Raw genomic sequence first — 70,200 nt, 5'->3', positions numbered from 1 at the left:
CCAGCTAATGTCCTCACATTTTACTGCTAAAAGACATTGTTCTGTTGTTCTAGCGAAAAGCCCGCAGTGTTCCCAGGCAATATGAATATGTGTCAAAATCCACGCATTTCCCTTCTTTTAGGGCAAAGCACTTTTCCACCAATTGAGTGTGAAAGAGAACGGGCTCCAGTCCAGAGGCACACAAAGGGAGAACAAGGAAGGTAAGTCGTAAAACGTGGCGTCGTTCACATATTCCTCCCATCATATGCTACAAGCTGTTGAGAGGGGACATTTAGTCTGAACGGTAGAACAATGGGAAACTTTCCAGGGAAGTAATGAGAAGGTTTGGAAATGCAGATTTGAGTCATGACTTGTGACTTTTCCAAAGAGTCATGACTTGTGAATCTGCCATATCTGGATCATTTTTTGCTTATTTTAAAGTGCAGGTTCCACCAATTTAAAGCAAACAGTTACCTTTCATGCTATCTGGCCGTACACATAGTCCCGACTTTATCTGCTGAGGTTTTGAGATATCCACCGTCCTCAAAAAGAGTCCCCACTGACTCTTTACCTTAATCAAGACAAATCTATTGAGTATGCTTTGGCCATCACGGTAATGCCACACTACACAGTCTGCTATGGTTGATCACTGAGTTACACTGCAGCAGTTAAGAGTCAGGTGCTTTGCCCAAGGTCACCTTATCAATGAGGGGCAGCTTTGCTTTATCCTTTCACTCCTGCAGTTTGAGAGATGGCAGCAGGTGATTAATTGGTTTCTTTCAGGCCTAAGGTGGTTGCTAAATGGTTAAATGCCCTGCTTGAGTCTGTGTCTGGAACGAAAACCTGCATAAACGTTTAACACCAGCTCTCACAGCAAAACGGCAATTCCCAAGACTTCCAGGGACCTCAAAATCCTCAGGATTATTTGATTTTTTGAAAATGTACTAAGAAATTTGCACCAAAAAAATACAATATCTTTAAGGCGAATCCTGTATTATGAGCTAGTCTTGTGGCCTTGTGTCAAAATCTAGTACCAACTAAAAAACCTGGTGTCATTTATATTTTATTACTTCAGCAACTGACCACTAACATGTCTCTTATTATATAATGAGGCTATCATGCTTAGTCTGCTGTGTGCACTGGAAGCTTGGAGCTGAAGGACTACATACACTATGCACAGAGGGATTTGGGGTAGACATGTTTTTGCCCCAGGGCTCCCTAACTGATTAATACGGCCATGGGCAGGGCTGCACTTCATGTAAGCGCTGGGAATTCTACATTTCAGCTTTCTGAAACAATATTTCCTCTCTGTTACAGTGCTGTGTCACGTGTATATTACCATGGACTCGTTCCTCAGTATGAGGGCCCATGCGGGGACAGTGGCCCAGCAGCTGCTGCAGGCAGTGGCAGAAAGGATGGAAGTCCCACTGGGGAAACTGGTCCTAGTGGCTGTCACTTACAATGGAGGTAATTACCATTCTAACTTACCAGCTACAGTACACATTAACAGCCATTACAGCACTATATTACACTCACAATGGTGGCAATCTGAACAGAAAGGGAGAATATGCATTTGTAGTCTTTTGCACAACTTTCTGTCCAACACTGTAATTCGGTACATAATATATCAGAATATGTGATTCTGAAGTGTCATAAGTTATAATATATTATGTGCGAGTCAACACTAGTAGAAATTAAAAGTAAATATTTTACATGTGTACGACAGTGTAGTTAACCGACTTTGTCCACAGATTTGTTTATTTGCCTTGCAAAGACTCATACAACAGCACTGCTTATATGTATAATTACAAAGAAAACTTCAAAATATTGGTTCATCTTTCATTAAATGTGGAAAGAGTGAGTACTGACCCATGAGATCTCTCTGACACTGCCGGATGATTTATAATGAAAAACTCAACATACCGCACTTTCATTTCTCACAGTATTTCACACTTGAATTTTTTTGTCCTATATTGAGTTATGTATTGAGCGCAGACATGAATGCAAGATTGTAATCAACAGAGCTGACCTAAATATCTCTGCAGTGACAACAATTAAAGGAAGAAGTATTGACAGTCCAGCAACATAAAGCCAGTGTCTGTTATCAGTGACTGAAGTGACTGTCCACCTCAGTGGAGCCTGGCACAGCGAGTCTTATCTCTTGCCACTGATGGCTGCTTACACGCTGCCTGACAGATTTGTAATGGTATTCTGCTATTTGTGATGTGTTTTCTCTCCTGCAGGGAGGCTCCTCCTGCAGCCTCAGGACAGAGTCTTCTCTGATTCTTTACGACCGGTTGGGAGACTGCATGTGTGCAGGAAGGACCTGGGTGAAGTCCTGGTACGAACTTCCACTTAAACATACTGTACAAAATAGTGTTCATACATACTTATTTCATACATCATAAGCAATGAATAAAACAACATGCAGCATTGTAATGTCATGTTATATTACTTCCAAACTCTTCTTGTTTTCCCTGTTCAGAACCCGTTCACAGACAACTCAGAGCTGCAACAGAGAACGGCCCGCATGCTCAGTTTAAACACATGGGACGTGGCCGTTGCTCTCACCAACTTTGACTGGACCATCTTTGACTCAATACACGAGGTTTATACCCCAATACTTTAGAATACTTTATAATAGCCATACTTTTATAATACATTGCCTGCCTTTAGCATTGCATGCCCTGGTCTCCTCAACTCGTATGTCTTTCTTCTACAGCAAGAACTCGTCTATTTCACCTTCAGTCGCCACAGCAGCAGTAGCTACACTGTGGCGTTTGAGCTGCTGCTGCAGCGCTGCAATGAGGTCCAGCTGTGGGTGATGACTGAGGTGCTGCTCTGCCCAACGCTCTGCAAAAGAGTCCAACTCATCAAGAAATTCATCAAGATTGCTGCCCAGTTAGTAGCTTTACGCACACCATTCTTCATTTTGATTAGAGATTTATTGATTGTAGTCGATCAAACATTGGCTTCTGACACTGTGGGCCTTCACTACAGCATTTCAGCTCCAAAATATTTAGGAGATGTTCAGACTTGCATGGGGATGCTGCCCCCTCCTGTGGCAGATCGATAAACTGCAACTGCTTTTGTGCTTGTTGAGCTGCGCCCCTGCAAGAGACTGAACTGTGTGTTCCCTTGATCTTTTGTAGCTGTAAAGCACAGAGGAATCTCAACTGTTTCTTTGCCATTATAATGGGCCTGAACACTGCAGCTGTTAGCCGCCTCGGTCAGACATGGGAGGTAAGGATGTGCTTTTATTCTGCAGCTACTCCTTTCATCTGTGCTACCTTTCATGTAGAAGTACATAGTATCTGATAAAAAAAAAAATCCTGTTTGTTGTGTTTCTGCAGAAAATTCCTGGGAAATTCAAAAAGCTGTTTTCAGAGCTGGAGACAATAACAGTAAGTAGTTATTGACAGGCACAGGGAGCACACTATACTGTATACATCTGTTTTGAAGTAAAATAAAACAATGACATTCATACACTGCAACAGGGAATACAAACCTGTGTAAGTGTGTAAGAGGCGAAGCAAACAGATGTTATTTTTCATTTCAAAACAGGTGTTTTAGATGATCATTAGTCTCTTATGATGCCATAATTCCACAAAGCATGCATGCACAGGCACACACTTTCATCCCCAGAGGATTACACTCATTCGTTCTAAAAATGTCTTCACAGGATCCCTCGCTGAACCACAAGGCCTACAGGGACTCCTTCAAGAAGATGAAGGCGCCAAAGATCCCCTTCCCTCCTCTGCTACTGAAAGGTGCGTTCATTATTCATTTCAGTACCCAACAGCGAGTCTGACTATGGAAGGAGAGCACTGTGAAATATTTCCATTAGGCAGATTTGACATGTAGATAGCATATCTTAGCTCAATACTAACAAAATGTTCAATTTGTTTTAGATATCACGTTCATTCACGAAGGCAACAAGACGTTTCACGACAACCTGGTCAATTTCGAAAAGCTGGTGAGTCCAAGAAGCCTTTATGCTTCTTCCCGATAAAACAAACAGTAGTGCTGAATTTGTAATGTTTACTGAAGCATGTGTCCATCTATATCTTCAGCACATGATAGCAGACACAGTGCGTCTCATCCGGCAGTGTCAGAGAGATCTCATGGGTCAGTACTCACTCTTTCCACATTTCATGAGATATTTGAAGTTTACTTTGTAATTGTTGCTGTTGTATCTTCAAGGCAAATAAACAAATCTGTGGACAAAATCGGTTAACTACACTGTCTTCATATAGTTTAAATCTGGTTCAATCTCCTTACCATGATGTCCACAATCCTTTCACTTTTTGTTATAAAAGCAATTTTATCTGGTTGTACACTCCACAAAATCCCTGCATGTCATATGTAGAGAGAAAAGTTAGTTTTAATTGCCTTTCAATCAATAAGATGATATTAATATGTTGAAAATGTACACTGCACGTTCATTTAGTATGTGTACCTTTGTGTATAGTACAGATACAGTAGTTGTCCTGGATGCTGCTGCCTTAGCTTGGAGGTTAACCATTTTCTTTCCCTCCAGGTAATGGCATCACCCAGAAGAGCAGCCCAGAAGTGCGAGCCTACATTGATTACCTGCATATCATCGACAATCAGCAGACTCTGTTTGAGCTGTCACACAGGCTGGAGCCTCGTGCTTAGTGAGCAGCTCTTACTGTGATTCTCACTGTGTCAGCCGTACTGTTGGATTGCCAAGGAAACAATCTATTGCTGTCTCATCTATCTCTCAGGACTCACTCAGCAATCAAAGGACGAGGCATGATCCTGGTCGACCACAGGAGGGAACCGCACAATCAGGAAACCCCTCACCAGGGATGGGAATAAGCAGAAAAAGGGCAAATGCATAAATGTTTGCGTATATCCACAACTATGTCACTGATCCAATACACCTGAAAATAGACCCACCTGTTCCACAAACTTGTGCTGACTGGTGGTAAGAAAAAAATATGGATTTCTAAATCCAAAGATTCAAATCTGCTGCTGCTGTTACTATACTGTCATACAGATTGCTGAGGTTGGCAGGTGCAGAGCTGTTTTAACAATGATGCAACAGCTCCCCCTTGTGGAGAATAAGCAGCCTGCTATAAGAGTTTGTTTGCAGGTGAAGTGCTTCCCACCTAACATAAAGCTACAGAAAATGAATGTTCAAACAAACAAAGGGTTGGACATGGAAGTTCATTCCCCACCTTGACATCAGTATGTTTGACGAGAACGTCCACCGACTAGCCTTTCCAGAGCTTTTAACCACATCAATTCACGTCACATAGAGTGATTGAGATGCAGATTAACTCATGATACTGTACAACTTTTTGTATTTGTGGCGTTTAAGATCTGGCAGCAGTGGGTTGTTTCATCAGAGTTAACCAAAGACAATATCGGTCCTATATATTGTAAACAAACTTCTCTTCTCTTCAGAGTGCGACAAGATCCAGATGTAAAACATGCACACCCCATCAAATCAGTACAGTGTTTGCACAACAGCTGAATGACATGATAGAGAGAGTGAAAATGATGATTGTCATATATTATATTCATTATCTATTTTTACATTGCAGAATTGTCTTACCGTACAGTTTTCTATTGTTTAACCATAAAGTGTATTAGAAGAGGCAATTCATTAGAGCGGGACATTAAGTGAGAATAGGAGTATACTGTATTTCTGTAGTGTGTGTGTGGCAAAAGTTGTGTTTCCTGTGTGGATTATAATCACGTATGTAAGCGCCAAATAGTATAAAAAAGTAATGCCCATTCAAAGTAATGCTAATTGCTCATCATTCTAAAAGCATAAGGATCTCCATCTAGTTGAGCTGTGGACAATCAGTTAAACGGAAGCAGAATACCCATACTGATACATCTGTATTGGTCTTTAAAGTTCAGGTTAAAACACAGTGCATTTCTCCATCCAGAGAGTGTTTGATTAGATGAGGTTTGGAGATATTGGCTTTAGCTGTGTGGTACTCACCAGAATTAGCATTTGAAAAACTTGGCAACCGCATGTCTTTGCAAAAAACAAAGACATGGTGACTCACAACAACCCAAGATCGTACTGAGCTACAGCGAAACTCTTTTATCCTCAGTAATCGTATGGATAATAACTGAAGAGGAAAATGAAGTTTCATTGTGTTTTGGATGAACTGACCCAAAAAGTAAAGAGCAATAGCAAAAACAAGTATTACAGCACCTTCTGGACAGATACAAGTAAAGAAAGAAAAATAGAAGCCATTTGCTTATGTACAGTGTGTATTAACAATACTGTGTACAACTGTATAGTTTGTAGTTATGGAAGATACCGTACAGTATTTATGATCTAGATTTGTCAACTGAAAATTGTCACCTTTGACCTGAGGTTAGGCCATTTTAAGTAGGCTCTGTGAAGTGTTGTAGATGGAACTTTGCATTACGTTCTTGAAATTTAATTTATATATTTTGGATTTTAAAGCCCTGCATCTTATTTAGATTTTTGTTTTTATCAAAATAAAATTGTATGTATATATGCACACACTCACACACAGTATAAATAGAATCAACCGTACATTGTTGTACATTGTCGTTGATACAAATAAAATTCAAAATAAGAAACATACTGCTAAAGCATTGAATATGTATTCAGGATACTGACATTTATTTATTTCAGAATTATTTATTTGTTCTACAGATGTTACTTTTATTAGTTCAGTGTGATGTTTTTGTACGCACTGGCTGGTCTGCATGATATGGCAAACCGTGGATTGACCAGCAGTGTCAACTGTGCATGCAATAAAATATTTTTCATCATCATAAATTGCTTATGGTAAAAGATATATATTTACATGTAAATTGTGGAGAAATTCAAAATTCATTGAAACAGGCAAATTCAATTAAAACAGATATTAAATGAAAGCAGTACTGACTATCGTAAATTAGGACTCATTATACCTTCCATGTGGGGTTTGTGGTTTTCAACATAGTTATAGGAACACAAAGACATGACATTTAGTAGATCCAGATAAAAAGAGCATCTAGGAAACTACAAACAACTGATTTAGTAAATGAAAAAGCAGGGCCATTTATATGCTCAATCCGTGCACAAACACAGGCAGAGAAGACCATAAAGGCATGAAGCTAGTCTGCATCGCTACGTGTTTCAAGCTTGCCATCAAGCATAATAAATTCTCTCACTTTTCTGCATTCATGGCTCCAATCTTTTTCTCTTTTGTAAGAAAAGTATATTCAAAATCACATTTCAACATTATATAGGTTCATCCGCCCTATAGTTAAATATCAGACCATCTCAGTCTCCAGTGAAGCTTCACTGCCTCTCTGTGGCAGCATGAGTAAGGTACAGTTTTGGTAAATGTATTTCTTAACCACTGAAATGCCTTTCATTATTTTGGTATATATTGTACTTACATGGCATACTAAATACTAAATAATATTATGCTTAATTAGGTTACCATAAACAACTTATACATACACAAAGCATAAAGAGTGGGAAAATGGGGTGGTTTGTCTACAGGGGCCCACCACTCATTTTTGCGAGGGGGCCCCCTAGTGGGATAATCAGGCCCTGACAAACTAAAATTGTCTTTAAGTAGAAACACACTGTTCTAAAATTTCACATTGATTTTGGTTTTTTTTTTCATAAATTCATAGTATTGTAGGCAGCTAGGCTAGGTCTTACATTTTTCCTGTACATCAAAATATAACAGCTACAGACCTGTACTGCCACTGCACAGTACTTCACTTGATGAGAACCTGCTCACACATAATCAGTGATTTACAAATTTACAAATACAAAAAGTATGTGGGGTCTCTGTAAAATATTTTGGATAACAAAACCATCAGTACACCATATCTTACTCGGATACTGTAGGCGGAGGTGTGACCCAGATGCCCTTACTGACTTTAACCAGGTGTCCTGCTTGGCCTTTAACATGACTATCTGTGGCACGACTCCCGCTGCGCCGGGGCCCCGTACCCTGCCATTTCCTCCCAAACACTGCCAGCACTGTATCATTTCCCTGTCACCAAATGACTGGCTAGCTGCTGTGGCGCGCTAATGAGAGGAAGAGAGGGCAGATGAGGAGAAACTACAGGAAGACTGGATCTTCATTTCCCCCCGTGCGATACAATACACAGAATCAATCCTCCATCCTCTGCATGACTGTCTGCAGCCACTTTGGCTGCAGGGAGAAATTAAGAGCAACACAGCCGTTATTAGCGTTGGAGAAAATCTCATTTGGGAAGATAAGAGTGCTGATTTCCATCCAAAAAGAAACAAAAAAAAGCAGAATGGCTGTAATTTGTACATCATTTGTCACTTGTTTATCTTTGCAGATATATATTGCACCTGTTCTGTCTCTTCCTGGGCAAATTTCCGCTAATATCCAAAGGTCCCTGCTCAGACACACTGTGTTTACTAATGTTAAGAATGATTAACGCTCTAAAACGATGTCAAAAAGGCTAGTTTTGAATTAATAAAGGTTAAATAAAGGCTATATATATATTATTTGTTCAGTAGGTTCAGTTGCTACTTGTCATGATTGCACAAAATTCTCTATGAAAAACTTTTCCTTGATTACATTTTTTTCCCTGTGTTGTTCTGGGCTGTATGATCCCAGCCTTTACTCCCCCAATATTTTACCATAGCTGTGACACACAAGGGATTTAACAGCATATGCATTATGCACAACTCATTCAGTATGCATGCATAATACAGTCAAACTTTAATCTGAACATCTTCTCAGTTTTCATTAACCTCAATTAAATCAGTTTAAAAGAGATAACATTTTAGATAAAAACAACTGTGTTTCTTTGGACTCATTTAAAGATAAAGGTTTTATTTGGTTGGTATTAAGTTAATCAGATGCTAACAGAGAGTGCGGACAGATAAAGGATGGGTCATCTGATGTGTTGCTTTCTCACAGAAAGCTATCAGTGTCTTTGAATAGGTTTCTCCAACAGGCCCGGCTGAATGAATTACACTCGTCTGTTAGTATTCTGCCTCCGCCGTACAAAAGGTCAATGTCAAATGCACCTCATTTAAAAGTCAATAGCAACCATGCACATCATCTCCTGGGAATTCTGTCCGGGAACCCTCCAGACGGCATTGTGTATCATTCAGATAGTAGAGGGCAGCCAGAGAGCTTTTTTAATCTTGACCTTCCAATAAAATATGCTCCCTATCCAGAATTACATGGTCTAATATAGAGACATAAGCCCCCAACAAATCATGAGCAGACTGAACCATCTCAAGGGAGCGGTTCAACAGTGTCACACAGACACAACAGGTTAGACACTGGCTGAACATTGCAGCCCCACTTCCTTATTTCCATTATCTTGATATCTAAAACACAAATGCATTCATACACTACAATGTCAGTATTGTCACGTATGAACCAAATTGGATTCAGCAATATTAATGCAACATTTAAACAATAATTCCGTCTGTTGTATTAGTAATAAAAATTAAAAAAAACATGATAAAAAGCAAAATGAACGCAATAAATTATACTATCTCAATGGGAAAATAAACCTCCTTTAAAAATAGTTTTAACACTGTTTGCAGAATATTGTCAGTAGATTTTAAGGTTGTCGCCATATATAATGATGATAACAGTGATATTAACAAAATTAGTTAATGATATCATGTTAATAACACAGTGTGTTAATGCCCAGCACACAAATGAGTAATTCATTTTCCAAAACACAGAATAAACAAAGTCACTGATAGCATTTTTACAACTATTATTTCAAAGTTTCCCCTAGATATAGCGGTACTATCGTTATTGTGAATTATTTTGGCCCTGATAATAGTTTAGTGAAAATCTGACATTATGAAAGCCCTAATAGATTTATCAAATACCTAAACCCTGCTCCTTTAGTGTCTCACACAGACAGCAGTAGTGCAACTCCAGCTAGAATCCACTTGGCAGGAGGCTGTTTGGTTCGGAGGTGGAGGGTCCATACATATGTGGACCCACGCTGCTTAGTGCAGTATACGGGACACTCGTAAGTATTCTTTAGCTCCTGCTCATCAGCAGGCACGGCTCTAACATACAGCACCGGCATGGCTGGAGTCAGATCCCTCATAACCGCCTCGGAGATGACTCCTGACTGGGTGTCCCAACGGGCTCCTAAGAGACACAGGGTGGGTTTCATTGTCGATACTTCAAGAGAAGCATATTTTACCAACACAGTTTTCAAAGTACTGTCAAAAGTAACTTTATTGAGTACAGCAGGATGCAGTGGAGGTTAGATAAAATTATTCTGACCTTCCATGAAGAGCCCATGAATATAGGCCCCCTCCCGTGGTGGATGTCCAAAGTCGTCTTTTGTCTTCTTTGTTACATCCACAGTCAGAGACACCTTGTCCAGGGCCCACTGATTCTTGCGAGCAATGCTCTGCAGAACAGCTGGGGGGGAAAAAGGAAGCATGTTAATATATATGCTGGCTTTGGTGCACATGTAACCTTAATTATCTGCCTTTTTGGTTTAAGGGTTGTGATCTCACCGGTGAGGAAAGACTGTGGGTTGAAGAGTCCTGAGAGCCAAACAACTGCAGGAAGCACTAAGTCTTGAGTCCAGCTGTCCAACTCTCGACAGCTACACATCAGATCATTAAACCTTTATAAAACAAATATTAAACAACAATTAACAACATGGTATGGCATTGCTTGAAGCCTTTACAATGAGAATGCCACGCTCATCTTAATATTGGCTTCATGTTTGAAGACATTTATACATAATGTATTGACATCCTTTTTGCTACAATAAAATCCAGTGTGGGACTAGATAAGCATAACAAAAATGAGTGATATGAATGCCAAGTTGAGTAAAAATACAGTAATATTAGAAATGAGTATTTACCATTGTGCCAGCGTTTTAGTGGAGGGATAAGCCAGTCTGGCCCAGGAATCTGGAACGGAGTCATTGAACAGGGCTGACTGCAGAGTCTCCATACTGGAGGAGATGGTGAGTTCTCCCTGTGGACAAATAAATCCTCATTAATTCATAGGATCTTACAGTTGATAAAAAAAATAAAAAAAATGTGCGTTCTATTTGTTAAGTATATGTCATAGTACACTGCACCTTCAGGCCAAGATCCAGCACATTCAGGGACTTCCTTATTTCTGCTAGCAGAAGATTCATGCATTCACACTCCTGGAAACAGACTAAAATGTAGGGGGTTCGCTCTGTTGTCTTTGTGGTGATCTCTGCCATGTTATACTCCTCGGGAAGCTTTTCAAGGATATCTTGAATGACAGACTTGACCTGACAAATATAATACACATAGTTAGGTTATATCTGTAGGTAGGTTAATGTATTCTCAGCTGCTTCTCCACCCAGTAATGATTCTTTCTGCGTCCACACCTTCTCCTCTGAGCTCTGAGCTGCCCCCTCCTCTCTGGAGGAGTCCTGTGGCTGCAGTTCCAGCAGAGTCTGTAGGAGGTTGTCTGAAGTGACAGTGAGGCACTCAAGCTCAGCATTTGGATGTAGACCGTACAGAGTGGGGTTCTCAGATGGGACATGTTCGTCAATATAACTGTGGTAACCACTGTAGTCCATGAATGGAGGTGACAGGAACCCAGGAGACAGAAAGAGCTCCCCTTCAAACTAGGAATTTAAATATTGAGAACACAAAGATGAAAATACATTCACAATTTAATGTAAAGCAAAACTGGTGACGACGATGAATATTTAACCTTAACCACCCTCACAAATCTTGCAATCCAAACTTAGCCTGTGTTTGAGAATTCAATATGATGGACAGTAATGCAAGCCTTTTGCTGCACCAACACATTGACTGAAGTCTGATTGCCCAAATTTAATTTTGGAGAAACAGTAGCTATCAGTTTGGTAGTAAAGGTGAACTGGCAGAGGGCTGATCAATCCTCTTTGGGAGAGAAACAGAAACAATTCCAATTGAAACATACATCAACAACACATGCTAAAGAATATATACCTAATAATACTCATAGTGGAGTGTCATGCAGCAGCTGGCAGATAAATATGGCACACAGAGAGTTTACATCACCAAACTGAGGGTGGAAAATTAAATAATGCCAATGACTTTGAGTGAAATGCTGCAGTTTATGTTTATATCCCAAGAGGGCACCCTTTACCTTAACAACACCAAGAAATTCAAAACAAATTTGTAGATTTTCTCCACTATTTGACACAGTAAAATTGAATGCGACCAGTTGTTGAGCATAAAGTATATGCAACTTGATAAGTGGGGATTTTTCTTATCTTGAAAATTAAACATTAGAACCAGTTTAAATTTAATTCTATTGTAATAGTTGTGTTGAGACCGAACACTAAAAACAAAAATGAATAGATACCTCTTACATGGCACCATGAACGCTGACTTACCATTTTTGGATGCATGAACTCTTGTAGATAAGTCTTACACAGTCTTCTATCCCAGCCATCCGTAATGTGTCCTCCATACATGATCTCCCCAAAAAGATAACACAGGTCTTCCCAGGGAACCTGCATGGACTATAATAAACGTAGTATGTAGACTGATATGACAATGCAAATATAAGAACAATTAAGTTTTTAAAGAACTAGGAGCATATTAACTTATTGTGTTAAATCTGTCTTCTGTGTTATTCCATTCCTCTTTTGGAACTTCAAGCAACAACTATATGATCTCTTCCCGAATGAGCTCTATTATAATGATAACGGTGGGGAAATGTAACAAAATTATGTTTCTTTATACACACTGATCTAATGTATGACAGAAGAGTCTTTTCCTCAGCGGGAGATTATGATCCGCAAGGGTGAAGGAGGAAGAAAAGAACCTGTGATTCATAACAAATTACAAAAGCTGGAGGTTCACAATCATTTGTACCTGTATTGTTTTGCAAATTGCTTCCTTCATCAGCTCTAATTGCAGTGATCACTTATGTAGCGTTGTGAACTGTCACATTGGCTGCATGTAATTACATTTAGGATAACGCTTCATTGCCCTCCTAATGAATTCTCTGTATACGCACATACAGGTTACTGTTTGGTTAACATAATGAAGGACATTCGTTTTTGGAGGACAGAATACCTAGGAGACATAATTGGTTGTGACCAGAGTAATAGGAGTTCTAAGAGAAATACATTAGGAGTTGTGAGGGGTTCAGCACCCCAAGAATGGATTTTTTGTCTTTGTGAAATAAAGCTAAATTATAGGTTGCGTGTTCATAGTTATAAGACAAGAAATGTGAAAAAAGACAAGACTGAGCATTTTTCACAAATAACATTGAAACAAAAGATAAGTAGAGATAAGAATAAGTAATTGGATACACTGAACTGTAATTTAACATCCCAGTCTAACAATAATGGCATTACAAATACAGTAGTCATTATAAATTTACAAAGTTTAAGAAAGTAGTAATAAAGTAAAACGTTTTACTTATAACATTATCAATATGAATAAAATAAAACATGTTGAAGTATTTTTGAAAATAGTGGTAGAATTACTTTAGTGTTTGCCTCTAAGTAGTTGTACAAGATGCTGGCTGAGATGGTGAGGTCTCCAGTGCTGAAGGGGTAGTTATGGTTCCACCCTTGGGGACCGAATTTACGGCGCTCCGTAACAGAAGCATGAAAGAAGCAGACGGAGAAGAACATTGAGTTGAACTCCTGTTCTCTGGAGCACATATCCAGAGTGTCCTGAAAAAGAGAGAAAGAGAAATGAAGAAATAGAGATTAGAGTGAATGCTAAATTGATTTTTTCTTTTAATCAAATATAACCAATTTGGAGAAATTATTTTAAATGTTCAACACACTTGACTGAAGTTGTTGAGGGCTGCATGCAGACTGGCATTCATGCCAGTGGGGGGCTCATTGGTGATTTTGATGGCATTATCCAGTATGCCTCTGGGGATAACATGCTGCTCAGGGCTCGGTGCTGGTTCCCCAGTGATGAACACCCTGTAGTTTGGGTGACTGTCCACTGCTGCTGTCTCGAGAAGAGCATCAAGAGAGGGCAGCCATCGAGCCACCAGGTGTACATTCTAAACAATGAAAAATTCAAAAAGATGAGGCAGATTATGGTGTAGGTTGATACTTTTTTAATGTATATATATATTTGTGTCCATTAGTGAAAGCTTCATGGTCAAAATGTTTTGCTATGTTCTCAATCAGTAAGAAAACCTTCTGTGACTCACTTGGCTGCAGGCTTCTCTGTTTAGAATGGGGCATTTATGGAACTGATTTAGCCAATTATGTTTTTTATTGAACCAAATTGAGTTTATTTCCTTGCTCAGGGGGTGAGATAATATAATTAGGTGCATTACAGGCTCGCTGGAAAAGCTGCCTGCAGTGACTACATGAACCTAGTCACTGAATAGAACTGCTTCCTACCTGCAGAATGACCCAATGTCCAAGTTTAGAGGCATTACTCAGAACCCTTTCCGCTACCTCCTCCTGCCCCTGCCCCAAAGAGATGTTGTGTAAAGTGCCCTGCTCAATGGAGAATCCCAGCTTTAAACCTGCACAGAAAGAACATTTTGAATAATTATCCCTACTAAGTGATCAGAATGTATAAATAACCAAAGATATACACAGTACCTAGTTTTTCTACATCTTTAAGTGGATCCACTCCAGGTGAGAGGATAAAGAATACAGGGGTCGAGGGGCCACTATCCTCATACAACTGGTTAAATTCCAGCCTGGCAGCGTCCACATATTTTGTTCCCATGGCTTCCTCCACAAAGTTCCTGCCAGGAAACATAGTTGAAAATCTCAGTGGTATACAGCACTTAGAAATACAAATGCTCTTTGGTCATTTACTTACCTTAATGTATAGGTTATCCTATCAGGGCGAAGGGCTCTAAAGATAATGAGCTTCTGTAGGGAACTTTTGTTCTTCCAGTCCTGGGGAAGTCTTTCCTTTTCAGGACAACTGGACTCAACGATCTTTCTCCAGCGCTTTGGTGAGCTCTCGATGTCTTTGTCCAGTCCATTGAAGTCCTCCATTGTAGAAATGGTCTATGTCCAAATAACAGATCTTATAAGACATCTCTAAGTGGTGGAATATTGTGTGTAGTGATGACCTGATGGCTAACAATAATCAATATATATGACACTTTAACTTGTTATATCACATATGTTAATAGCTTTGACCATACCTTAATGGCTCCCCAGGCGTGCGGGGAGAGGAAGGACACAGGACTAACTTTGCAAGCTTCCACATGGAAACGCAGAAGGAAGTCAAATTCCTGAGCATCAATCAGTCCCTGCTTGAGCAGAATCTGAGGGGAAGGACAAGGAGCCGTTTGTAATGATCCATGTTGTATTGATCTCTTTTAAATGATTTCCACAACAACTGAAAACTGCAAAAGAAATTGCTCTGGAAAAGGGATTGTATAAACTCCTACAGGCTAAATAAGTGCTTCTGAATTTAAAATGGCCACATGAAGGACAGCCTTCAGAGCAGCACAATTTTCTAAGACGAAAACAGTTGGCGCAATGACAGATAATTGCATTATGCCATCAGAACCAACCCCCTTGTCAGAACCAACTGTCTGAACAGCAGCCATGGAGCAAGGTGTGAGAGGTAATCAATAGCAGCGTATGGTCCTGCTGACTGCTTTTAATTGAAGTTAATGTGGGGGCAGAAAAGTACTTTGATTGATGAGGATGACAGGAGGCTCCACCTTTGAGGCGGCCCTGAGTCCCTCACCTGGAAGGCAGTGTGTGACAAGAAGGTTAACTTGTCTCTCTCAAACAGGCCCTGGCTGCAGTACAGGAATACAGAATAGGTGATGGTCTCGGTGAGGGTTTGCACTCTGGTCCTCACATCCTCGTCCCATTCTGCACGCTCCATTGCTTTGTTAAACACGGAGTTAAAGGCCTGGAATACAACCAAAGGGAGGACAGCGATCTGATAAAGAATACATACATGTAGACAGGACCCAAAGCTCTGCATCTGATTGACAGCTAAACACAACAAAGGCTGAACTTTTGCTATAGAGGCACGGGTTTAAAATCCAACATATTATTGGTCAAAGAGGACTCTAAGCATTATTTATCCCCTGATGTGTGTCCCCTGAGAGTAATTCAGGGGTAAAGGGTTCACCTTGAGAGAAAACTGGTACATGGGGTTAATCTTGCTAAGGTCATTGATGATGAAGAAGAGGAGTGACGCTCTCTCAGCTGCTGGGCGGTAAAGTTCTCGAGCCTCGTTGATCTCTGTCTCGTTCTCTCTGGCCTCCACCACCTGTGTGTTCCAATTGCACAAAATGAGCTATTAGGCTCTCAGTCATGCTCCAAATCCATCTCATTACACATATTCCTAACTACACATCATTTGCAGCAAATGATTGCTTCCTGTTATGTGAAAAATACTACTTGGGTGACAAAAAGACACATGCACAACTGACAGGACCCTATAACCTCACCTTGTACTGAATGTGAGCAGCTGTGCTCTTGGCGTTCTCGAGTTGCTCCACCAGAGAAATGTCACCCAGAAAATTACCGTGGGCTGCAGAGAGGCGACTCAGCAAGTCGTCCTCCAACCTCTTAAGCTCAATCTTAAAGTGGTTCTGCTGTGTGGTCAGCTCCATCTTGGGAAACGTACACAAGACAATTCAGAATTTTCTTTTTGGTTATGGACTACAATACAAATGCTTCACTGTAGGTTTAACAGTCTACATTTCATAAAATTCCTAATTCACCTTTAGGGCCTCCAGGTCGGGCCTTTCCCGGGACACTACCTGTCCCAGCAGCTGTTCCTCCAGGCCCACAGGAGTCACTGTGAAATTGATGAGGGTGGTCTGGGCCTGGAGCTCAGGAGGGAAATGGGGATTGTCCAACTTGGTGTGGATGATGAGTTGAAAGTTACGGTTGTATTCACACTCTTTGTCGCCAATTCGAATGTACCTTGATAACAGAAGAGTACAATTATAATTTTTTTTGCAGAAAGCCAATAACGACTTGTTGACCACTGTGTTGTTTAAAGTTCATTAGTGATACATTTGATGAACAACAAACAGTACAATATCTGATTTCGTTTTAAAGCTGTTGCAGTATAGAAAGTGTACTTCAAAATCTATAAAACGTGTAAAATGCTTTGTTGCTGCTGTGGATAGGCATTGACTGAAACTTTTCTTCACAGTTTATTTATGTGTCAAAACAATTCATACTAAAGGTCCACTTATTAGCTTTCTTCTCAGCTTTAGACCATGTTATTTATCTTCAAAGAGATAAGTATGTGTATAATTGTGTCTATGCCTAACTGTTAAAGCTGCATGGACAAGAGGTCCTAAAAGTATTAAGGAAAACATCATAACAGTCATTAATAATGAGTCATTATTTACAAAGCAAACACCACTTTGCTGAAAACGTAGAATTTTTTTTTTCTCATTCTCTCAAGAACAAATAATCTAATTGCAAAAATGGCTGCAGAGTCAAATTTGCTCTGGTTGGTTTTGTCTTCCCATCAATAAACTTTTAAAGTGAGAAAGCGAAACATTAATGATGATTGGAAGTTGACTCTCTGATTAGAAATATCACGAGTGCTTTCCCTTAAAGTACAGTGCAGGTGATTTTACTTATGATTAAATGATGACGATTGGATGACAATGATCCTCTAGAGTACTGTGGCAGTGCACACCCTCTGTATCTTGAAAGGTTTTGTTGTCCTTATGCATCTGAGCCCATCGACCTCTCACTTTCATACATTGCAACCTCAACAGAGGAAAGAACTTCACGCTGGCTCCAAATGTCACTCATACTGTAGACCATCTTAAAAAATGATGAAAGATTATCACCACAGCAGCCAGTATTTATCTGTTCCTGCATTTCAATTAAATTAGCGATGGCTTGACGAACTTGGTGGCTTTTCATTTTTCTCTAATTACCCCTTGGATGTCAGGCAAGGCCCCAATTTTACGGCATGTATCCTCATGGCCTGGGACTGGTTCAACTCTATATCTTCACAAGCAAGAATTAATGTACTATTGATAGAACCATTACTCCACCAAATTAAAGTCCTTGCTGATGGATTGGCTTGTAGTCTTCCGTCAGCCATGAAAGGAATAATTAGTATTCATTACTTCACACTCTACAACATTCCAATTATTAATGAACTTCAGCTGTGGATCCCCACCAGATCCATCATGGCTGCCCCTGCAGGTTGTATTAATCATCGACAGAAACAAGTGTGTGGGTCATCTACAAGGGATAAACTTATAATCAGATTTACTATGATGAATTGTTACGTTTGAGCGGACAGGAGTTTCAGAAGTTCAATGAACATGTGTAAAGATATTCAATTTTCATGGTCATACATAGACCAGAGCAAGAAAGATGTAAACATATTTGAGAGGGAAGTCAAAAGCAGAAAGTCAATATGTGGTATTTTCTATTTATACTGCCATGTTTAAAAGTCAGGTTTGACATTGGATAGATTCACCAAATACAGGGTGTTCAAAACTATTGTCAGTGTGGATAGCATGTATACAAGTTACACATTCTTAAGTCAAGTAGAATAAGTGTAAAGCCTTGTTCATCATTAAATGATACAAAATACCAATATATGACCTCATGTTGCAATTTAAAATAATCAAGATGCAAGGGTCATCGTAGAAAGTGTAAAGTTGGTTCAGTAGAGTTACTTTTCTGTGTCCAAAAAAATGAATGCAGCCAAATTACAGCAAATCACAGATCAGCATTATGAAATTATTGAAGCTGAATTGGTTTGCCATAACAATGGAGAACCACAGAATTTAGTGTGATGCAGGCAATCTTTTTGTGGGAGGCAGGAGTCCTTATACATAACCATGACTTTCCTTAATTCAGCTTTTACACTGAGGTTCGACTGGTCAACATTCATCACACCTAAAGAATATGAACACACAAATATACATCTATCACCCGTCTTGAGGGGCCAATCAATATGTTGGCCTCAGGGATTCAGAACACGCGCTGCAAAATTCATTTATAATCTAAAGAGCGGGCAATAAGAATGCATTCAGTCATGTCTTACTGGTGTTTCAATGCTCAGTGAGATTCAACCATCTGGCACATCTGCTCCTATTGTCTAACACCACAGACACACTGGGACGAGTTGTGGGCATATTGACTTGTGTATCAGCAGGGATACAAAAACTGGACATTGATTAAAATGTCTTTGGTGTGAAACAGCCCCATGCTAAATAGATTCAACAAATCACAGCATTTACTATTGGAGAGCTGGTTTAATGCTTTATATGTGTATTTATTACCCTTAATCGTTCTAAGTACAACAATGAAAATGTAATGGTTCAGTACTAACCTTCCTCTCTTAATTGTGTTTCTACCCAGCAGAGGCTCCAACACTGGGTCTACCTTTTCTGGCAGATTCTCTATCAGAACAGTTTCACCACAGGCAAGGGCTTGTTCAATCACATCTAGATACCTATGGAACAAAAAAGCAAACTGAATAAAACGGGTGAAACAAATGTCGTGGGGCATTCACGCTTCTATGCTATCATATCTAGGCAGTCCCTGTGGATGTCTGTCAAGGGAAAGGTTTCAGTCTCTGGAAAAATACAGATTAACAAAAACAACAACAAACAATACAAGCTAATATATATAAATGCAATTTAACTGCAATACAGCCTCCTCTCACCCTTTCTGTCCCAGCTGCACAACCCTCAACTCTGGCCCAAGCCGGTTTCTGATCCACTTGATGCCCTGCTGCTGTGGGTCGATGATGAGCGGCCAACGCTCACTGGTGGTCAGGATGGAAGCATTCTCGGTGGACATCCTATCATTTGGCAGGCCCTGGTTATGCCAGGCAGCCACAGTGGCATCATCTGTAAGCATGAGGACTGGATCCAGGCCTTCTGTCAGGGGTACAGAGACCTGGAACAGAAACAGAAGAATGATGTCACTATAGTTGGATCACTGGTGGCAGAACAAGAGCTCCCATTCACAGACTCTTCTTTGGATGTTTGTAGACAGAAAATATTTTACTTTCTAAACAACTGCGGTCTAAACAATACAAATCTGTTGAAACACTGGCCTTACCTTCTGAGACTGAAGGAATGGTATCCATTCATTGTTAAGGAGCTCCACACGATATTGTCTGGTAAAGTATCCCATGTAAGAGACGAATGCTGAAGTGATGAGGACATCACCACACAGGGTTTTCTGTTGCTTTTCAAACTCAACAACTGCCCGGGACCAGCGCTTTTTCTCTGACTGCAAAACAAAAGTCCAGACTTTATTATCAATTTAAAAATACACAGGAGACACAAACATTTTTTTTTTTCTTCTAGCCCATCTGAAGACGATTTCAAACTGAGAACTGAGGAACATTCTACACTGCAGAGATATGTAGGTGCTCGGCAACAAACCACTACAGTTATTGCACAAACTAAGAAGATGTAAGCAGTATAGCATACAATTCCCTTAAAATAGCTTTGAATGTTTGGCTGTAGATTCGCTCTGCATCAATTTAGCATTCATTTAAACCTTCAATACTATGACTGTAACAGCGCTAAACAATAAATCATGCATGGCATTTTCTTACAAGGGGCTGTGGATCTAGAATATGTCACATAATAAATTCTCAGACAGTTAAAAATCACTATAATTTTACTCTAATGCATTATGGATTGCCTGTAATATCACTCAGTCTAGGGTGAGACATTGTTAATTTCCAACAGCTGTTGAGGCTTTGAGGTAAGTTAATGATTAAATATAGACGGCCTGATTTATTAGTCTGAACACTATTGCTTCCAGGTCAATGCCATAAAGACAAAACATTTATCTTGATATGCTTAAAAGCCGAGCTGTTCCATACAAACCACATTCATTTTTCTGCAATAAGAAAACTTGTAAAATGGCCACTGAATTGGCCATCGTTTATTTCATATTAGCATCCATAAAGATAATAGATACTGTAGCCTGAAAAAGACATGCACAGGAGCGCAAAATATTTGAATATAATATTCAGCAAATTATACAAATATGCAACATTCAACATTTATATATTTCACATATTCATTTTCCCCAACTTCCCCTTGATGATTTTTCAATTTTTTAAAAATCATAATTTTTTCACCACAAACTAGCAAATGGGCAAGGACATGAGCACAGAAACAAACACACACACATCCCATGTATAGAACCGACTTAAACAGTGAACACACACACATTCTGTACATACTCAACCGCTCTACTGCACTGACTGAGAGCAGAATTCTTTCTCTATTTGGATACCATTTAGCCCACCAGTTGCCAAGTTCAGCCATGCGTTTTCTGTGGTCCAGCCCTCTCTACCTGTCTCACAAGTCCCCAGTATGCTGCTGGGCCAGGCTGTAAAATCTCCCTTTGCCTGATCTACTCACACAACAGTCGGGCTAGCCAGCCAGGACATAACAACTTCTAGTCCAGATTACTGATGCAATTCGATTACCAGCGGCTCTCCTTGCATGCTTCCTGCAAATTGACAGTTTACTCAATGCCAGGTCAGCCCCAATTACACCAACAAACTCCTTTGTCTTTCAATGTTTACCTCTAAGCCCTTGACCAGTCGGTTGGCCAGCTCTATGGTCTGGTTGGTACGCATCACCTCCTCCTGACAACTGATTTTCTCAATTGTAGCCCTTTCAACCTGAGTTGTTAGGCTCTGGAGGGTTGCATCAAGATCCTTGAGAAACAAATAAAAAAGGAAGTGAGGGAAATTAGGCCTTATTAAAAAAATCTAGCTTCAAGACTAAGTGACATGATTAAATATTATAATAACATTGAACTCACCACTAATTTATTTTGAACCGCTAACATTTTGGCTGTTGCTGTGTCTAGATCTGCATTAGCTTGTGATAGTGCATGCCTCTTTGGAATGACCTCACAATAAATCTGCAAAGAAAGGAGGCATACTGTGAAAAAAAAGCTCCATAGAGAAAATAAATTTAACATTTAGCATAACAACAACAACGTATCTCAAGGAATAGCCTGACCTCATAGTATCTGACAATGTTAATAGTCCAGGCACAGAGACCCGCTGCAGCTGTAGATTTGGTCCGAACTAGATCAGGGTGGAACTCTGGGTTTCTCAGATACTCTTGTTTTACCACAGTCAAACAGACTTCAGGGACGTGCTCCTTGTCATATGACACCAGGGCTTGTATGAAATCATCCACCTGATAGAAGTAAACAAAAATAGAGATAATACATTAAGTACTGCACCTGCGTTTTGGGCTGAAACCAGTCTAAAATCAGTTGTTGTTAGAAAAAAGTTACTTATCAATGAAACCTAAAAATGAGACACATACAGAACACACAAATTAAAAGATCTTAATGCTAATGTTTATAAGAGACCATCCCAAACAAACGATTTAGAATAGAATTTAATTTAATAAAAATTATATAATCTCTGGTTTTGTGTGAAAATTATGAATTGAATTGGTATGGACCAATATATAGTTTAATAGTTGTAAATAAGACTGGAAGAACTCTTAATTGTCATAATGAAAGTCATAGTGGACTTACCTAAATGCATTTAGATATGCATGTAAAATATAAAAAGTATCATCTTGAGTGTACAGGGGTTGAAATGGTACTGGCCTTTCCTTTTTTTCACCTATTGCCCACCTACACCTATCATTAAGGATCCTCGTAAAAAATAACCGTTTTAGCCTGATGTTGTCCTTTACGTTTTTTTTTTTTAAATCATGTATATAAAAAGGTATGTAACAGATGTATTTACAGTTAAAATAATTTACAACCATAAAGTAATTCAGATTAACAAATAAAAAAATCTACTAGGTCTAAAATCATAAAAAAAGCTTTTTTAGTTAAACTCCATTCACGCTAAATTACCGGTATACAGGCATTTTATAAACCAAATACATCTTTTTATGGCCACACTTGCACTAATAGTGGCTAGTGGTTGAGAAGCAGGTTGACACGCTTGCACCCCTACTCAGTGAGCATATTCATAGAGCCATCCAGATGTAATGTGAGCATTGGAGGGATGCTGGCCAGGGCCAGGGTCAAGGCCCACATACAAATTAGATTGGCATTAATCAGGCAGATGTATTTGACATGATGACAGCTTAACCTTGCCCATGAAGGCCCGCGCCGCCTTCCAACTCCGATCCTTAGGCACTCGACCGCGGGGTGCTAGCAGAACCATCACAGCTGCTGCTACGTTGATCACTGCCACTGGAGGGTTTGGAAAGGCCTTCAGCTCAGTAAGATTCATCTGAAAAAGAATTATAAACAAGTTATTGTCTTTAGAATGAGCCAAAGATTTGATAGATTATTGTCTTGTTTGATAAAATGAAAGCACTTTGTTGAGGGTGTCCAGTGCTGCTGTAGCAGCTGTCAGTGATGGCTCTGCCTTTTCCAGGTCATTTTCACAGTCCTTCTGTTTGACAAAGACTTCTGCCTGGATGACGGCAACCTGCACAAAAGTAACCATGATGGAATAAATCACAGAAAGTGCATGTAGTGAATGGTGTGGTATGAAGAGAACAATGTCAAAAAGTGAATGAAAACCAAATTGTGATAGGATATCTCACCTTTTGTGCCTCGACATCTGCAGCCTCTCTCTTGCTGCTAACCTTCTCAGTCTGCAGTCCAATCTTTGCAATTAAAGCCTCAATGTTCTGATTTTTAAAGGTCAACTCAGCTTCTTGGGATGCCAATTTAGCTTTTAGATCTTCAACCTAAAATAGAGAAAAATACTTATGCATAGTATAATTTGTAATATACTTAATGTCAGGGGGAAAAAAACACAATGTTAAAATCAAAGATTGGTACTATTCATAATTTTACTACCTCAACCTCATACCTCAAACCCTAATTTAAACCCCCTACAGTATATGATAGAGACATTTACCTGAGCGGCAGTGGTTTGGAGTTTTTGAAGGCCGCTGTCAAGCCGGTTCATCTTGTGCTGGAGCTGAGCCCGGCTCTTCTCCAGAAGGTTCCTGTACAGGGTGATTTGCTGGAGAAAGCTCTTGGGGGTGGTGTAATTGTACCTCTTCTCATTGCGCCGGTATTTTTCACTTGCCTGGTTGACACTGGTGTGAACGTAGGCCATGAAAAGACTGATGGATTCCTGGACGGCAGGCTGTAAAAATAAGCAGACAAGGGGGGAGAGGGGAGAACGGGGTGAGCTGAATTGAGTAGAGTTTAACATCCCCAACCTGATGGGGAGTGAAATATTATCTTCATAAATTTTGAATTCATCTACAAGTTTTGCCATTTTACTTGGCCGGCCCTGACTTACTCAATCTGAAATTTAGGTGCAGCTAGCAGGAATGATTATGCTTTGAAGCCTCTGTGAAAATAATGTGTTTAGATTACTGACATGCAGCTTTTAAAACATGAACACTGTTTACATTATCTCCGATGTCCTCCAACTTTCTAAACTGTCTACAGCGGCCGTTGTACTACATTCCAACAAGGTATTCATCATATGGTACCCAATGACACACAGCCTCTATTAATCATACAGTTAGCGATCAATTAAAGCAAAAACAAATGAGCACACAATACAAGGATCAAACCTAACCATAACTCACAAAAAGCCATTGTTAATGATCATGGAGCCAGTAGGAAAAAATCATTATTAATTAAGATCTGACATAATGCTTTTTGACAAAGCATGCTATGTTCAGTTGAGATGCGAAATAAGTTCTAATTGATGCCATTGGGAACAACTATTAGTGGGTTGTGAATTTTTTTTACTTTAAATAAATGATCATTTCTTGTTTCCCAGCCTCCAATAAGGTTTAACAATTATTAATGATGACTAAAAATATACAGTAATGTCGGACTTATTGTTTTGGTTCAACTTTGCCGTCTATATTTAATCATTAATGCCCATTAACTCAAACGATCACAAAGTTCTTTTTGAATCCCCCAAAAAAGGAAATGATTAAGTCCTCCTCTGAATAGTTTTCTATTACTACAACTTCACTACTACCAGGGCTGCAACTAGTGATTATTTGCTTTATGGATTAATCTGCTGATTATTGTCTCGATTAATCGCTTAGTCTATAACAAGTCAGAAAACAAGTCAGAAAACATCTTATCTTGTCTGTCTTTACAATCCTGTATGACAGCGAATGCATTTTTGCTTAAAAAATTACTAACACGATTATTTGATTCGCAGTTTTATTTTCTCCCAATCAACTAATTGATAAATTGCTGCAGCTCTAACTACTATCCCCATGGTCAAATACTGGCCTGCTATAGCTGGTACTACATCTATTACTCAACAACACCTACTACCTCTTATAATATTAGTGCTGAAGTGGCCTCTACAACTATTACTATAGTACAAATGCTCTAATAATACCAGAGCTTCTTAAGTACTACAGCTACAGAACAGCCACACGTGGACAGATGTACACACACACACACACACACACACACACACACACACACACACACACACACACACACACACACACACACACACACACACACACACACACACACACACAAACAGGGGAAAGTAATAGTCTGGCACATGTTCACACATGTGATGACACTTCCTGGTTGTGACAGCTGTGCCTCCTTAGAGGGTCATTATGTGCTTAATCACTCTTATCTCATTAACATAAATGATCCTGGGTTGTGATCGTTCCACTGCTATGATGGAAAACAATGATATGCCTGCACTCAGAGTGAGTCTCTAGGCATGTGTTCAGCAATTTGTCAGTACCTCAGCGGAGAATTAATGATGAGGGATCTATGGAAAAGTTAATCCAGCTGCACTGTAGTAATTAGAGGGTGTTCATTAAAATCTAACTCAGTTTGGAATAAGGGGGTACAAAGCAAACCTAGGAAAGATACTGTACTGAACGTCACATCCATGGATGCATTTGTGACAGCTATTACTGTTATTTGGTTACAGTTCACACATGTGTGGTCGAAAAGAAGGGAGCCACAAAATAACCATTTAATTCAGAATTTGAAAAATGAGGGTGAGAGAGATGATGAGATAAAGCAATAGGTTCAAAGGCCTGACCTCTATATCTTCAATCTCTTGGATGAACCTATAGCTGACTGACTGCAGAGCTTCTGAGGTCCAAGGATGGAACCAGTCGATGGTGGTGCATTGTACAAGAGCAGGGAATCGACGGGCACGAACACGAAGAGCACTTCCCACGGGTGACAAACACAGTACCACCTACAAAGAAGGAAGCAATAAGACAAGGTGTCACGCAAGCAGAAACACACAAACAGGTCTGTAGAAACGCACATCCTCATACTTGAGCGTTACAAGATATCTAGCCAAGCGCACATAGGAAAATCAACACGGGTCATCGATATAGCAGATGCATCCAAAAGGGAAACCCATAACTGGCAGCCTTCTGTGCCCCCACTTTCATCGCCTTGGCATGTGGACAGGCAGCCACATTCCCAGTTGGCTGTAGCAGACGGTGACGCTACCAGAGGCCTTGGCGCAGAGATTAGCTGGATGGCATACATGTGTACTGAGACAAGAATTTCCTTCCTTTTAACCCCCAGTTTGTCTGGCTCTGCTAATAACGCCTGTCAAACATATTTAATAACACTTCGCAGCAGCTGTGCTTTTCATTTTTGGGCCCAAATAATAAACAGAGTATGTGTAAGATTTTTTCTTTAATTTCTGGTTGTGCATATCAGCTCTGAAGGCACATTCAAATGCTATCAAAATCATTAAGCACAGCATTGATCTGATATGTGTTTACAAGTTTTGTTAGTCATTTTGTGTGTCCTCCACTTCTATAGCAAACAGACAATTATTCTTGGCTAGTAGTTCTTGGCGAGTAAAATACATAGCAGCCAGCAGAGTGGCTGTGTTAAGGGCAGCTAGATGTTGCTCCAAAATATAAACACACAGTATATGTAATATTCATGTAATTTCAAAAAGTATTATCTCCTTAATAAGAAGTCCATAAAAAGGGGGTCTACGACAGGCTATATGAGTAACACGTTGTAATTGTTATAAGAAAATAAACTGCGTTTTTAGAAAATACTACTACTCTTGGACTCAGAAACCCTTGTAAGTCCACTTTGGCCGGACTCAATAACTACAATGATCAAACTGAAGAGAACTATTGCTTTTTCTAGAACTGAGGCATTTTGTAGCTGCAAGGTTCTATCCTAAAAGTGGCAATATCTCCAGAAGAAACAATACAATTTTAACAGAAGGCAACTCACCTAGACATCATCACAAAATAGTGGTGACAGATAAACAAACACATTTCCAAGACAAAATCTGCCTAATTGAAAGAGCAATGATACATAAGTAAATTTTATTCTTTAGACCAATAGCCTAGAAGCACTGGTGAATAATAATTTATTTAGATGAAATATTTGAAAAACTAGACCGTGAGCTGGAGTCGAACTCGGTCCGTGAAGAATCTCCAGCAGTTCTCCCTGCTGTCCAGCAGTCCGAGGGCTCGGACCTCAGCTCTCACACCGGACACAATACCGTCAATCTCCTCCTCACTGAAGAGCTCGGGAATTTCTCCTGGAGGGAAAGGCACAATCATAATCACAGTGTGACAAGCTGTAGTGATCAATATTCACATACGACATTATAATTTCAGAATGATTTCAAAGACTGAACAATTTGACAATTGATGATGCCCTCTCCAGCAGAAAAGCTAAGACACAATATGATTACTGTGAAGTTTAGGTCTAACCTGATGCCAGTAAATCATTAATAATGACCAGAAACCGCTCATCAGGTATCTGTGCATCAGTCAGGAGCAGAGCCACACGCTGGTTCTTCACTCCTGTCTTTAGGAACAAGCCTGCCAGATCCATCTAAATAAAACACATGTCATGAATGGACGCCAACTATATAATGTTCACGCACATATAACGTCCATTAGGGAAACTTGCTTCATCAATGAGATAGTGAAACATTTCTCAGTGGTTTTAAATATTATCTGACAAGTATTTCCCACGTCAATATTCTGCATGCAGCAGGAAAGAAAATTGATTTAGCATTTTTTTTTTTAAGAAACCTCGATTCAAGTTAATTATGAAGGATTGTAACTCCAAGCAGATCACTTAAAAGTTATACACTTTCATAAAAGCAAATTTTATGAAGTGATACTGCACTTGATGTTCTGTTTGGCTCAAAACCTTTTTAGCAACATTAATATTTACCTTGAGGTCCTGGATGCTATAACCCTTACTCGGAGTAATTTGGAAGACTTCCACAGAGGACATGTAGGCGGCCAGACGAGTCAGGCTCTGCTTCCCACTGCCTCCAACCCCAACCAGTAAGCCATGAGCCCTTGGAGACTCCAGGATACGACTGATGCGACAACTGGTAACAACACAATCTTTGTTATGCCATAAAACACCTTAATTCAACCAAATATATCAAATCTATGCAAACTGTCTTAATATGTCAAATCCACATCTGCTGCATGGATGCTTTTAACATGTGCCAATAACTCACATTATTTTAGCTTCCCTTTCTGCCTTAAACTGCCATCTTTAAATTTATTAAAGTTGCTTATGTCCTTTTTTACTACCTTTATGTTGTTTATAAGATTCTGTCTTCCTTTAGTTGTGGTGTGTTTAGTGTCTTGGTTTTAATTTTGGGTGCAAAACACTACATAAACATTATCAAAGGAAATCATTTCATTAAGTTCACTATGATCATTATAATTTTTCATAATAATATTCAAACTAGCTATACTTACACATGTTGCATGGCATCTTCAAACAGCACCAGATTCATGGCTGCATTGAGCTCATTGTAGCTCTCCAGGGCGTCTGTGAGGACGGACCTGAGCGCAGCCCAGTCTGAAACTGGAGCATAGGAGGCTTCATTGCCCATTTTGGCAAAGTGGCAATAGAGGAGCGGCAGCCTTGTCATCTTTTTTTCCTCCAGTGCCTGGAAGAGGACAAGTATTTTAAAACATTGAAATATATTGTTGTATGTTTTTATCTGAAGGTGAAGAACAACAATTTCTACTATATGATTCATATTTAGTTTTATCAGAATATGTATTGCACCTCAAAGCATTCATGCACAGTCTCCATCTGGAGCTTCCGGAAGAGCTGCAGGTCCTTGACATCTACCAGTCTGTCTGAGTACACTCTGCAGGACTCGTGGAGCCACAACAGTGCCAGGTCAGTGCTCTCTTCTACACTGTCAGGTCCAGCAAAGAGGATGCCCTGAATAACACAGATAATTGTATGAATATTTCACTTTTCTTTCAAAAGTCCAATTGCAAAAAATGTTCCCCAACGGTACTACCTGAAAGACGTTAGACAAATCTCGTAGATTAAATGTGTAGTGAAATTTGATGGCTGTGGGCAGAAAGCTGTGAACCATCTTGTGATGAAGTGTCATGGCAGCTTGAACCACAGCTACAGCGCTCCTCTGAACTGACTGACTGAAGAGCTGCTGCTTCAGGTGGCCACAAAGGATCTGACTGAAGATTGTCATCTGAGCCTCAGACGAAGGAAAGTTCACCGCGAACACTGAGAAATGTCTCTGTAGAGCAAAGGCACAACCAAACGTCAGAAATTGTATAGCGGTGTATATTTTGATCATAAGGGGATGCTAGTTTAAGAATGACTTCAGTCTCACCCCAAAACATCATCGTAAGTAATTTTGAATTAAAATCAATTCATCTGGAGATATGTTTTTAAAGTACATGTTACAGGCTTGTCTGTAGTAGCAGCAGTAATAATAGTAGTAGTAGTATCTCATGCGTCATTAAAATACATCTTCACCATGCTGCCACTTGAGTATTAAATATTATGTTGAAAGCTGTTACATGGTTTGTTTATGGTCCAAACCACACAGGAGATTTAAGAAGAGTTTTTCCTTGTGGAATTGTATTTGCTGTTTATCATCCATGCTAATCCTTTTCTCTACAAACAAGTAAATGAAACGGTTTCTGAGAACTTTCTGCAGATTAAGATCCACTATAAAAGCACATTGACTCAAGACTCTTGACAACGGTTTGAATGGATAAACTGTGCCTCTGTCAAAGGGTGCTCTAAAACAACAATCTGCACAATAATTAACGCATACATTAATCCATCCTTAATTAAAACTAGACTACACCTAAAATCTTGAGCGTTTGCATTGAAGAATAAATAATGCTTGTAGAATAAGCTTCTTTTAATCCAACATCAGAAAATAAGATTGATGGCGGTATAAGTGGGAAACATACTTGTAGTCTGGGGTTGATAATGAAGCTCCCAGCAGTTGGATTCATACAGGCAACATACTGGGTATTGTGTATTTCTTTTAGGCTCAGTTTCTGCCTGTCATACCTATAGAGAGCAAGAAAAGAGAGCTTGGTGTTATAAGCAGAACACACGATAGTTCTGCAAATATATTTCATGTGGTGGCATAAGACTCAAACACTCAACTAAAAGACTGGCACAAATTGTGAGCGGTCTTCTTACCAGTGCCCATAATCCAGATGCTGACGTATCAGTGTGTGAGGTTGCACTGTTCCATAACTGTCGACAGCAGGCATGTTGATGTCATCTATAAAGTAGACCATCCTTCTGTTGCCAACGGGGGAGTAGCTTCTGCCTGCTCTTTTCTCTAGTTGTCGCTCAAGAATCACTACAAGAGAAAGAAAAAGTGATTTGTCACAAAAACAAACAGGATTTTTTTTTTACCTAACTACAGTTGCCAATACATACATAAGAGACAAACAATATTTTTTTAAAGAGCTTGAATAGTCTTACACTTGTAGAAAGCAACTTTGGAAATGTGAGGATGTCATATGACTATGTAGTAATGATTGCAGAAATTACCTGACTGTGAAGTTTTACCCCCTACACTATTTTTGAATCTGAGCTTTACCAGCAGATGGTGCTACAGTTTTTCTTGATGTTATAGTCAGTACTAAAGAACAATCAGAAAACCTCGCTCACCCTGCAGCATGAGGGAGGTAGTGTAGTAGTTGAAGGGTACTTTTGTTGTCATGTAACTCTCTGGCAGACAGTCAAACTTGTTCTTGACAAGTGCAGTCTTTCCCACTCCAGCATTCCCCACAAGCATCACTGGCTGTCTCCTCTCCAGCAACAAGTCCATGAAGTACCGAAGACGCATAGTCTCTGCTGTGTGTACCAGAACAGCCTGCAATCATAGAAACAGCAGGAAGAGAGAGAGCAGAAACATACATAGTTATTATGGCTTTCTTTGAGTGTGATTTATTGACAGACATGTGTTCAGTGAATTGTATGTGATTTATAATTTCTTGTATATCCCCAGTACACCACAACTATTCTGTCATAATAGCATCATTTGCTCAGAACAAAACCCTACTAATTATGGCTCAGCAAGAGCCTTTGGAGCATTCACAGCTGTACGCAGGAGAATAAAGAAAGACAATAGAGTGTGGGTGATAGCTCAAGCCTTGTTGCTCATGCCTTCACCCCCACACAGTCTGGTATGGGGTGTACTAGATGGTAATCAGACACAGTGGAAAGCCTATCATCCATTCTAGCACCCCTGCCATAACCTCATGATTGGACTTTACCCTCTCTTATTATGTTCATTGAGGCAGACATGCATTTTTAATATGCCTGTATTGTTCATTATTGGTTATTTTTCATGATTTTTCAAAATGTTGCTTGTGATGTGATTATTTGAAAAGTCTGTGTTTCTGTAGTTACACGAAGGGTGCTACTCTCCTATATGTATAGCAGGTTATATGTTCTTACCTGTAGTGGTGTACAAGTTTCCATTTCAAAAGGCAGCACCGTATCACTCCAAGGCAGGAACCGTCTGGTTTGAGGGTCAAGGTAGTAGTCAAACACTGTCCCCTGTGCTGGCAGCTTCACTGTCTTCATTTCTTTGGTCCACCACTGACTGAACTCCACTCGGTAATCATAGAGCTGGACACATCATTGAAGATATAATATTGTGCATTAATTCATATCATTTCAATGAAATACCCCACCATTAGTTTAAATCGTTGACAGCTTATATTATTCTTGGACACTTGTCTGTCAGCACAAGGCGCTATTCTGCTCATTACCCTATATTTATACCTTCAAAACAGAAGCACAAAGACAATTCAAGGAGTAAATAGAGTGGACTATTACCAGGAGTATTATCAAACTATCCAATAACATTTTGATGTAGCCTGAAACACAAAAGCCCACTAACACATTTTTCGATGAAAAATGCATATTTTAGTTTTGAGCACCTATGAAATAAAAAGAAAGCTTTCTTAGCTTCATTAGGACATAAACATTTCTGCAGGGTATGTTATTGTCATGTCAAAACTCATGCACCAAAATTGTAGTTAAAGTTGCTATATGTAATTTGATATGAAAATACCAAGTTGATATGAAAATACCATTCACAATTTCATCAATTTAAATTAAACTAAAGTTATACCTGATCTTGAAACAGGGCCCCACCAAAAGCCCAGATGCAAGCAAATGTGAAGTAGGTCTCATAGAGCTCACGTGGAGAGTCAGATGGAATACTTTCTGGTGTTAGAAGGCAGTCCAGCAAAGTGCAGAGTGTCTGAATAAGAAAAAAATATTATTTCAGTCTGATTTGCTGGCTGTGTAGGCATACAACAGAAGTAATAAATTCACTGCATATGCTTGTGTGTTGTCTACCTGCACCATAGAGTTTTCTGGGATAGGAGTGATAGTCTTGAAGGTGTTTCTCATCTGTTCTAGACAACGAGGAACATATTTTTCAAACATTATGGTGAGGTGGGCCCTTTCTGTCTGGCGTTCTCGTTGGTCAATCCAGCTGGCAACATACCTGAGCAGGAAGGAATCATTTGATGTTAATGTGCTGATCTGATCGGGATCTACATGAGTGTCCTTTGTCTTTTGAATATAATAGATTTACACAACATTTGGTGCAACAACTTTGTCAACACATGACAAAGAGGATTTTACAAAAACGGGGTTGCAATGAAAAGCTCAAAAAATGCTGTGATATAATGTGAATAACAAACTGTGTGACTCACGGGTTCCAGCCCAGGTCCTGTTGGTTAACATAAAGAATTCCTGCTCTGGACACGGTAGCAGGAGTGGCCGTTCTTAGGTGACTGATTTCAAACACCAGTCTCATGGATGAAGTGAGTGGCACACGTTCATTACTGGCCAGAGTCAACACCTGAAAGACGTTATGATGCATTACAGTTTCCTAATATTATAACATTTGCATGGTCAATATGACGGACAAGACTCTACCCAAACAATAAGGAAAACACCTTAATTTCTCATCAGGTTTGACAGACTTGCTTAAGAATATTTCAAAGGCGGAAGATCACTGTGACTGTGATTCATTGCTGTGGAAAAAGACTTCCAAGTACTCACACTCCAGGAAGTGATTGCTGAAGGAGGGGGAAAGAAACATCTTTTTCTATCTATACCACCTTGGTTGCTATGTGTTGTACAAAAGCGTATGAGTGAACAGGAGGGAGGTACCTTGTTGTCATCCATCACTGTGTTGAGTGATTCAATCCACATCGGATCAATGTCTCCATCCAACACAATCCACTTAGGTCCTGTGTGGGAGATGTTTGCTTGCTCTCGCATCAGTGATGAAAGCAAACCTTACACAGAGATGAAGAAAGCAAACAACAACTGTGATTACAAGGTAATAGCACTGTTTAGATCTAGAACGACTTAGAACTGGTTAATGTGTTTTAAATTTTGTTATTCTCATTTAAAACCAGCTTTGTTTACCATCTTTCCATTCTCGAGTTGAGTGGTGGATGAAGCCAAACAATTCATCTCTGTCTATTGCCTTTGGATTGAGGTCATTCCATACAGGCTTCCTCTTCAAGTTTACATAGGTTTTATGGAGAACTCTCAATATCTATTGAAAAGATAAACAACTGATATTTCTTGAACCTTACCAAAACAAATTGAGCATTTACTTTCACAATTTGTAAGGTAATAAAATCCAACCTGGCTTTTCCCAGTGCCAGCATTTCCAACAACAAAGACAGAATGACGCACTGCCAAGAGTTCCTCCAACTGAACCACCTGACAAAATAAATGTAGAAAAGGATTATTTAATTATTTGTTTCAGCATTGACCAGGTATGCACCATATCATCTCAAACCTTAAGGATGAATGTCTCCTCAGGCTGGAGTCGGAGCTCCAGCGTGGTCTTTCGGATGGCCTTTTCAAATTCACACTCTCTCTCTCTCTCCACCTCCAAGCCTGGGAACAGATCTGCCAGCAGTCCCAAGAAGATAGTCACATCCTCAGTGACAATTTTAGGCATGTTGAAGTCCCTCAGTGCACGCATCAGCACCTGGGAAGTAAAGTGCAGTTATAGATTAAAGAGTCTTCCTCTTGTGGCAGTGAGATGACATACACATGTAAGTCACCTGATCCTCTGGTCTACCCTTGTCTCTTCTTCTCAGAGCCCCTGCCACAACCAGAACCGACTTGACAGCACGCAAACCCCAATCATAGTGGTCCTAAAAGACACATGAGAATAGACAGTAAAGATGTGTATTCCTGCGTTTATACTTGCAATAAATCATATCATACAAATCACAAAGATGCTTCCATACAACGCTCTGGTCTTAGGGTACTAGGGTCCTTTTGGTACTCTCTGTTCTACTCCAACATTATGAAATATAACAGTGTTATTAAGTGTTTTTCTCCTACCTGCTTGGAGAGAAGTTCTTTGCAGAGAGTGTACAGAGTGATAAACTTCCTGGCTAAAAGCTTCGCCCCACGGAAGCCTTCAGCAACCAACATTATCTCACAAATAAGCTCTGTGTCAGGCACCACCATGGCACAGGGTCTACAGCAGGACACACACAATGCAGACAATAAACTTCATGCTGAGTAAAGTAGCACACTATAAGCAAAGTTAATGTATAACTCTCACCTGAAAAGAGCCTTGAGGTTCTCAGGTAGCTCCGTCCTGCCGGCATAGCCAGGGTTCATAGTGATGAAAATCCCCACAGAGGGCTTTAAGACAATGTCTTCATCTAAGAACAGGAACCTATGAGGTTAAATAAAGGGTTAAAACATTTTGACTCTTACAGCATAAAGGCTTCATGCATTCAGCTTCAGTTGGTTACCTTTTCCTTTTAGAGCGGATGGCGTCGTGTATGGTTTTGACCTGCACTGCTACAACTGACAGAACATCCACAGCGATGCGATTGAACTCATCAAAGCAGCCCCATGCTCCGGTCTGGGCCAGACCCTTGTAGATATTACCAATTGACTGAATATGAAGAAGAAACATTTTTATTTTGCATTTAATCATACATTACTGAAACATCTAATCAAGACCAAAGTGAATAATTATGAATTGTCCGCTTAATGACTTTCACACCTTGTAGTCCATCTGTTCGGAACAGTTGAAGATGTATACCATGACGCCCATGGCTCTGCCAAGATCCTTAGTGGTCTCAGTCTTCCCTGTTCCAGCGGGTCCAGCTGGGGCTCCACTCATGGTCAGGTGTAGTGACTGAGTTAAGGTGATGTAGCACCTGGACATGCCCATGGCAATAGCACACAGGGAAACAAGCAAATGTGCTTATTGGAAATGCTGAATGTAGCAAATGTATGTATTCAAAAGTTACATGATAAGCAGAACAGTTACCGGTCTGTGAGGGGAGTGATGACTAGACGTGGTGTATTTCCAAGATACTCATATGAGTAAAGGAACTGGGCATCACAGATGTTAACAAAGCAGTGACGCTGCTCTTCATACCAGCAATGCCGGAGCTGGGAAAGCCACTGGAAGGCCTGTGAGGTGGTGACCTGTGAACACACGTGGCTTCCATTAAATTATGTCAAAGAACACATATGTCACAAGAGATAGGGGCAGCAGGTAATATGATGATAATAGTTCAAAAATAGTGTCTGTTTTAGTTTAAGCTAATAGTATATAATCTAGTCTAAACATGTGGTCAAATGGAAGCTTTGCCTCTGTTGTTTATCTCATTCCATATAAATGTAAAAAGTCAAGAACTGTACTTTTCCTAGTTAGGTTTTTGTTTTGCTGCACATAGGTTTCAAATGGAGAATCAAGCTGTTATAATATGGATTGTGATTTTCATTAAACTAAATCTCACCTTAGAAAAGCTAAACACTGTGACATGGTCTTTTACACACCTCTATGATGAGTATTTTATTTAAAATTCCAAAGTTAGCTTAATCAGACTAAAAGGAAATGCTTATTATGGGATGATTACATTGTGATTACCTTTTGGGCAATGAGGCTGGCAACAATGTCTCTAGCATGGACATCAATAGTGCACAAAGTCATGATCTTCTGTCTGTCGCCTGAGCTCAGCTCTCCCAGCAGCATGCCGATCAACAAGTTGAGCTGAGAAATCTGGAGGAGGGAAGAAAAGCATATTCAAAGCAATGCTGCGGAAAATATACAGACGTTAAGGTATATGTGCCAATTTAAATTTACAAACAAGATGATTGGCAAAAATCTGACATAAAATTGCACGGTTTAAATTTCTTGTTTCACTTGTATTGTTAAGTATTCTACAGTAAATCATTAAAACTTCAATCCATGCAGAACAACATAAACAGTCTGTATATAAATTGTAGACCATGTGGACAATTTTACAGAAACACAGTCAATCTGAAGTGGACTTTTGTTCTTGCTTTAGCTAAAACATAAATGATGTCTTGCATTTGTAACTGGTCTTGTGCGACGGCAGATCCAATCAGTCCAGTGCGTTGAAGGGAAGGAGAGTTTATTCAAACAGCAACCAAGGACACGGTAACCTTAAATATTGCTGATGAAACTGACAAGAGTAATAATACTGCGTGAGCAAAGCCCACAACAAGACCTCACATACCCATCTCAGGTCACTGACTCTGAAGTTATTATGAGGGCATTATGGAAAACGTGTCCATCTTCTTTAGCTGGCTATATTAATAAACTTTCAATTACATTAACTGATGTTGCAACAAAATGTATAATAATGTGTAGATTCCTGTGAGTTTTGATGCAACGGTTTGTGGTGTTGTTTTACCGTATCCTAGTTTTGTAACATTTTTTTCTTATTTCAAAATATTGCGTACGCATTACAAGATAATATTATTTTAATGTCGGTGTGTTACATCATCGTACAATGTACCTGTTTCTTGTTGTATTCTTTTAGTGCGGTCTCAAATCCTTCCTCCAGTCTTTTAAACACAAGCTCCATATCATTGCTCCAACAGATCTGGGATCCAGTGAGAGCCACTTGGGCAGGAAAGTCGAGAATCCACTGCTCTCTGGGCCGGTCCTCGTACACCGACACAGCCTCGGACAAGTGACCCCTCACACATTCCTTCATAGACTCCTCCAGACAAGAAAGCCATGCCTCCACCTGATGTTAAGTATTTTTACCATTAGTTTAGTTCTTCATCTTATGAAATCGGATAGCTTTTTCAGATTCTTTGATCCTGAATATAATCTTACCGGCCCGAAACAGCAACATTCTGTCTGGAATGGGACATATTCTCTCTCTTTGCTGTACATGCCCACTGCAAGTTTAGGATTATCAAACTGTTCGCTTTTGGCAAACTCAAGATCTGAGAGGTTGTCAAATAATTTTGAGAGATGAACAGTTACCTGCAAAAGACATTGAGTCATTCAACTTTTCACAATAGACACAGAAGTCAAGTAGTGACACTAAAAAAATACTAAAAAACAAAAATCAAGGTAAATGCCAAATAAATATACCTCTCTGGGCCGACTCCCTTTGGAAAGGATGTCCAACAAGTCTGCAGATGAAATAAAGTAGAATCGTGGAAAAGCAAGTCTCTTTGTCTCCAAGTATTTGGCAAGAGCTTTTTCACACACTGTCAGCCTGTTAAAAGAGAGAGTATGGGAATATTGAGCTCATCAAAACAGACTGTGAGGAGTAAAATGAAAGTGTAATTAAATAAAAGTTAACCTTGTTTGTAAATCCTCTAACTTCTCAAATAGATGAGGTTTGTTGGTGGCCTCAATGACATGTTTAGTCTTAGCACTGTCCAACATTAGCTCCTGAAAGAACCAAAATTTCCATGTTTACAATGATGACATTTTTTTAATTTGCTTCGCTATATGACTGACATATTAGTGCAGACCTGAAATTCTGCATCTATAGCTTGGAATCTGTGAGCATCTGCAGGCAGTTGTTGGCAGATGTCTTCACAGCTTTTGAAGATGCTTTCCAGGTAGGCCCATGTCTTCTGGACCTCAATCCAGACCATCAGCACGGAGTCAGCCACAGTCAGCTGTTTCTGTAGTTCCACTACCTGGAACAGGAAGTGGTGTACATGCTTGCTCTGGAAGATGCCCTGGAGCTGAACCTTGAGGATGAAGACAATGGGACATGTGTATAGCTTACAAAAAGGATTGGGTCCAATGTAAAACTCAAATACACCACACTACTGAAGTAATATCTTAATAACCTTAACCTCATAACATAAGTCAGTTTAATTACAATGCATATTCAACCTCATTTGCATACTGTGCCATAAAAAGATGGGGGAGGGAAACAGTCTGTTTCCACAAAGATCTAGGCATTAAAGTGAAAAGACCTCTAATTGCTGCCTAAAACCCCCCAATACATCTGGTGGACCTGTACAAAGACCGCCACAGTGCAACAATGTCCTGTGTTCTATGGCAGCTATAAATCTAAGGACTCAATAGGGTCCTCTCTACTCTCAGCTGTGCTGTTAAACAGTCAGACAGGGCGGCCCCTTTCTGCACTCTCATCTCTATTCAGCTCTTAACTATCAGTGCTTCTCACAGACAACTGGTCTTGAGAACTTTCAGCGCAATAAAGTCACACATAAAATCTTAGTAACAATTTCAGAAGCTTAGATATTTACCTGATGATCCTCAAGAGTTTCAATAAGTTCCTCATCACATTTAAGAAGTGGCACAGAGGTTTGGTAATGATCTTCATATGAAAGCTCCATTGATTCCCAAGTTTTACTTATTTCTGTCACAATCTGAAAAAAAATAATAGTGGACAGAATATTAATAATACCTTAACCACATATAGTTACTACAACTGTCCAATGAAAACCATGTATCTATGTAATCTATGCTTTTAGTCTCAGTTACTTCAAATAAAGTGTTCCATTATTAATTAAGAAAATCTCTTATGCTAAAAAAAAAACATTGGATTATCTGAAAAACACACACACAATGCTGAAAACAGACTCATGAAAAATGTTTTGGAGATACATGGACCACGTTGATGAGGTTGGGATCATAGTTCAACGTTATTACTTTTTTCATGTGCTAACTAACTCTTGATGTATTCGACCATAATCTAGTAACTGAAGAAGAACCTTCTCTATGGCCATTTCTTTGACTGCCTTATCCACTATGTTGCGAACTTCGTCTTCCAACAAATGGAGCTGCAGAGCCAAGAGGTCTTCCAAGGTGGTACTGTCAGTCACAGTGAAGTCCATCTATTTCAAAAGAATAATTGTCATGATGCAAAGTCTCAGATTTCCATCATGCAAGAAGAAATACTCTAAAGTATGACCGCTGCTGTGTGTATTTATGCACCTGTGTTGTTCTAATTAGCTTCACCCAGTGGCGCTCTCGTATTGCAGGGTTCTGGAGCTGACTCACGGCCCGAAGTGACGTCAACAGGTTCTTTACATAAAGGTCTAAACCAGAATACACATCCCACACGCGAGCCTCTTTGTCAAGCTTCCGTATGTCCTACACAAACAGAAGGTAGGTAAACATAATTAGTTATTAAAGGCATCTGTTACAAATAGCAATGGTGCATGACAGCAAGACAGCAGGGGGGCTATGCTGGTGTGATGTAGCACTGTTGGTGACCTCACCTTGGCAAACCTCCTCAATTCTGCATCCATCTGGTCCACGTTTATCTGCCTCCATTTGGTCATTGTCCAGTTTTCCACAGTGCTCTGTAAAGATAAAGACACGTGCAGAAAGGTCAATGGGCTGAGGGTACTTAATGGGGACATTTAGAGGCTTCAGGGTATTTAAAGAATAAATGACAGCCTCCAAGAGGAAGGGCTGGTCAAGTTATTGAGTTATTGGGGAATGTAGCGTGGAGATGAGGCTTTCAGCTGTATTTTCTTTTACAGTGTGCTTTAAGCTACTTACCTTCACATATACAACAATGTCCCACAGTTCTTTGAGGACAGTGATCTCTCGTCTACAGAGCTTGATGTCCCTGTAGTCAGGAATAGTAACGTCAAACAGATTTGTGGACTCCTGTAGCGCTGCTACCTCCTTCTCCATGTCTCGGACAGCTTTTTCAGACTAGAAAACAACACATATTGATTGTTATCCAAAGTGTACAGGATGATACAATGTTATTTAAACGATATAGCAATGGCTAAAGACCTACTTTCTCCAGACTGATGTAGGGACGCACTGCATTGTTAGTAAAGGGGGATGTCGCTCTGAACATCTCCCTGAATTTGCTTTGTTTTACCTGAAAAATGAGAAATACCACTTTAATAGCCTTCACACATTTCTTCAATACTGTGCAAATATATTTTTGGAAATAAGAGCTTAAAGTGACTTGTCACCTCAAATGTCATGCATCGTCTCCGTATAACCATCATTTCTGCATTCTGCATGGGTGCAACCTCGTGCCTCACTTTAAGGGCCATTTTTTTTGCCCCACTCCATTTCTCTGGAAGTTCCTGTAGCAAGAATTAGTTTTAATTTATCAAAGGTTGAATGGCCACAAAATGAATTTGTGAATTAATTATCCTTTGTTATCATATCATATTATTTGGTACTTGAAGGTGGCAATAAATTAAGGACCATCCATTATTTTCTTTACCTCCAGCTGAGAATAGACCTGGTCTGGTATGGTCACTCCATACTGTTCAAGTAGGATTATTGTATCCTTGAAGGGCTCAAACATCTTGTCTGTGGCTGCTTGTCTATCTCTGACAGCCAACAAGTGACTCATCACTTCCACCAAGCAATGGTGGTTTCCTTTAGCCACAGGCTGGCCTAACCCTTGAACTGTGGCTCTTACAAACGTCTGCAGCTCATCAAGACTGAGTGGGAAAGCATGCACATTAAAAAAACTGATCTTAAAGTTTGTTCTGCATTTGAAAGCTATGCAGATTTTTTGATTTTTTTTACCTGTTAGTGACGTATGTCAAGAGGTGTTCTTTGAAAAGCCAGCTCCACTTCTTTATAGTGTTTAGGAGGCTCACTTTAAAGAACTTGATAACCACTCGAAACCATCCATTAAACACTGTGAAGTCTTCAAGCTTGGAAATTTCAGCATATAGATCCTCATAAAAATCTATCTGTAAAAATGAAACCACATCAGAGATTACAATTTACACACCTGCCATGTATGGGAAAAGTGATTCATGGTTCAAAAAAGCATTTTACCTGTTCTTTGAAGTTATCGATTGTGGGCGGGCTCTCAAGGAGTGCATCTGCTCCACAAGCCTCTATCTCTTCAGCTGAAACTACACGTCCATAAAGAAGAAACTGGCTGAGAAACTCAGCCTTGTCATCTTGCCAGAGATGGGTGTAGCAGTCAAACTTTCTCTGGTAATTTATTGCTTTCTTGAGGACGTTCTCCACTCGCTCCATTATTTCTTGTCTCAGGTCCAACAAATCTAGCATATCATCCATTACATCCTGTAAGAGTTATACAACATGAAATATAACATGAGGAGAATTTACTATTTGTAGAAGAAAACAATATAATAAGTTTAGAAAGACAGAGTAAACTTTTTTACCTGGTAACTATGGTTGCTAAGATGAGCAGCCACTCTGTTGATATTCACCGAAGTCTTGAATATGTCTCCGACCAGTCCTTCTATCAGCTCATAGAGGCCGTCCCCTGCATCTTGCTCCAACGAGGGGAGGTTAACCATTCCTGAGCTACTCAGCATTAACTGAGCCTCAAACAGAGGTGTCTGGTTTGGCATTGATTCCATGTTGTCCGCAAGGAACTGAAGAGAGTGGCTGATGTAGCTGAAGAGCCCCTCCACCACCATCTCATCCACATACTCAAGGTAGGACTGCCATGCTTCTGACGCAGGGTCAGCGTGGAAAAGGACCATATTCTCCTGATGAAATTGTTACGATATTGGACAGATGGTGATATTGGGAATGGTGCAGGTTGACACATTTAATTTGAGGGGTTTGATCTATTTCAAAATAACTATAGCATGTATGTTTACATGGTTTCCCATTGGGACAATTGTAAAACATATAAGATAAATACATTTTTCAGTCTAATCAGTCAAATTGAATTTGAATTAAAAGATTAAAACCAGAAACAGCATCAAAAGACTTGGGATTGTTAACGGTGCAAGACAAATTATGTTTACATTTGTATTTATCCTATAATATCTGTATCATCATCAATAGCCAAACACAAGTAAAAATTGTGAAAATGAATTAAAAATTAAGGTTTTAATTTACCTGTTAACATTTAAATATCTCTACAAGACGCTAAAAGGTTTTGGATCCATGCCAATAACGTTTACTTACAGTAGACCAATTAATCTATAATGTACAAGAGTGAATATTATCATACATTCAGCCACACGTACCTGTACCAGCTTGTGTATAGAGTCTCCATCCTTCTTCACGGAGCTGTACTTCTTGTTGACACTGTCCGCCCTGTCGTCCAGCTGTATGAGCGAGCCTCTCTTGTTGTCCTTTCTGCTAAACATGGCCCTTTTGCTCCATCCCTTCATCATTGACTGGATGGCTTCGCAGTTTTCTTTGGCTCTACTGACTCGACATACAAGGTCGTGGACCAGGTCTTTGGTGGTGCTGATGAAGCTCCAGCAGTCCGGATCCTGCCATGTCAGGTCAGACTCTGCTCTTGTCAACTGCACATCTATGAACTCCTGCTCAACTCTGATGAGCGGAAGTTCCACCTCTAGCACTGTCTGCTTCAGCTTGTTGTACCATTGTACTAATAGCTGCAGACTGCTGACATACTGGAAAATACAAGTGTGGAGAAAAGAGGTGCAGACTATGTAAAGGACAATGGGAATACCATATTACTTATTATTTCGCAGGTATGAATGAGTGTAAGTGAGTCCATGAAGTAATATGTTTGTTTCTTACCTTTATAAACATGTCACGCTTCTCGAAAACTGTCATTGCAGCTGCAGGGATCTTGATCTTACTGAGGGTCTGAATGTACTTCACATCTTTCAAGACTTCAGTCAGCTGAGGAATGACATGAAATTAATACTCTTATACATAGTCACAGTGGTGTAGGTGAAATGTCTGGTCTCAACTAACAGAAACCCTTGGAGAATTTAATAAGTAAAATGAAATAACTGTAAAAAAAAAAAATCTATTCCCCATTAATTGATACTAAGTGATGCTGACCTGCATCTGGGCTTTGTTCCATTAGAAGAATATTGTTTTTTGGCCATACCAAGTAAATTAAAGGATGCTAACAGAGATTCCAGTTTTGGGGGATCTTGAGGGCATGTGAGCTCTGTGAGGGTATTGATTGAATTATTATTTTAGTAGACAGACTTATTACATTGCATTACTAAATCAGTCTAACAGTAAGTTAAATAATTATTAAGCATAGGAGGATGTCTGCATAATGTGCAATGTGCTTTCTAGCTTGCAGGGACATTACACCAATTACCTTTGGATTGAAGTTGAGTGAGATCAGGTCTGATGAGGTATTTCGGGTGATAAGGGGCTGGTTCAGGTTGATCAGGCAGGCTTGTTCCAAACCGTTACACCAGTCGGAGTAAATGTCCTCCTCATATTGGTCCAGGAGACTCAACATCTCCATGTACATGTGGTACTCCTCCGACATCTCTACACCACCTGCAGGACTGGAAATATTGCATAATTGTGAGACAACAGTCATTTTTGAGCTTGGCAAAACTGCCATAATTTGTCTGACTAGCTATTGTTTGTAACTAATACATTCACTGAAAATAGTCGGGTGTTTCTACTGACATATCCAACAGTAATCTGATTTTCTCCCATGGTGTTTGAATACGTTGTCTGAGCATTTTTGCCCACTTCAAAGCTCCAGATGTGGGAGCCATGTTCTTAGTTAGACCACTTTCCATCTGTAAAGAAAGAAAGAATTGAACAAAGTTGTTGCATGGACAATACCTTTTGTGCCTTGAATACATTTTCCTAATTTTCTCTTTTGCTTCCATTACCTGAGTGAGCTGGGATTTGAAGAGATGTTTACATCTCTCCAGCTCTTTTCTGAAATGTTGCTGCAGTAGAAGGAAGTTGGGATTGAATATCTGTCTGATTTGTCTTCTCTCCAGGAAGGGTCCAACAATAGTCAGCAGCTAAAGGAGAAAAATGTCTCACTTGATAGTCCTGTCACTCACTATTCCCTTTATCAATACTCTCATCAGTATCATTCTAATATCTGGTCTTGCTTACTTTGAATGCTGATTCCAGTCCTGAGCAATCCTTGAAGGCCAAGCATAGAAGATTGGCAAGGCGGCATTCGAAGTCTACAATCCTCATTTTCAAATCCTTATACTCGTTTTCAAAACCCTAATGAGTAAATTAAACTTAACAATTCAACAGCATTTAATGATTAACACCACTGTAAAACCGTGCATTGTCAATATGCTGTAGCTGCTCATGGAAATCTTAATAAGTAATATATTTGACAATCAACTCAATTTCACCTCAGAGTTGAAATCAAGTGGGCTGTTTTCACTGTGCTTCAACACTTGGCAGTGGTTACTGAACTCTTTATACATCTGAGCAGCATGCTCACTGTAGAGTTTGCCATTAAGTCCACCAAATTCCATTTTTTCCATCCTCTGAAAGTCCAGCATCATTTCAAACAAGTCCTGCAAAGATAGGGTAGTAGGAAATAAAACGACGTTCAAATATTACCTTGCTGTGACACCTGAATACAAAGACAACAAAATATATCTCACCTCCAGCTGAAGCATTCGATTAAGGAACTGGTTGAAACGTGCAAAAATCATGGCAGATGGGAAATCCCAGGGTGGATGTTTCACATGGTTGGCCAACCTCTCCCTCTGGGTCTGGTAACTGTCTCTGAAACATCTGAAGACTTTTATCACCGTCTTTACCATTTGTTGACTTTCCTCTGGATCCTCTCGGAGCAGCAGATCAACAGAGAGGTATGTAGAGGCCTAAAGAGTGCAAGATTTTACATCTGTGAATTTGTTCACGTAGACAGCCAATAACTGAAGTTAGAGTAATACTACTGACTAGCATTTTTTTTTTTTTTTTTAACTATATTCACAACACTTTCACATGTATGTGTCACTCGATGTATTCCATCACTACAGCTGTTTGAAATGAGGATTCCTACCTGCTCAATGAACAGATTGCATAGCTCCTGCAGTAACACCACGATGCGTGCTGGACTTTGATAAGATTGGCAGTTGCACCAGATAAGGAAAAGCGTGTGTAATAGGGCAGGGATGAATGCTTCAAATTGAGGAAATCCTCCCTTTTCCAGTTGAGACAGTTGTGCATGCAGTGGCTGTAGATGGAGGTCAATATCTTGGGCTTCTTGAAGTGCTTTTGATTGTGAAAAAAAGGGTTTAAATTAAAACACCATAATCGGAGATAATACATTTTGGAAATCACAAACATTTGACAACATGCAAGCTAAAGAATGTCTCCTTGGCCTGTGAAAAGGGTCCAGCTAATCTTACCATCAAATACATTTCCAATTAGAATCATGATTGTAGGATGATAGCTGCTATCCATCATCTCTAACATCTTTCCCATCTTCTGAACGTTGGCACTATGAAGCTACAAGGGAAAGTACCATACATGTTAATCAGAGTGTGGAATGTCAGGAGATGAAGCTTATTTTAGTTAAAATCGGGAGAAAAGGGGAGCATACCTGATGATAAATATTCTCTATATTGCTCTTTCTGGAAGCCCAAAACTTCAGCTCTGCAGTGGGCCCTGGATTGCAGCCTGTCATAAGTAGGTCTGATGAATCCTCCTTTAAGATCTTCTGGATCAGATTGGTCCAGTTGATGACCTGGGTCTCTATGGCATGGGCCAGTGCCCTGTCATAGTTATTGTACCTGAGTGTGAAAAACATGTTGAGAGTGTTTGTTTATGCATGCAGTATAAATAAAGATCCTAGGCTTGGAAAAAAATAAAATCCAAATGTGTGTGTTTTCTTACATTTTGAAGGTGCTGTATGAATTTTCAATCCAATCCATCTCAGTTGGAACAGGGAGGACGCTTTTCCCTAAAATCTGTCCCCGGACAACTGATGTCTTACTGCACATGTTCTCAACATGTCGAATCATGTCTTCAGACATCAGATTTGGCCACATTTGGTGGTTTTTGTTGTTTGACAGCAGTGGAACACATACCTTTCGAAGAGACAGAAATAATCCACCCAGCACTCATAACGGCACAGCACATACAACAAAATGCGTGACATGGGTGTATGACGGAGGGTAAAACAATCACCTGCTCAACTGTACTTGACAGCTGTAGTAGTGGTGATGGAGACAGGAGGCCAAAAAGCAGAAGCTCCCTGTAGTTTTCAGAGCTGACGGGAACAGCTCTCTTCTTGAGGATGTAGATTTGCTTATTTTGAGCAACAGGTGGGACCTACATTTGAAATGATATCACAAGATTTGACAACAAACAGAAATGACACTCCCAAGTACGGTATATGTATATATTTAAATTTTCAAGTTCTTATTTTTAAGATCTTAAGTTGATGCCACGAAGGCTGCAATATCATCTATTATCTTTATTTAATGTTTTATTTTCTTTATTTAATGTTTTAATATCTTTATTTAATGTTTTATTCTCTTTATTTAATGTTTTATTTTCTTTATTTAATGTTTCATTCTCTTTATTTAATGTTTCATTCTCTTTATTTAATGTTTTATTCTCTTTATTTAATGTTTTATTTTCTTTATTTAATGTTTCATTTTCTTTATTTAATGTTTTTATCTTTATTTAATGTTTTATTTTTTTTTTAATTCAATAACTTTATTGAGACATTTGTTCATGCATGCCGGGTAAATTATTATTATTTATTTTATTTTTTTTTTTTAAATTCAATAACTTTATTGAGACATTTGTTCATACATATAAAACACAAATTAAAGGCTTTTAAGTGCGCCTTATAGTGCGGTAAATAAATACAGTCTGTCACAATAAATCACTTTTTAATACATTATAAATGCACAAAGCTTATCCAGCTCACTAGTGATGTTACTCATTAACGTTATAGAAGAGTGATGTAACAACCATACAGGTACCTCTTTAGAAGCAACCAGACAGGCTTTTTTGGATGAGGAGAAAAACACAAGAGACTCCTTTTCAAAGAAGAGTTTCAGAACAGTTTGGAACTCTTGGGTGACAGCACTCTTGTCCCATGTTTGGCGGTGCAGTCGCAGTAACAAACACACTCTCCCCTCCACAAACTTCACTCTGTCGTCCTCAAGGAAGGACGGCACACGTTGGTCGTCGGACATGGCTGCTCTACGACCACTGCATCCTTAAGCAGTCAGCTGCAGAGACTAGTTATATGCTGTATTATAGTTTAAAGTCAGCGTTACTTCATATGTTTGAGCTGTACAGTCCCGTAGGGGCGGTTCAGCATTCCGTTGTTAAGCAACAGAGACTCTCTTCAATCACTGCCAGGAGGCTGTTTGGAGAGTGAGAAAAAAATAAAAAACTTTCTTTAAGTAACCCTCTTCTCAGTGAAATACAGAACCAGTCAAAAGTTTGGACACACTTTCTCATTCAATGGTTTTTCTTTATTTATTTATTTTATTTTTTTCTACATTATAGATTACATTACATTACATTACAGTCATTTAGCAGACGCTTTTATCCAAAGCGACTTACATATATAGTAGTATATTACATATCATTCATTCATATCATATCATTCACCCATTCACACACTGATGACAGGCTACCATCAAGGTGCCACCATCAGACTCTAACTAACATTCATCATCCAGTCCACACCGATGACCTTCAGGAGCAACTTGGGGTTAAGTGTCTTGCCCAAGGACACATCGACTGCTGAAGCCGGGTATCGAACCACCGACCCTCTGATTGGAGAACTACCAAATTTGGACACACCAGAATTATGTTTATTTTACTCTCCACTACGCCACAGCCGCCCGATTAATATTGAAGACATCCAAACTATGAAGGAACACATGTGGAATTGTGGTAAACAAACAAATGCTCAACAAACCAGAATATGTTTTATATTTTACATTCTTCAAAGTAGTTGAATGAGAAGGTGTGTCCAAACTTTAGACTGCTACTGTATGAATGATGATTTTATTTTTGCTTTTTATTCCGAGTACTGCATCTCCTCGTGCTTTGTCATTCATTTACAACAATTATTACCACCACTGGTTCATGGTCCCCAGTGAATCATGCTTTACCAGTCGTGTACACTTAATATTGTCAACAGAACAAAAAAAAAGTTAGATGATGATTTTAGCATTAAAAATGTTTTTAAAGACCTAATTCAAGCTTATGCAGACTCTTATCCTTATATTCTTTAAGGTACAGAACCAGTCAAAAGTTTGGACACACCTTTTCATTCAATGGTTTTTCTTTATTTTTATTTTTCTCTACATTGTAGATTAATATTGAAGACATCCAAACTATGAAGGAACACATGTGGAATTATGTGGTAAACAAACAAATGCTCAACAAACCAGAATATGTTTTATATTTGAGATTCTTCAAAGTAGTTGAATGATAAGGTGTGTCCAAACTTTTTGACTGGTACTGTATGAAAAAAATGTACATTCTAAAAGTAAATTATATTGAATCGATGGTGATTTCTAATTCTTTCTCTTTTTTCCCCCGTGATCAGCAATATAGATGAATAATGCCATCTACTGCACCGGGCTATTATAATGGGCAGAGACAGGACTTAAGGATTAATTGAAGTGTCACAGTTTGAAATGAATATGTACATACAGAACCAGTCAAAAGTTTGGACACACCTTCTCATTCAACTACTTTGAAGAATCTAAAATATAAAACATATTCTGGTTTGTTGAGCATTTGTTTGTTTACCACATAATTCCATATGTGTTCCTTCATAGTTTGGATGTCTTCAATATTAATCTACAATGTAGAAACAAATAAAAAATAAAAATAAAGAAAAACCATTGAATGAGAACGTGTGTCCAAACTTTTGACTGGTACTGTACATGATTTTAAGTACAGCTTGACAACGGCGTATTCATTTTAGTAGGCTGTCATAGCTCCTACACTACAATTTGACATTATTTTTTAGATGACCGTGATCTAGCTTGAGGATTATAGGACTTTTTATTCAAGTAAAATCAGCAAAATATTAAATGAACAGTTGAAGAGTCCTCTTATTTGTATCCCACAACTCATAATTCGCTTTAATAAGCATGTCCTGGTGGTTTCCGGTTGTGTCTTTCCACAGTGTGTCTGTCCTGTTCTGTGAGGCTAATTTATTGCTCACTATACCTACATTACACCAATTTGTATTTTGATTAAATGTTAATTTGTTAGATCTAGATAGTTTTATGATTGGTAAATCCTCTAAGACATGTTTGGTTTATGATAAAGGGCTTTTTTAGTTAAAGTTCAAACAATAGTTGAGCTCAAAAAGATGCATGTAGCCTGGAAAAAAATTACACAAGAGACATTAATGTCTATTTGAAGGTTCTACTCAATGCATGTGTATATGATGACCTATAGTCAATTCATCGGCAGTTGACCAATTAAGAGTAGTCTATATGGATATACAGTCATTCAACATTCCTGGTTTAAACAGATGCTAATCTGTGGCCCCTTTTATGACACATATGCCCCCTTTGTGACAGGACTTGGCATGAAGGAGCCAATGTATATGAGGCATAGGCACTGTAGTTAAATGTAGGCCTTTGTGATATATATGTGTTTGAGACTAGTTTGACTGTTGTCTTAGCAGCAGAGCACTGTGCCCAGCAACTGCCATTTACAAGGTACTTTACTACACCTCATTTCAGAGCAGCCTGGGGTTCTGACTGCTATAAATGAATAACAAAATGCTTCTTTGGAGTAGCTTAAAAATTCAAGTGGTACTCTGATCTATGAATAAATGCTAAAAGTTTCAATAGTATACAAACATATTGGAGGATGGGGATGCTAAGCAGGATTTTGCTATAAATTGTAACAAATTCTGCAAAATGTACTACTATTTTTCACATTCAGAAACTAATCCTCAGGAAAAAGGAGAGGAGAATGTGACAAACTCCTCAGGTTTGCAGGTGGCACTGCCGTTTTGGACCTCATCACTAACAATGACAAGACCACCTACGGGGAAGAGATTGCCTGCCTGTTGCTATGGTGCTAATAACAAGTTGGAGGCAATGCATTCAAGCAGTTAAGATGAAGATGGCTCCTGATGTAATCCACACGCTCATTTTACTCTGGAAATCAGCACAGATGTTAACATGGTTGAGAACATGAGTCATTCAAATTTGCTAAAACCCAGAAAACACTTACAGCCTCTAATGGGCTGAGATCATTAGAACTATCATCACAATGTAGGAAAAGTGGGAAAGGTCAAAGTCTCGCAATCCACTCCATGTACAAATCCATACAGTTATGCATTTATATTTCCGTTCCTTCATCTTAGTTTGGCCTCCCTTCTGCAATAAAGGAACAAAAAAAAGAATATATATTTTTCAATAGCACTTTCTGCCAGCTGATTCAGATCCAGGAGCTGTAACATCACTAAAGTGTGCAAGACAGACTGCACCTCCAAAGCAACCAAAAACAGTTTGAACAGTGAAGTGGAAACAGTGCTGTGCAAACCTGGCACTAGACCTGCCAGCTCGACCATTTTCTTGCCAAGGCCTGTTTCACTGCTGAGCTAGCCTTCCTTATATCTCCATTCGCTACTTGTTGTGCACTATGACATAACAAATAATGTGCTACAATCGGACTGAAAATATTTAAATTCATTAATCACTTGCAGTCATTGGCATTCAAATAAGTGTTCTGTTATAATCCATGATCTGTTGCTTGGCCTAATCTGTTAATTAATGTTACTGCAGTTTAGACAGTTTAGAGCAAGTTTAAATGGCGTATGTATAATGGTCTGTGTTATTGTTCATGGTGCACTCTGTCTTTTGGCCTTCAAAATGGCACATAGGCACATTTGTAATCTGAAGCAGCTCATTAATGACTGGCAGTGTCAACAGACTCTTGTTGATGATGCTGTATTGATCCTCAAACTGAATCACAAAACAGCACTCCATCACGACAGCCCAGTCAATCCAACAAGCAGCGGAAAGCAAGCAAATATCCTGTTTGAGTCTTAAATCTGTTAGGTTTGTTTCTAATCCTGAACAAAATTGTCTCCGTATACTGTAACCATAAAGGTGAATTGTTTATAAATGTCAGTGCAACACAAGCTGAGGGATCTTCCCCCGTGTTGTTTCTAATTCTAAGAGAGGTAAGAAAAGGTTTTTGTTCAATTATTGCTAGTTATGTCTACCTTTATGAGCAGGCAATCAAAAATTACATGTTATTGCATCTAAGAACAACACACCATGACAAGCGTTGATGCTGAGTAGAGATACATTGATACACTTAATTAATCCCAATGGGAAATGTTAGTGTGGTGACACAACAGTAATCAGCTATGTGCATCTTCTTCAAGGAAGTGCCTCATCTACAGAACAAACAATTCAAAATTCTTGATTAGATTGGTATACTCTATTTTACCCAAATGCTAATACTTTTTTTTTTTACACATTTGAAAATATCCATCATATTCAGTATTTTTACCATAACAATATATTAATAAAACTGATGAAAATTAAAAGGATGAAAATGAAAACTGTAGTTTACATTCAGAACAGAGCTTGATGATGTATATAATATAGAGGGATCATCCTGTCAGTCCACCTATTTACCAAAATCACATCAAATTTAAAACGATATTCATCTACCTATTTTTATTTTTAACCTTAATTCATCCAGAGTAGTTTTCACAGGGAGCACTTTTTAAACAATGTAGTTTCGTAAGTTTTTGGAGGCTTTAATGTGATTAAATCCGGTTGTAGCATAAGGTAAATTGAAGTTATACTTGATAAAAGCAGCCACCTGCTGTGTGCATATAACATCTCACCACAGGTAGACTGGAAGGTCCACACCACAAGGTCGCCCTCTAATGGACGAGGCTGATCTAGGGCTATTATCAACATAGATCATTATCTCTGAGAATAAGAGCAGTTTTATTTATACAGCATATAATCACATATTCGTGTCAGATGGCTTTACAACATGAAAGACATACAACAGCTGATGTCTTAGCTGATATGGAACGGGAAAAACAAATGTTGCTTCCCCTCATTTTTACTCTTACTCTGTTGTTTGATAAAGATGAAATGAACTACTCACTGAAGTTGGGAGTATGCTAAAGTAATTGGATTAAGCCTTAGGAAAACATGTCTCAAGTGAGATTCTAATGTTGGCTGTGCGTCTCTTAGTGCGCACAGTCACCGTCAGTGGAGCCCTGCAGAGGGCACTGGCTTTTCTCTTTTGACAGATCCTCATGTTGGTCCAGGGGACACGGAGGTCCATCGAGGAAACAAGACAGTTTGAGGCAATGAATCAAGTTGAACCTGTTTATTTCCTAATAATATATATATATATATATATATATATATATATATATATATATATATATATATATATATATATATATATTATTATTATTATTATTATTATTATTATATTCTTATTATTATATTCCTTTATTGATCCCCATGGGGAAATTCAAGTGTTGCAGCAGCTCAACTACACAGACACTAAATACACATACTATACAACTACACAGACAATAAATACACATACTATACATATATATATATATATATATATATATATATATATATATATATATAGAGAGAGAGAGAGAGAGAGAGAGAGAGAGAGAGAGAGAGAGCGTCTGTTTGGAAAGTCCACAAATCAATTTATAAGCCTTATTTAAAAACACAGAGACGTAAGGAGGGGAGCACACTGTGTGCGTAATTTTGGTAACCTACAATAGTTGATCACACTGTTTTAAAAAATGAATATATTGTCAGTTATTCCACCTGTCTCCGCACATATACACATCTGATACACGGGATAATCTCGTTTTGCTGTGTTGACGACAAATAATAGCCTACATGTGGGAGATGTTGCCCTTCAGTGAATTAACGCCCCTGTAATGAAATGTTAAAAAACAGGACTGCTGTGCGCTCAACCTGACCGTGAGATCTCTGTTGCGGGATCACACGAAATCCGACTAGATAGTGCTAAAGCTCTTGGGGTGTTATGTAAGCCCCAGGTTGAACAAATTTGTTAGCCAACACCCGAGGGTATCTGGTGATGGATATGTGGTCCTGGGGGACCGGGGAAGGCGCAGTACAACAGCCGGCCGCTTATCTTGAAAGGCTTGTTTTAAGTGCTCCTCTGCTGGGAAACAAAAGCTTTAAGGGCACCCATTACACTACAATTGTTGTACAATCCCTATTGTTTAGTTAGTTCACACACATGCGTATTAAGGCATATGCTATGCGTTAGGCTTAGGTTTAAGCCTACTAGTTTAAGTGGCTTATGTGGATGGAATAACGAGAGTATAAATAGCCAGATAAATCCGAGCCTCATGAGACTCTAGAAATGTGTAGTTTGGATCCCTCTATAATAAAAAAAAGTGAATTTAATTAAACGCTACAACATTAAATGACACATAAAATCATCTTACATTTTTGCGTTTGTGCATGTGCTTGTGTCTGTGGTATGTTTGTGAATGCATGTGTCCACAAGGCAGGGTGGGGTGAATGCATTGGAAGCTGGGTCCAGGCGGTTAGGTAGGACTCCCCTGAGGAAAGCCAGGCCACTTGTGTCTGAGGGGCTGGTTTATCCCACTTAATCAGCATCCTGAGAGACTGGCACTGCCCCCATGGCCATAATGCCTGGGGTCACTGCAGGCTCCTCAAAATAAAGAGAAGTCCCACCGGACAATGCTGCTGTCAATCAGCCTTAACCTGAGCTGGGCCCTTTATTCCTCATATAGTGTACTTGTGTAATCATTCACTCCATAAATGCAAATTATCTCAACATTGTTTTGGGGGCAAGGATACATAGAGAATGCTTTTGCATATCAAATACTTGGATTTCTCACAGTACAGTTTCCCTTTCTGGAGTCTGCATAATGGACTATACAGAAGTGCAAATCATGGATGTCCTCTGTGCAACACAGACACCTGCTAAAATGAGAGTAGCATTTCTTATATGACAAGCCAATAAATCCAGATTCTCTAAAATTATTTTACATATATATCATGTGAAGGAAAACGGCAAATTCTGCCTGTGGTGAAACTACTCTTCTCATGCTGATCATCATAGCCAGATGCTGCTGGAAATACATTCATCTAAAAAAAACTAACAAGATAATGAAGACACAGAAAAACACTTCCTGCAATTTGCAGTAGCTCTTCCGCTTCGTTCAGACCATAATTTGTACTTGTTTGGATGACACATACAGTCAGTGGTTTGGGGTTTGTAGCGGTAATGTCCCAAGGGCTTCTGTCAGTCCGGCACCATTATAAATGACAGAGCTGAGTGAGCCTCCTTGGCTGTTTCTCAACACGCTGGCTTCCTTGGGGCCTTGTGTAGCATTTGCAGAGCGTGTGCCCTTTTGATTTCCTAATCCCAGCACGAGCAGTGGAATGCTGGCTCTCCATGAGATATTCCACTCACAAGCCGTGATTTATGTTCTTGTGGTGCAAGGCTCAATGGTGATAGGCTCGCAGGTGTTGTGGAGCCTCAGTAAAAACTTTTAATATGCACGCCTCGTGGTCTCTGGCAGGGCCCGGCACAAGGATTACTGCCATTCAGTGGGGGGATGGGTCAATAATGTTTAAAATTCATCTGAGGCCTTACAGTCTGATAGCTATTATACAAACATCCATGTATGTTTTTCCAGCAGGGTTACAGTATCACGCTGGTTCATTAAACTTTATGCTGCATTGTCTGGTTTACTTTAGTTTTTTAAGTTTGAATTAAACAGATAAAAAGGAAATTGTTGGATTTAAATTAAGAATTTTTTGTCTGTCTTCATAAAAATCACTATTTCTACAGTAATGATAATGTAAAATACAGAAAAGGAAATAATATATTGAGCGCATACATAAAATAAACTGGCAAAGGCATTGGCAGCAGTTACACTGGCTGTTAATTACTGCATTGTTGACTGTGTAGTTAATGCCCACTTTAAAGTGAAGAGGTCGACCTTTGCTCATGTCACAGTAAAAGTCTCAGCATAAAATCAAGAGGGCAAACATTCAAAGCTCAAGTGTTTGTCCTCTCTATAGTTGACACATTATTGGGTATTTTCTTGGTATTTTAATTAAATCTTTTAATTATCATCCTTTTATCATGCAAAGTGAATTGAAATCAAGGGTTGTATTAAAGTTAATATTCCATAATGTTTAGAAATAAAAAATAAATAAATGGTTTACTCCCCACTGGCTTTGCTGTCAGACTAATGATTGTGTGAATGAATGTAACAATTTGCTCTGCAGTGGTCCAGATATGCTACATTTCATTCATATGTGTCTTTGAGACTTTTGGCGTTTGTTTTGAAAATAAACTTACAATCACTGCCAATCTCCATAGGCTCAGGCAGCTATATCATTTGACTATAACTATAATTTAGCATTTCTCTGAATAAGGTTATAATGCTGAGAAGAAAAACAGATGCAGTTCATCATTAAATGTGATGACACTAATTATGCTGCATCTTCCCATCAAATATTTTTTCCATTCAGAGATTTATTTGGTTTCTTCCTGCCAGTGGGCCAGATTTTGTCATGACATGTCACAGACAACTTCATGTGCACTAACAACCTCCCTGCATGATTTAATAACAGTGATCTGTGTTAATCACCCAGCCTCCCTTTTCCGCTTTCAATACTTTGCCAGAGGGATTGCTGTAAACTGCACCAACTTACCTGAATGCAACTATCTCGCCTTCTAATGGCTGCATTAGACCCCATCCCGCCTTTCTTTGGCTTGTTATCTAGGCGCAGAGGTCAGGAAGGCCTTTAAGTCGTAGAGCTGAGTGTGTGCTGGAAAAGGAGTGACCTTTTCAACTCTCTTTACTGTGAGTCCCTGAAGCTATTGTGGTTTGGACCATCTTGGCTTTCATACAGTATGTTGGATAATATTTTTGTTAAAAAATAAAGGGACCGAGTATTCGAGTGAGTCTTATATATTCCAATTGGTGTTACAGACTGGAATTATAGGATCATTTAATTATCATTTAATAATGTTTCGGCTCTTCATTAGAATTAAACAGACTTTTGTGTTGATGTATCACTCCTAAGTAAATTAGCATTTGTCTCTGCAATTTAAGGATACATTTTACCTTTTGAAAAAAAATGTATATTGAAGACACGAAATCCAAATCACATTGACAAAATGGTTGTTTTTAATATCATAAATATAAAAAATAATAATTTGTAAATCCTGTTGATGAATGTAAATATTTTGTGGATAAGTTACCCACAATGTTACATCGTTACATCGTTTGCCATAGCTTGATATATCAATGCACAGGTCCAAGTAGAATATATGCAAGTTACGTGTTTCTTTAGCCTTTAATGTTACTGGAACTAAACTACAGTTTCCTTGTCATTTTGGCTTGTTAAACTGCTGCCAATGTCTCAGCCTCTGAATTTCTGTGGCACTGTCAGAATTTCACCTCTGAATTTATGCTAAAATTGTACCTCCCCAAGGTTACATAGCAGATTCATTTAGTTCTTACTGTGCCGACTCCCCTCCCTCTCTCCCTCCTTCCCCGTCCTCCTCCTCCTCTTCTTTCTTTCCCATGTCCATTAGACCTTGCAGACTAATCGAGCAGCACCAATTGCTCCCGTGGTGAGATCATTAAGTAAATTATTTTAAGATCAAACGGTCAGCAGCCACAATGAAGTCCTGTGTAATGGTAAAAGCCTCAGAAGCTGCCACCCACCCCTCTCTCAAATTAAGCCCAGTGGGGAGAGCTCTGCACCTCTCAGGTGGATGCCCCCACCATTAGGCCTTTTAGCTGCAGGCTAAGGTCGGACCCACTAATTGGCCCTTTGAACAAAACTAACCCACTGACAGGATCTGACTTGTATGCGGCTTAAGAGTGCAAAATCGTTCCAAAGACAGCAGTTTTAAACCACTGTAATAGTCCATAGAGAGAGTTAATATGTACAACATATGTGTGATAATATAAGAGATGTATAAAGGGGGAGACTTATTCTCACCGTTTGGTTCTTTTATTTGGCAATAATTGCAACGAGGAGTGATGCTGTAAGAGTATCAAGAACCGACTTGCAACGATTTCTGTAAAACTCAAGCTAAATATTTAACCGATATTACGTAAGCCCCTGTAGAAATGGTATGACAGCACACTAATCAAACAGTATAATAATTTTGTTCCCAGGTAAGCTTGCTAGTTTAATAATCTACATTTCAAAATACAAAAAAATAATTAAAAAAATACACAGAGCCCAACTACTGTTTTAAGTGGAAAAATTGGAAATTACAAAATATAGTACACAAACAAAATAATATTGTATACGGACTGACTGCAGTTGTGGAAGGTCATGTTTCATTGGGGAAGTAAAATGGTATATATTTAGATATTTAACCAGGAAATGTATTACTTTATATTAGGTATTTTTTGTATATGTTATACTGTATAAATCAGTGTATTTAAATTTTGAACATGTGGAAAGAACTCACCTTACCTTTCTGTTCATCTATTTAACATTGAAGACACTTCTGGTGGATTATTTTCTGTGTCGCTGCTCTTCGTTTCTTCAGCTAGACTTGTACCAAGCTTGCTTTTGTTCATCTATGTGAAACAAAAAAAGCAAAAGCAAAACTCTCATCAGGAAATAAGACAAGTTGAACAGATTGTAAGCTTCTGAAATGTCTATGTAAGTAAATACATGTAGGTTTGTGTGTATAACACACTGACTCAGTATAAAAGCCATTAGATGGTTATTACTCACAAAGTGCTGTCCCTAGATGGATGGGTTGACGGTTTCCCTTTTAATAGGTCAAAGTTCAACACTGCTAAACGTAATGAAGAGCATGTATTGGTCGCTCAAATTCATATACATTGGATTCATACACTGAGGTTGGCCTTCACAAGTGACATTGTTTCCTCAGATTATTTCACATATGTGACTAAGAAGCTAGAGTCTTAAGGACATAATGAACAACAAAACATTATAAAACAAAACACCGGCAACACGGCTGTGTTCTTCCAGTTGTTTATTCCCCTCAGCTGAGGAAGTGTTGAACTTACAGTAGCTTATGGTGTGGAGACAGGAACCAATGCAGCAAAGTGACTGTGAGAGTGATTTATCCTCCTTTGGCATGAAGCGTCAGTGTCATCAATCACATGGTTTTAATTAGTGATGGCTCCCCTTTGTGGCTGAGAAATGTGCATGTAATTCAATTTGGGACTCACTGCTGCCTCAAGAACCCCACACAAAGATTTTTCAATCCACTGTAAGTTCATACAGGGTTGGAGCAGTTGATACTGGATAAGCTGAACTTACTTATCCCCAAATAATACTTTACATCTGAATAAATGAAGATAGACAATTCATTTTCATGAGAAAACAATATTCATTAGCTGCACAATATGAGTGCTGTCACTATAACTTTGCTTTCCCTTGAAGCAATTCATTGAAATAGCAATAAAGTGATGCAAGACAAAAACAGCTCCTCTTAGCTCTCGTCACACAGAGGCCTCTTATCCTTCATTTAAATGTTTGTTTCTTCTGATTTCCTCTTCAATGGGAAACTTAACTGATACCAGCAGCAAAGGCCAGAGCCTTAAATAAAAACAATGACAGCTTTGAGAGTTAAGGTGGCCATTGAAATGCTAAAATATCAATAGCAGTTATTTAGTTCTCTTAAGACACTTGAAAGTCTCTTATCTGACACATGGTAATGCAAGTCATTGTAGTGATGTTTATTTCACAGGGGCCATTCACTATATTGTGAAATAAAAGACTGTTTTTGCATCTGAAATCTCATTTCTTATTACGAATTTGACCCTCGACCTCATCACAGTCAAAAAGACAATATTTTTTGTTAACAGAGCTTTTTTAATAATAAGAAAAATATTATATGTTGGGTTTGAGAAAAAGCAGATTAACTGAAATAAAATAGTTTTTTCTATATAATTAACAATTCAAATCACTTGTAAGTGACATGTAAAAGTGTCTCGCTACAGAAGTGTATTGACTCTTAAATAGTTTTTCAAACTACTCATGGTCTAGATCAAGACTTGGTGATGCCAAGACAACACATGCCATTTCTTTGACTTAAATGTATTTTTATGTCATTTTATGTTTTCAGCAACATTTTAAACACAACATCATGATAACATCATCATTTTCATTATACAAAGTTGTGTACTTATCTTACTTTTCCGGTCTGTTACCATGTTTTCCGCAAGCTTGCTGCTCTATTAAATGAGACTGAATATCCCGCTTGCACTTGGCATAATCAAATGTGAATCAAATGTGAATATCAACTTCTACCAATGTTTCAAATTCATACAATGATCATACAATGTTGCCTGATTGTGCTGCGCAACAAAATGTCAGGCTTAAGGCTGATTTGTTCTTGGGATATATTAGCTCCCTTACAACATCTTCCCCAATCAATTTCTTTGACGCCGGTGTTCTGTTTAACTTTTAGAGGTGCTGATTATATTCTGCCTTTCTCCTCTCTGGATCCCCTTTAACTGCACCAAATCAGTATCCCAATTCCACATGAACATGCCGCTCACAATCAAGCTGTCATTTGGTCTATGAAAATGTGGCTGTGCCATTAACTGATGTGCCGAAAGGGGAAATCCCAGACCTCTGTCTGCGTGGTTGTTTTGAAGGAAATGTTGGTTTCACCCCCTGCTGATTGACTCTAATCAGCCACACCAGGCCAACATCACTCTGTCCTGAAGACCATATACACTGGTTGCTGATTAGGTGGGAAGACTGGGGAATTGAAAAAAGACATAAATATTTAGCATGCCTTGATGCTCTAAAACCACGAGCTGTTTTGATTCATACATGTAACAGTGATATGTAGTATGCTGGCACTATAGTAACTTCGATTTAGGCTGTGCTATGAAACATTTCCACTCTGTCACCAACACTTAATAATGAAGCATAAACAGTGAGATTTTGGCACAAGCAGCAGTGACTGTTGCTGTTGTCAAAAAGCTTGTTGTCGGATAGAACTACAGCCAGACACATGTCAAGTATTGGCTTGTGTTTCCATGTGCTGAACAGGTCTGACAAAGGAAACGTTGCTGACGCCAAGCTTACGCTGTGCTGTCTGAGACCACAACAGGTTAAAACACCACAGTGCCACAGCTGCAGGCTATTCTCATGCTTTATATTTAACCCAATTGTGGATTGTGAAATCACATAGTGTTCTTTAAAAGTAGTCAATGCATGTATAAGGAACAGTGTATATATGCAAATTTCCCCGCTGCGGGACTAATAAAGGATTATCTTATCTTATATGCAGAAGGGTCTAGAACAATGAAACATAAGTTCAACGTGATACATGCCGACTCTAGGAAGGCTGAGTTCAGGGGCAATGTCCAGGGGCTATGAGTGACAGGTACTTCCTATATCCTGTGGTTGATGGCGAGGGGCCTCACCTGGGCTGTAATCTAGGTGGGACAGATCACACAGAACCAGAGTGAAGTGAATTCCGCCTGTCCTACTTCAAACGCAGCAGGACAGTAAATCAGACGGGTAGACGACACTAGGCGGCTCACTCATGCCTTTTCTTCACTGCCTCTGTCCCTGAGGGCACAGGAAACAAGTATGCCAACAATGTCACCTGACAACACAGTGGAGCCATTTCACCACAAAACTCATTTTACAGGGTTGCTGTGAGGATGAGTCTTTTATGGAGTTATGTGCCTGCACAGAAAGAAATTATCCAAAACACAGTGAGGGTTCAATTTTCAGGCAAAAGTAATGCATGAGAAAAGGGAAAGTCTGCTTGAGACATAAAATGTTGATTTGTTTTTAGATATACAAAATAATGTTAATTGCTTGTTTCTATTTTACTTACTATTTACTCTAAAATTATACTAAATTAATAAATTATAATTGGAAATTCTGATTGTTAAGTTGTCAGCAGTGGTCACTTGAGGTGAGTGATTTAGTTTATAATGTGCTTTTAAGGTTTATTTAGAAATATGCCACAAAAATCTTAATCGGTAAACAACACCATCATTCTGGTCTAACTTCGACATCTTTAAACATGTTTTTACTTTAAAAGGACCTACATTATAACTCATACCAGCAAACATCAGCAAAGTCCATGCAGGATTGGTTTTCTGATGATTGAAGAATAAAGCAATTGCTCCAGTATATTATAATTTCTTGGCCTGTAAAAAACATCAAGGACAATAAAGTTATTACAAAACAAACAAAACCCTGACTATTTGCTGTGTGTAAATATTTAAGTAATCTTATGTTATTCCTTTAGGGTAATACTGCATAAAAATCCCATTATACATTTACTTTGAAACTCTAAACATAGTTGGTTTTTTGTGGCGAACAAATGCAAAGCATTTAAAAATCTGTATCTATTTTTATACAGAAAATGTATTTCACTTTTTTGTTTTATACCAGCAAGGAATAAAATTACATAGTGATACTGCAATCAACTCTACAGTTTTTATTGCTGAATTATATTTTAGAATTACCGAAAGAGTTACAGTGCAAGTATATCAGTCGGATGTCTAACTATTGAGAAATCTGAGGAGGGTGTCAGGGAAGAATGAATCAGAAAGGACCGCCAAGGTCAGTGTGATATTTCAAGGCTTCTACTTTACATGGCGGCATAGCAAATGAAGGCCTTCAATCAAGTCAGATTGGGTGGATGGACTATAGGTGCACCAACACACAGCACTGAGAGTAATGGCAAAGGAATAAATCCATCAAATAAAAGAGAAAAAAAGAGAACAAAAAAAAAAACTTCAACACAATACTGTTTCTAGAAAGACAATATAATACTGTGTGGACTGTTAATAAAAACAAATAGCCATGCATTCGTTTCACAGCTCCCAATTAAAATACCTAAAGAGTCCCAGTATGAGGCTACGCTGTGGTTCATATATGACTCTTTGTATAGACACAATTGGATACAATTAAAACAAAATGAGCAAAATAAAAACCGCTGCTGTGTGCATGCTTTACTTGTATTTTCCCAGTGGATGGTTCACCCTAAATATTTTTCCACATATTGAGAAATCCAATTTTTCTTAGATGCAAGGACAAGGACGCATACCTGACTAATAATCCCATATATAACCACCTTGTCATTAACTGCTATACAAACTCTGTATGCGCTTTTCTTTATGTAATCTATTTGAATTTACACTGAGGGGATTTTACAAATTACATGTATTAAGACCCCTGATGCTTCATATCTTTCCTGCCAAAATGAAATATCCAGGATATTAATATTATATTGGTTGATCCATCTCCCAGGAACCATTTATCTAAAGTTTGTTCTATCCAAATATGAGCCAGAAACCCAATGCACCAGTGCTTTAACAATCAATACATTATCTTATGTGCAAAGTCTAAATGTTGAGAGATTTTTTTCCCAGGGTGTGTGGAACAAATTAAAAGCCCAGGCCAGTCAGTAAAAGAACAATTCATAAAGGTGAAAAAGTGAGGCTGCGGCTGTGACGGGAAGGACCAGTGAAAAATCTCTGCTGACCCTCTCATCCCTCTGCTCATCTATCTCTCACTACTGTCCACTGATAGATTTCCCCTCGCTGATTTATGGGAGAAAAAAAATGTCACAGTGGAATAGGCTTTTGATAAAATTGTTCAAGAGATTCTGGGCAATAAATCCTGATCTTTACATCCAGGTTGCTAGCTACTTTCACATTCTTGTGCCATCAATAAGAGCCGCCAAACATGACAACTAATCAATAACTTTACAATATTCTCGGCAGTTTGGGAAAACAGTAACATTTATATTTAACAGAAAAGAGCAAGTCACTCTTTTATACCCTTTTACCCAACTATGGATAAAAGGAGACTTGACTGTAATTTAGGCTGAAAATAAGTCACAATGTGTTTGCACTGCCTGTTTGAGAGAAATCGTTGTCCTTCACAATAACTTTTGATAAAAAATAATTTCTCACTAAACCATCCAGAAATGCACAGAAAAGCTATCTATTCTGTTTTTCTGTGTGTATTTAAATTATGTGCACATATCTACAACTCCTGACAATCTGTTAGATTCCCATTTACCAAAAAATATTCAATAAAAAGATAAATCATTTGTATTTTGCCACATAACCCATTGAGTAATGAAAAAATGGTAATTCAGCAATCATCAATCAAAGCGGCTTTATATTGTAATGGCTACCAAAGATGAGCTTATGTTCACTTTGTAGCAAAACAGCATAATGTAATGTTACAAAGAACTTACAGGATCTCTGGTCTAACATCAGTCGTGATGGAGTGTTTCTGACAGGAACTCTTCAGTCAGCCGAGTGGCGCCAGGAAGGATGAGTGATTCAGCAAACCTGCCTGGTGTTGTCTCGCTGATCTTTCAGTCTTTACGATGTAACTAAGAAGAAAACAATGAGCCTGTTGCTCAGCACAGGTGTTTCTCAGAAGAGGTGACTTGTAAAAACAGGTAGATTTCCACTGCAACGCAAATTGACTCACATAAAAGGCCTTCTGCTGCAGCAATAACTCACAACGGAGTTCTGGCCGTCTGCCCAGCCCAGAGACACTGAAATCACAGCAGTGTTTAATTTGCACAAATATCCTCACAGGAGGGAGTAAAAAAAATAAAAAAATAAATAAAAAAGTCCCTGTTTGACTGAAAGCATCTGACAATGTTTGTGGTAATGTAATCCATTGTTGACCGGGAGATAAACATCAGCACTGAAACCTCAGACTGACAAAGAGACAAACAGTGAGCCACTTAAAGGAACATATTTTACAGGACCTTTGCTCACTGAATAAAGGGCAAGTAATACTGGAACATGAACTTAAGTAGCTCTTAAGACAAGGTTGTCACAAGAGATGAGAGAGGAGGAAGCCGAGAGACAAATAGAAAGCGGGGGAGCTATCTGGCTGACTTTGTCTTTCAGATTAAAGCCAGAGAAACAAACAGCAACATGGACATCTTGACAGGAAGAGGAAATGAAATGTTTACAGTAAGGGGGCTGATAAGTGAAGCCACATGAGCATTCGAGAGCACTTGTTCGGACTGTCACTTTTTGCTACAGATGAGGAGCGGTCACTCTTAAAACAGGTCATTACAGGGCAGGAAAAATGGCAAGTCGTGTGCTCCCCCGTTTAATGTACCCCATCTGTATGTCAACCAACCCCCTACAATTTCAATTGAATACAGCACTCAGATCAGCAATTTGTTTTGTCTTTGCAATGAAATTGAAATACTTTCCCACAGCAGGCCAATGTTTCTTTTCCCCACCACTAAGAGATTGAAATCACATTTGCTTTGCTCTAGAAATATTTCATGTATACACTGATTTAACTGGAGCCACATAAGATGCTATATTGCTTCTATCCTGCAAAGACTCTGAACCTGACAGGGCCGAGGACTTTTGAATTATTTACATCAGTTGTCACAGACTGGCGTGATTTTCAAAGAACATGCTCCCAGAGGCCCATTATCCTGCTGTTGTTTGCAGGGGATGATGAGACATTTTCTCAGACTGCTTTCCCTGATATTGCGGGGAGAAAAACACCATGTTAATTTAATGTGTCCTGCCCCAAGGCGATACACCAGCAAAAGATTCTTGTTCTCATCTTTGTAATCACAGCAACAGGAGCAGAGGGCACACGTCCCCCCCGTGCCTCATTTCAGGACTAGTCTTTCATTTCATAGCCCATCCCTACATATCAAACAACACAAATGGCTCAATTTGCATGACAGGATTTGTAACATGGCGAATCAGGTGTCAGACTCGATTAAACATTACACCGGCACACTATCATAATCAGCCGTCTAATGAGTGTAGCCGCTGGTGTGAGAGGCTTGGATGGATCAGGGAGAGGGGCTTCTCCACGCTGCCCAGCGGGGGGTGAGTAGCTGAGGGATTAAATCGTAGGTGCGGTCCCCGTGGCCCTGACAGAGGGGCCCCTCTGGGTGGCAAGCCTCGAGCCCTGTGATGCTGACGAGACAAGGCGACACAGGCCACACACACACACAGACACACACACACACACACACACACACACACACACACACACACACACACACACACACACACACACACACACACACACACACACACACACACACACACACACACACACACACACCAGGAGGACAGGAGGGGAGAGCTGCTCTTATGGCTGAAACGCACACAGACAGAAGAGGCAGAGGCAGCATCTGAGGACTGCTTACTCCTGTGGATCCTCAGCTTTGAATACTAATGTGTGGGGCCATTACAGAGGATGGAAGCCCCGGCAGAGTGACCCCTCACATCAGGCTATCACCGAAATGAGGCAACGGCGTCATTAAGATGCAACTGGACCAGACATCATTTGCGTGAGAGGGAGCTTTGACAATGCTTTCTGAAGGTGTTTTATTTTTCTTTCCAGTATACATTTACATACAAATCATCTGCTCATTACACCGGACTGTTTTCAAATGATTACTTTAATACGAACCCAAAACAAAGTGAAAATGACCTTTCAAGAGTTAAAATATTTAGAAAAGGGATAAGGTTTGTAAAAAAAATAATCTTTTTTTTTGTAGCATGCATTGGAAATCTTGGAAGGACCATGAGGGGTAATTAAACTGACAATACTGGTTGTGCTTTTTTTTTGTGTAAACATCAAATCACATGATGTGTTCTGCAGAGCCAGGCCCCCCGCCCTTGTGTACAGTTTGCCCCTCCCATTGTCCAGCCCTTATTGTTATCTGCTGAATATACACCCATGCTAATTCAACTGTTGGCTGTGTTGATGTGCAGCTTTTGGTCTCTGGTCCACAGAGACTTCCCTATTGCCTCCATCCTACCACCCTCGGCATCAAGGTCCCCCTCCCCCTTACTCCTTCCCCCACCCTCTGCCCTGCTCCCCATTTGGGGTGACCCGGGTGCTGTTCTGTGGGTTCCTCACACCCCAGAAGCTGTCAGTGGCCCCCTTCCTTCCCATGAGCGGTACACACAATAGAGAAAGGGCTCCGGCTGAGAGGTTCAGTAGCCATTAACCCCTACCAGCTGTTCCTGCCGAGGGTATTCTGTGCCACAATACGTGCCCCCGAGGGGGCCCTCACGTCCACTAATCTAGCCATTGTTGGCCAGGAATGCTGACAGAAGAAAAGAAATTTTTCTTGTGTCCATGCAAGCGTGTGTATCCATGTGTGAGAGCCGAGAAACGTAGGGCTAATTTCTATAGTTGCCCGTGAAGAAGGGAGACCATGAAGAATACCCTATTTAGCTGCTTGACAAAATTCTTTTGCTTAAAAATAGAAAAACAATGGCAATTGTTTTCAAGTGGACTCCTTTACACTGTCCAAGTCTCTGAATTCAAATAGAAATAAATTATATTAATGTCGGCTGTGCAAAAAGTTAAAATAACTTTGTGAGACTTGAATTATTTTGTTATCTGGGATTTGTTTTTAATTCATGGCGAGACAAACATTCTGGAACCGCGATCGGTTCCAAAGCCATTTCTAAATGGATTACATTTTGGGAAAATTATTCCGTTTTAGTACTTTGCTCTCAGAATATATTAACAATTAGTCCATTTCAATTAACATGGAAATTAAAACGGCATTTTCCAGTCAATTTAACCACGATGCAGCCATTAGGGGCTTCTGGTGTGCTGAGCATGTTTGTTACTACGGTCTCCAGTTTATAAATGAAACAAAAAGAGAGAGAGAGAGAGAGAGAGATTCCTGCTGCATATAAAGAAATCAATTTAATATTCCAGTAGAAGCTCATTAGTTATTTCCTTCTTTTTTTTTTTAATCTTAAAAGTAAATGTTCATGCAAAACGGTACTACATATTCCAAATGTTCACACAATTTGATGCATAACTGGGTCTGTATGTGTCAATTTTCAGTGAGAAATAAATTCTTCTGAATACTCCCAAGAGGCATGCATTGCCTGAAATTCACAAATAACATCTTCTCATTCAATTCAATTGCACTGTATTTTGGGTTGAATTAAATGATAATAAAATACGAAACTTTTGCAACAATTTTCTAGGATTCCTTAACGTAGAGGTGGGGCACTCGACACACCCAAACACAGGTTGTTATATCCGTTTTTCTCTTCCCGCTAAAGTCAATAGAGGTGATATCAACAGTGTTGACAGCAACAGGAAGCTGAGCTCCATAGCTGTCAGCAGGCTGTGGGATGCAACATTTGCATGAAGGAAGTAAACACAACAGCACCTAAATACAGGGGGGAGGGCTCTAATGTAAACTGTTAGGTGAGTTTCTGAAGAGGAAAGGTGTTTTTCTGTATGTGCTCTGGTCTCACAGCCTGTGTTGTGTTGTGACAGGCGGGGGATCTGCATCAGTCAATTATATGTCCCAACAGACTTTTGTGCTAATGAGCCGGTCCAACCATCGGCAGACTTCCCCTGTCGTCCAGAAAAGATCACTTTCATTGCTTGCAGAACTAATTCAGGGCACAAAAGTGGGAGCTTCACCATTGCAGCCTCTTTTACTGCTCCTTTTGTGGAGGCTTTAGAAGTGCGCTGAAGAGAGGGCCTAGCGCTCAGGCCTCTTCATCTCCAGTCCATTGCCTGTCATTAACATACATATCCATATGAAAAGTGGGGTAAGGCCGGAACAGCTGTCCAGTTAAGAGGCAGTGATTCCCTCTCCCAAATGCTGACAGAAGCCTTTAGCTTTCCTTGGGCAATAATAAACCAAACCATTTAAACAGTCTTTCAATGAGTGAGAAAGAGATTGGGCCATAATGCTACATTCACAGGCATTGCTGGCCCTCATTGGCTAGCAACAGTCTCTTGTAGATTCCCAAAAGTTAAGGGACACACCAGGAAAAGAATCCCAAAACTAAGATAATGCGAATATCATAAGATGACCGCAGCATTAGATTCTCTTCCTGTTTTGAGAGGAAAATATCCACATTAACTTCAAAACATTGGTCCAGAAGTTAAAACCAGAACAGGAGCAGTTTTTGCATGCACATTTTAAGTGGTTAAGATGGATAAGAAACAGAAATCTTTGCACACAAACGCTGCAATTTCAGCAGGGTTATTTACGTTAGCTTTAGATGTGACCTCTAAGTGTTGTCAAAGGTTTGACATTCCAATAAAAATTGTATATTTGTTTACTCTGAGAGCTCTGTGTTGAGGGCTTTTCACCCTGAGCAAAATGATTTGGTCTAAGGGGACTTGAGAAGTGTATGGGGATGGAACTGAGCAATCCTCTTGTTTAAACTTGGGTGGTGGGCATGAAGGCAGAGGTTAAGTGACTTGCCCCAGGTCACATGGGAAGTCGTTTACTTAGGGTGGATTTTCTCATAAACCCTCATCCACTTAGGCCAAGAGTTTTTATCACATTCATTTTAAAAGATCACTTATTGAATTCTTGCTGTGGTTCGTGTTTTTGTTAAAAGTTGATGTTTGGCTGTAGTGAATAAAAAATATATAATTTGAAGTTTAACAAAATTGTATCTTTTGGATAATTATGGGGAATTTTTTTGCTTAATTTGCACCAGTTTGGGATAAATTGGATCTGATTTCCCTAAAACATGAAGAAATGCTGGTATGGGACTGTTCAAATCATATCAACACATCAGGAGAAAACGGTGACTTAATACTTGATGCATGTATAAGCAGCTTGCAGAGTGAATTTATATATATTTAACTTGCTGAAGATTACCAATACTAAATTAATTCTATATTATTTTAAACACAACAGTGATTCTTGAATATTTCTTATGTCAGTCAGAATCTTTACAAAAGGAAAGTAATTGAAAGCAAAACCAAAATGAACAGCAAATGATGACTTTTGGTTATTTAGTTATGGTTATTTTCTAAAATATATTTTGAATAAAAACTTTTTGACTATTTACAGCAACTATTTTTTTCTTATGTTCATGCCTATCAACATTTGTGTAATGTATGTTATAAATAACAAGATGTTATTTAATAATTATTTTTATATTTATTTTCACTCAGTCATTGATGACTGCCTATGACGTTATGCTAAACTTTAGTTCAGGGATCTTTTAGAATTTTGTCTCCTTCCACTGAGTGGTTTTCTATGCTTGAGATGCCTCGTTCTCTAAAAAGAGGTAGAGGGAGAAGCCAGAATCCGGATCTAATGAATAAGAAAAGCCTTTGGTTAAAAGGGGACTGGTTTGTCTCTTCACGGGTCGCTTTTTATTCAGCCTTAGAAAGACGAGGAGTCCTGATTGATAAATCCCCTCCCTTGCCCCCCTGGCGCCTGTGACCCCAGAGTCATCAAATACAATGCACAGCACCTTAAGTTTCTAAATATGCGATTGAAAAATAGAAGGAGCGAATTTGTGTCCATTGAGGGAGCTTTGAAATGCTTTTACATAGATGATTATTCCGAGGCTGCATGCCCAGCGGGCTACCAGCAGCTAGCTGCATGCAGGATTTATTTTCCATCTGATCCTCTCACCCCCTCCTCCTGTGCATCAGCAGCATCCAAAAACTACTGTAATGGCACTTGTTGCAGGCGCTTAAATCCAGCGGAAGTGCCATTTTCATAGATAACCAGCCAACACCTCGGGCTCTTACCTATCACACTCCCCCTTAGGTCGATCCTTTGTTTTTCACGGGTTGTGCTGTTTGTTGTCTCTGTAAAGTTCCACAATTCATTAAAAAAGGAAAAGGGGGTGGGGAGCAGAAGAGAGGGACGGGGTATGGAGAAGCAAAGCTGGGGCTGTTGTGAGGGAGCAGGGGGTAAAGGGGAGGGATTAGGATGACTTCTTGAACACATTTTCTCCCTTTTGCTGCAATTAAACAAAGTAGGCCTGTGATTAGTGCAGCGCAGGGAGCAGAGAAAAAGACACCCTTGAATCCCAATGGAGGGACCTGACTGAGCATTATTGCCTGACAATGCCTGAGTTTATTGCTGAGACCTGCTTACCCTCCTGCATGGCAAACCATGGGAACTCCAGTCAGGTGGAAACTTTTTCTCCTTTTCTTTTCCCGCTCCTTGTTTGTCTCCCCCCTCTGACCACGGAAGCCCTCCAG

The 70,200-nt window shown here is 39.3% G+C and overlaps 2 protein-coding genes across 3 annotated transcripts in view; one reads left to right on the top strand and one right to left on the bottom strand.

The window, feature by feature from the left end:
- LOC129109380 (rap guanine nucleotide exchange factor 5-like) overlaps positions 1-7,132 on the top strand; it is a 20,049-nt gene extending 12,917 nt beyond the window's left edge. Inside the window, exons 8-19 of the mRNA XM_054621436.1 lie at positions 122-200; positions 1,297-1,446; positions 2,223-2,320; positions 2,465-2,587; positions 2,702-2,880; positions 3,132-3,222; positions 3,333-3,383; positions 3,662-3,749; positions 3,891-3,955; positions 4,053-4,107; positions 4,520-4,637; positions 4,728-7,132. Of these exons, the coding sequence (XP_054477411.1) occupies positions 122-200; positions 1,297-1,446; positions 2,223-2,320; positions 2,465-2,587; positions 2,702-2,880; positions 3,132-3,222; positions 3,333-3,383; positions 3,662-3,749; positions 3,891-3,955; positions 4,053-4,107; positions 4,520-4,637; position 4,728 (1,098 nt within the window). The 3' untranslated portion in view covers positions 4,729-7,132. The remainder of the gene's footprint in view (positions 1-121; positions 201-1,296; positions 1,447-2,222; positions 2,321-2,464; positions 2,588-2,701; positions 2,881-3,131; positions 3,223-3,332; positions 3,384-3,661; positions 3,750-3,890; positions 3,956-4,052; positions 4,108-4,519; positions 4,638-4,727) is intronic.
- A 2,613-nt stretch (positions 7,133-9,745) lies between these two features.
- Positions 9,746-47,361, bottom strand: LOC129110179 (dynein axonemal heavy chain 11). Of its 2 annotated transcripts, XM_054622368.1 has the most exons (82): positions 47,146-47,361; positions 46,340-46,483; positions 46,046-46,239; positions 45,753-45,942; positions 45,559-45,658; positions 45,210-45,421; positions 44,806-45,027; positions 44,548-44,715; positions 44,294-44,410; positions 44,059-44,196; positions 43,847-43,962; positions 43,524-43,719; positions 42,983-43,087; positions 42,457-42,852; positions 41,635-41,967; positions 41,279-41,533; positions 41,021-41,190; positions 40,710-40,932; positions 40,450-40,566; positions 40,266-40,352; positions 40,019-40,177; positions 39,733-39,816; positions 39,446-39,604; positions 39,223-39,345; positions 38,755-38,877; positions 38,005-38,229; positions 37,830-37,921; positions 37,616-37,742; positions 37,352-37,504; positions 37,026-37,259; positions 36,131-36,262; positions 35,525-35,685; positions 35,255-35,411; positions 34,998-35,143; positions 34,802-34,918; positions 34,576-34,714; positions 34,290-34,382; positions 34,019-34,213; positions 33,862-33,939; positions 33,637-33,769; positions 33,376-33,503; positions 32,913-33,061; positions 32,551-32,701; positions 32,321-32,452; positions 31,639-31,812; positions 30,847-31,051; positions 30,367-30,532; positions 30,129-30,231; positions 29,201-29,440; positions 28,957-29,118; positions 28,641-28,834; positions 28,096-28,258; positions 27,624-27,747; positions 27,306-27,448; positions 25,958-26,119; positions 23,816-24,049; positions 23,496-23,642; positions 23,264-23,377; positions 23,033-23,176; positions 21,930-22,112; positions 21,727-21,828; positions 21,485-21,619; positions 19,993-20,166; positions 19,592-19,827; positions 19,256-19,378; positions 16,656-16,860; positions 16,380-16,544; positions 16,058-16,198; positions 15,662-15,832; positions 15,108-15,230; positions 14,774-14,967; positions 14,548-14,696; positions 14,341-14,468; positions 13,764-13,991; positions 13,456-13,647; positions 12,352-12,480; positions 11,350-11,592; positions 11,068-11,250; positions 10,846-10,961; positions 10,490-10,602; positions 10,251-10,391; positions 9,746-10,112 (listed from the first exon to the last, which is right to left on the bottom strand). In XM_054622368.1, exons 1-82 carry the CDS (start codon positions 47,359-47,361, stop codon positions 9,865-9,867), a joined length of 13,386 nt encoding a protein of 4,461 aa, XP_054478343.1. In that variant the 3' UTR covers positions 9,746-9,864. The 2 variants fall into 2 exon arrangements, with proteins under 2 accessions (XP_054478343.1, XP_054478344.1); XM_054622369.1 differs by lacking the exons at positions 19,256-19,378; positions 19,592-19,827; positions 19,993-20,166; ... (60 more) ...; positions 46,340-46,483; positions 47,146-47,361 and adding an exon at positions 17,841-17,996.
- Between the last annotated feature and the right edge of the window lie 22,839 nt (positions 47,362-70,200).

The sequence above is a fragment of the Anoplopoma fimbria genome, chromosome 20 (genome assembly GCF_027596085.1).
Source record: "Anoplopoma fimbria isolate UVic2021 breed Golden Eagle Sablefish chromosome 20, Afim_UVic_2022, whole genome shotgun sequence".
Lineage (NCBI taxonomy): Eukaryota > Metazoa > Chordata > Actinopteri > Perciformes > Anoplopomatidae > Anoplopoma > Anoplopoma fimbria.
This window is presented reverse-complemented; position numbering and strand designations above follow the sequence as displayed.

Coding starts and splice junctions, on each gene's coding strand:
- LOC129110179 (XM_054622368.1), bottom strand. CDS start 47,361: ATGTCCGACGACCAACGTGTGCCGTCCTTCCTTGAGGACGACAGAGTG. Junction 34,214..34,289: donor AGGGTAGACCAGAGGATCAG/GTGACTTACATG, acceptor TTTACTTCCCAG/GTGCTGATGCGTGCACTGAG. Junction 33,770..33,861: donor CTGGCACTGGGAAAAGCCAG/GTTGGATTTTAT, acceptor TCTTTTCAATAG/ATATTGAGAGTTCTCCATAA.